The sequence below is a fragment of the Pecten maximus genome, chromosome 15, assembly GCF_902652985.1.
Source record: "Pecten maximus chromosome 15, xPecMax1.1, whole genome shotgun sequence".
In the NCBI taxonomy this organism is placed as follows: Eukaryota; Metazoa; Mollusca; class Bivalvia; order Pectinida; family Pectinidae; genus Pecten; species Pecten maximus.
Window position 1 is genome coordinate 6,965,560 of NC_047029.1, and position 72,089 is coordinate 7,037,648.

Here is a 72,089-nt window from a genome sequence, read left to right on the forward strand (position 1 = left end):
TTCAATATTGAATGTCGTATGTCGTATGTTGAGCCGCTGAACATTCAAAATTTAATCTCGTATGTCGTATGTCGAGCCGCTGAACATTCAAAATCAAAATCTGAATGTCGTATGTCGTATGTTCAGCGGCTGAACATTCAAAATCTGAATGTCGTATGTCGTATGTTCAGCGGCTGAACATTCAAAATTTACATCGTATGGCTGGTACAACATCAAGATATAAGTTTGAATGTCGTATGTCGTATGTTCAGCGGCTGAACATTCAAAATCTGAATGTCGTATGTCGTATGTTGAGCCGCTGAACATTCAAAAGTTACCTCGTTGGCTGGTAAAAACACAAGATATGAAGTTTTGAATGTCGTATGTCGTATGTTCAGCGGCTGAACATACGACATACGACCGTCGTATGTCGTATGTTCAGCGGCTGAACATTCAAAAGTTACCTCGTTGGCTGGTAAAAACACAAGATATGAATGTTTTGAATGTCGTATGTCGTATGTTCAGCGGCTGAACATTCAAAATCTGAATGTCGTATGTCGTATGTTCAGCGGCTGAACATTCAAAAGTTACCTCGTTGGCTGGTAAAAACACAGATATGAAGTTTTGAATGTCGTATGTCGTATGTTCAGCGGCTGAACATTCAAAATCTGAATGTCGTATGTCGTATGTTCAGCGGCTGAACATTCAAAATCTGAATGTCGTATGTCGTATGTTCAGCGGCTGAACATTCAAAAGTTACCTCGATGGCTGGTAAAAACACAAGATATGAAGTTTTGAATGTCGTATGTCGTATGTTCAGCGGCTGAACATTCAAAATCTAAATGTCGTATGTCGTATGTTCAGCGGCTGAACATTCAAAATTTGAATGTCGTATGTCGTATGTCGAGCCGCTGAACATTCAAAATCAAAATTCTGAATGTCGTATGTCGTATGTTCAGCGGCTGAACATTCAAAATCTGAATGTCGTATGTCGTATGTTCAGCGGCAGAACATTCAAAAGTTACCTCGATTGGCTGGTAAAAACACAAGATATGAAGTTTTGAATGTCGTATGTCGTATGTTCAGCGGCTGAACATTCAAAATCTGAATGTCGTATGTCGTATGTTCGAGCCGCTGAACATTCAAAAGTTACCTCGTTGGCTGGTACAAACACAAGATATGAAGTTTTGAATGTCGTATGTCGTATGTTCAGCGGCTGAACATTCAAAATCTGAATGTCGTATGTCGTATGTTCAGCGGCTGAACATTCAAAAGTTACCTCGTTGGCTGGTAAAAACACAAGATATGAAGTTTTGAATGTCGTATGTCGTATGTTCAGCGGCTGAACATTCAAAATCTGAATGTCGTATGTCGTATGTTGAGCCGCTGAACATTCAAAAGTTACCTCGTTGGCTGGTACAAACACAAGATATGAAGTTTTGAATGTCGTATGTCGTATGTTCAGCGGCTGAACATTCAAAATCTGAATGTCGTATGTCGTATGTTCAGCGGCTGAACATTCAAAAGTTACCTCGTTGGCTGGTACAAACACAAGATATGAAGTTTTGAATGTCGTATGTCGTATGTTCAGCGGCTGAACATTCAAAATCTAAATGTCGTATGTCGTATGTTCAGCGGCTGAACATTCAAAATTTGAATGTCGTATGTCGTATGTCGAGCCGCTGAACATTCAAAATCAAAATCTGAATGTCGTATGTCGTATGTTCAGCGGCTGAACATTCAAAATCTGAATGTCGTATGTCGTATGTTCAGCGGCAGAACATTCAAAAGTTACCTCGATGGCTGGTAAAAACACAAGATATGAAGTTTTGAATGTCGTATGTCGTATGTTCAGCGGCTGAAACATTCAAAATCTGAATGTCGTATGTCGTATGTTCAGCGGCTGAACATTCAAAATCTGAATGTCGTATGTCGTATGTTCAGCGGCTGAACATTCAAAATCTGAATGTCGTTTGTCGTATGTTCAGCGGCTGAACATTCAAAATTTGAATGTCGTATGTCGTATGTCGAGCCGCTGAACATTCAAAATCAAAATCTGAATGTCGTATGTCGTATGTTCAGCGGCTGAACATTCAAAATCTGAATGTCGTATGTCGTATGTTCAGCGGCTGAACATTCAAAAGTTACCTCGTTGGCTGGTAAAAACACAAGATATGAAGTTTGAATGTCGTATGTCGTATGTTCAGCGGCTGAACATTCAAAATCTGAATGTCGTATGTCGTATGTTGAGCCGCTGAACATTCAAAAGTTACCTCGTTGGCTGGTAAAAACACAAGATATGAAGTTTTGAATGTCGTATGTCGTATGTTCAGCGGCTGAACATTCAAAATCTGAATGTCGTATGTCGTATGTTCAGCGGCTGAACATTCAAAAGTTACCTCGTTGGCTGGTAAAAACACAAGATATGAAGTTTTGAATGTCGTATGTCGTATGTTCAGCGGCTGAACATTCAAAATCTGAATGTCGTATGTCGTATGTTCAGCGGCTGAACATTCAAAATTTGAATGTTCTATGTCGTATGTCGAGCCGCTGAACATTCAAAATCAAAATCTGAATGTCGTATGTCGTATGTTCAGCGGCTGAACATTCAAAATCTGAATGTCGTATGTCGTATGTTCAGCGGCAGAACATTCAAAAGTTACCTCGATGGCTGGTAAAAACACAAGATATGAAGTTTTGAATGTCGTATGTCGTATGTTCAGCGGCTGAACATTCAAAATCTGAATGTCGTATGTCGTATGTTCAGCGGCTGAACATTCAAAATCTGAATGTCGTATGTCGTATGTTCAGCGGCTGAACATTCAAAAGTTACCTCGATGGCTGGTAAAAACACAAGATATGAAGTTTTGAATGTCGTATGTCGTATGTTCAGCGGCTGAACATTCAAAATCTAAATGTCGTATGTCGTATGTTCAGCGGCTGAACATTCAAAATTTACCTCGTTGGCTGGTACAAACACAAGATATGAAGTTTTGAATGTCGTATGTCGTATGTTCAGCGGCTGAACATTCAAAATCTGAATGTCGTATGTCGTATGTTCAGCGGCCTGAACATTCAAAAGTTACCTCGTTGGCTGGTAAAAACACAAGATATGAAGTTTTGAATGTCGTATGTCGTATGTTCAGCGGCTGAACATTCAAAATCTGAATGTCGTATGTCGTATGTTGCAGCCGGCTGAACATTCAAAAGTTACCTCGTTGGCTGGTACAAACACAAGATATGAAGTTTTGAATGTCGTATGTCGTATGTTCAGCGGCTGAACATTCAAAATCTGAATGTCGTATGTCGTATGTTCAGCGGCTGAACATTCAAAAGTTACCTCGTTGGCTGGTAAAAACACAAGATATGAAGTTTTGAATGTCGTATGTCGTATGTTCAGCGGCTGAACATTCAAAATCTGAATGTCGTTTGTCGTATGTTCAGCGGCTGAACATTCAAAATTTGAATGTCGTATGTCGTATGTCGAGCCGCTGAACATTCAAAATCAAAATCTGAATGTCGTATGTCGTATGTTCAGCGGCTGACCATTCAAAATCTGAATGTCGTATGTCGTATGTTCAGCGGCTGAACATTCAAAATTTGAATGTCGTATGTCGTATGTCGAGCCGCTGAACATTCAAAATCAAAATCTGAATGTCGTATGTCGTATGTTCAGCGGCTGAACATTCAAAATCTGAATGTCGTATGTCGTATGTTGAGCCGCTGAACATTCAAAAGTTACCTCGTTGGCTGGTAAAAACACAAGATATGAAGTTTTGAATGTCGTATGTCGTATGTTCAGCGGCTGAACATTCAAAATCTGAATGTCGTATGTCGTATGTTCAGCGGCTGAACATTCAAAAGTTACCTCGATGGCTGGTAAAAACACAAGATATGAAGTTTTGAATGTCGTATGTCATATGTTCAGCGGCTGAACATTCAAAATCTAAATGTCGTATGTCGTATGTTCAGCGGCTGAACATTCAAAATTTGAATGTCGTATGTCGTATGTCGAGCCGCTGAACATTCAAAATCAAAATCTGAATGTCGTATGTCGTATGTTCAGCGGCTGAACATTCAAAATCTGAATGTCGTATGTCGTATGTTCAGCGGCAGAACATTCAAAAGTTACCTCGATGGCTGGTAAAAACACAAGATATGAAGTTTTGAATGTCGTATGTCGTATGTTCAGCGGCTGAACATTCAAAATCTGAATGTCGTATGTCGTATGTTCAGCGGCTGAACATTCAAAATCTGAATGTCGTATGTCGTATGTTCAGCGGCTGAACATTCAAAATCTGAATGTCGTTTGTCGTATGTTCAGCGGCTGAACATTCAAAATTTGAATGTCGTATGTCGTATGTCGAGCCGCTGAACATTCAAAATCAAAATCTGAATGTCGTATGTCGTATGTTCAGCGGCTGACCATTCAAAATCTGAATGTCGTATGTCGTATGTTCAGCGGCTGAACATTCAAAATTTGAATGTCGTATGTCGTATGTCGAGCCGCTGAACATTCAAAATCAAAATCTGAATGTCGTATGTCGTATGTTCAGCGGCTGAACATTCAAAATCTGAATGTCGTATGTCGTATGTTGAGCCGCTGAACATTCAAAAGTTACCTCGTTGGCTGGTAAAAACACAAGATATGAAGTTTTGAATGTCGTATGTCGTATGTTCAGCGGCTGAACATTCAAAATCTGAATGTCGTATGTCGTATGTTCAGCGGCTGAACATTCAAAAGTTACCTCGATGGCTGGTAAAAACACAAGATATGAAGTTTTGAATGTCGTATGTCGTATGTTCAGCGGCTGAACATTCAAAATCTGAATGTCGTATGTCGTATGTTCAGCGGCTGAACATTCAAAATTTGAATGTCGTATGTCGTATGTCGAGCCGCTGAACATTCAAAATCAAAATCTGAATGTCGTATGTCGTATGTTCAGCGGCTGAACATTCAAAATCTAAATGTCGTATGTCGTATGTTCAGCGGCTGAACATTCAAAAGTTACCTCGATGGCTGGTAAAAACACAAGATATGAAGTTTTGAATGTCGTATGTCGTATGTTCAGCGGCTGAACATTCAAAATCTGAATGTCGTATGTCGTATGTTCAGCGGCTGAACATTCAAAATTTGAATGTCGTATGTCGTATGTCGAGCCGCTGAACATTCAAAATCAAAATCTGAATGTCGTATGTCGTATGTTCAGCGGCTGAACATTCAAAATTTGAATGTCGTATGTCGTATGTCGAGCCGCTGAACATTCAAAACCAAAATCTGAATGTCGTATGTCGTATGTTCAGCGGCTGAACATTCAAAATCTAAATGTCGTATGTCGTATGTTCAGCGGCTGAACATTCAAAAGTTACCTCGATGGCTGGTAAAAACACAAGATATGAAGTTTTGAATGTCGTATGTCGTATGTTCAGCGGCTGAACATTCAAAATCTGAATGTCGTATGTCGTATGTTCAGCGGCTGAACATTCAAAATTTGAATGTCGTATGTCGTATGTCGAGCCGCTGAACATTCAAAATCAAAATCTGAATGTCGTACATGTATGTCGTATGTTCAGCGGCTGAACATTCAAAATGTGAATGTCGTATGTCGTATGTTGAGCCGCTGAACATTCAAAAGTTACCTCGTTGGCTGGTAAAAACACAACATATGAAGTTTTGAATGTCGTATGTCGTATGTCGTATGTTGAGCTAACTTCACACAGCCCACTGAAAATGTATTTCAATTCTGATGTACACGTGTATTCATGAAAACGGCTACAATGCCTGACGCTGGTTACTACCGAGTTAAATATGGAAATTTCAATTTCTGTGCGTAAATTTCTCACCCGTAGAGCTATGGTTCACGCTCATTGGGATATTACATGAAGCATGGTTTTCGAAAGAGACATTACAAATGACCCCCCTGTTTCTCCCCCCAGGAATGACAAACATTCTTTAGTAATGTATCCGAGTTGTAACGCTCTCCAAATCCGTTTTACACAAAAATTGAAATTTCATGTTTCATTTCTGCTTTTTGTATTTTTTTTCTATTGTATGACGCCCACCCTCATGTAGAACTTTTAAACCTTCATGATAAAAAAACAAACTTCCAAGGATATAAGGATAGTCGACAGATGCAATCCCGTCTTTAGAGAACGGGGATTAAATGGATAGTTTTTTCTCGCCTTTTGGTCCTAAACGACGGTCAAGCATGGCCTGAAAACTAGCATTTGTAAAAACAAAACAACGCTAATAATATAAGTATCATAGATTTATGAGTTTCAAAATTTGAAATACTGCAATTTTTTTGGTATCGATAACAATGCTGTGTCAACAATTTAATAAATGTAAAATATCAAGTGGATCTGCAAATTTATATTCCTCCTCTCAATATCAGGGATTAACGAATATACATCTACAACTATGTTGGTTCCCAAATTTATTTCAAACCCCACAAATTGCTACAAAATCTTGCTGAAAGAGATCCACGGACCTTATCGGTCACCCGAGTTCTTAAATATTTCAGAGTCAAGACCCATTTGGTCCCGCCCATCAGGCCCTAGAGGTCAGCCAGTGCCAATATATGCAAACCGCCAAACTGCCATCCCATACCGATAATTCTAACCAAGATCCATCTCTCCAATGACAACTTAACACATCATGCTCAAGACGTGTTTTCTTTATACACGTATAAAATATAGCAATCTAATTAAAATCTAGATGGTCATTCTCACTACGTTCCATGAACATCTAACAACATCCCATAAGGGGTCACGTCGGGGTGACCTTTTGGATTAGCCAATCAAATGACTACTTCCAGAATCTTGGAAGTGAATTATATTTGTCCGAATTAGCATGACCAGACTGCATAACTTGCATAATCTGACAATTTGTTTCAAGTCATTTCGTCCCAGAAATCATATAGCTACATGTATATAAATGGTGTGCCGAAATGGTTTGCTTCAGATGCATAATGTGACGAAATGGTTTACTTCGATGACATCGACAAATTGACGATTCGCCCTGAAAGTGAAATACACATATCAAAGGTCATCAGAACGTGACCCCATATGGGATGTTGTTAGATGTTCATGTAACGTAGTGATAATGACCATCTAGATTTCAATTAGATTGAAAATATAGTAACGTTTACCTCCTCCAAAAGGGAAACTGTGTCATGGACTGTCACAATTTTGATAAAACACCTTAATACCTTTCCGTCTATGAAAAGGTTTTGATTATACAGTATCTTATATGGGTATTGAGAGAAACATTTCTGAAATTTCAGTGAACTTGGTACATTTTGGTCCCGCTCATCAGCCCTTTGAGCCAATCAGGTCAAACATGTATCTTACTTCATCCATCTTTATTCAGCCTCTCTGTCACGTCAATATCATGGATCACAATTTTATCAAAAGTTCTACCGTACACTTTCGTAACGCGCTTTGTCAGGACGATTCCTACAATATATAACACGAGTACGCATGCGCCAAATATAATGAGCAGGAAACAAAACCACAGGTTGTTATGCTCCTCCATCAGCCAGCCGAGGAGGAGCGGCACCACAGCAGATCCCGTACAGGTACATACCATATATAGGGAGGATATCTTCCCCGTCGTAGGTGTGATGTAATTGTTTGTCCAGGTAAATACCAACGAAAATGTCATTGATCTAAAATAGCCCACAACTGCTGCAGATATCCATACCCCTATACTGGTGTGTTCTATGGAGCTAAACAACAGTCCCAATAGGCCTACCAGTGTGCCGGTAATATGGATTCCTAGAAATAGTAATGTACTTAATCGCGAGGCAAACATGGCTATTACTATAGCAATGATACAACAAACACTAGATACAGCGCTGACAAGTGCCCCGTCGGCTGGGGAAAATTCTAGTTCATCTACACAGTAAACAACTATAAAGGAAATAAAGCCCTCACCTAGCGATAAACTCAAAAACATCAAACTGCCTATCACTACTAGACAAATTACTTTTAGTTTCGTTGGCAAAATCCTTGCTTTACTTTCTTGTGGTGACGATTGCGTCATTTCCATATTATCACCACTGGCTTCCGTTTGGAGATCATCTTCATTATTGTCTATACTGCCCATGAAGTACTTGATAATGAACGGCAATGAAACTAGCACCGCTAAAACTGCACTTATTGAATAAGGCACAAATAGTCGAGAAGTCATTGTGTGATTGGTCACATTAGCGAAGGTCACATTAGCGGAAGTTGTATAGAACGCCGGAAATGTAACGTTGGCCGTGACTGGTGAAATGGATGAATTATTTTGTAAATACGGATCAAAAGTGATGTTCCGTGCCGTTATGTTAGTATCACTATTCTCAGAATTGGTGGCGACATCCGATAGGAAAGGGGCGACAACTATAGGAGCTATAAACACACCAACAGAATAAGAAAACTCCATGAAAAAGTACATCTTCTTGTTGTCTCTCCAAAGCTGCATCATTTCGGCATTGCCCACTGAAAGGAAATAATACGTCATTTATAGAAAGTATTGAAATTTATTTATATATTTACATTTGCGCTGTAGTGTAACTATGTAAACTTTACAAGTTCAGTTTCGGGTTGTAGTATGCGTAGATCATACTTATTTCTTTAAATCTCCGATCCTAATGCATTTATCCCTAATCGAAATGCAGTTAAATGCAAACGTATTGTTATTATAGCTTATTAACAGATATTGATTAAATATTCTAAGACGGGATATTCTCACATTACCAACCAGTCTGCGATTCGGAAAATATAAATGAAAAGAGAGAGATTTTGTAAAGGGTGTTATATAATATAAAAAAAATGTAATAATACCAAGTGTGCGATATACATTTGTAGCTCCGATAACTTTTTAAAATCATATTTCATACCTGTGTCCACAACACCGGAAGCAAACCCCTGGAAAAAATAGACGGCAACCATTAACACAAAGATGAAGCACCAAGGGATTGCCGCTGTGAGAATTCCTAACAAGAGAAGGCCTGCAGCATACATGGCGTTCAGGCTAACTTTTTCATATAAAAATCCCCCGGCTACACATCCAACGGCATATCCGATGAAATTTAGTGTAGAAATCCACGACCCAAGTTTCAACGTGACGTCACTTATCAACAGTAGATCGATAAAAGAGGGTCCGAACAAACCTCGAATCCATCCCTAAAACAGAAATAATACCATGTCATATATTATGTAATATAGTTATCCGATCAGTAGTGTTACCCAATATAATATGATGACATCACAAGAGCCTCGTTCTGATTATTGATCAAATGATGCTTGTACAAACTGTTAATATAGGAAAAACACTGCAAAATTTATGGAAAACAAACTTAGAGGAGAGACACCCTTAAATTATAAAATGCTTTCCTGTGTAACATTTTTAGGTTAGCAATTATCCAAAGTTCGAGAGAACGGAAAATAAAGAGACAAAATCGTATATATTGATGGTTTGACTTGTTGTACTTGTACAAAAGACAAAAACTCATTGTTCGTAAAACACGTCGACTAACGATATAATTCCAGATTACAGGTATTGTCAAGGGCAAAGACAGAAACCAATTGTTTTATTAACCAGGAATGTCTACACAGACTAAGGAAAAGGTCTTAAATTGCCCACTGTGTTCGGAGGTTTAATGAAACATCCTAAGGAACCAATATATGTTACTGGAAGATCTACCAGACCGACCTTAACAAACCTGGCAGCAGACATGTTTCAGCTCCACTCAAAACATTATATTCTCACAGTAGATTATCACTCGAGATGACCAGGTGTAGTTACTGGGGAATCTCACAGCCAAAAACATGATCATAAAAAAAAGTTAGATAGTTTGATCTCGAGGTATGAGGTATGGAGTTAGATAGTTTGATCTCGAGGTATGATGTATGGAGTTAGATAGTTTGATCTCGAGGTATGATGTATGGAGTTAGATAGTTTGATCTCGAGTTATGATGTATGGAGTTAGATAGTTTGATCTCGAGGTATGAGGTATGGAGTTAGATAGTTTGATCTCGAGGTATGAGGTATGGAGTTAGATAGTTTGATCTCGAGTTATGATGTATGGAGTTAGATAGTTTGATCTCGAGGTATGAGGTATGGAGTTAGATAGTTTGATCTCGAGGTATGATGTATGGAGTTAGATAGTTTGATCTCGAGGTATGATGTATGGAGTTAGATAGTTTGATCTCGAGGTATGAGGTATGGAGTTAGATAGTTTGATCTCGAGGTATGAGGTATGTAGTTAGATAGTTTGATCTCGAGGTATGATGTATGGAGTTAGATAGTTTGATCTCGAGGTATGATGTATGGAGTTAGATAGTTTGATCTCGAGGTATGAGGTATGGAGTTAGATAGTTTGATCTCGAGGTATGAGGTATGGAGTTAGATAGTTTGATCTCGAGGTATGAGGTATGGAGTTAGATAGTTTGATCTCGAGGTATGAGGTATGGAGTTAGATAGTTTGATCTCGAGGTATGATGTATGGAGTTAGATAGTTTGATCTCGAGGTATGAGGTATGGTGTTAGATAGTTTGATCTCGAGGTATGAGGTATGGAGTTAGATAGTTTGATCTCGAGGTATGATGTATGGAGTTAGATAGTTTGATCTCGAGGTATGAGGTATGTAGTTAGATAGTTTGATCTCGAGGTATGAGGTATGGAGTTAGATAGTTTGATCTCGAGGTATGAGGTATGGAGTTAGATAGTTTGATCTCGAGGTATGAGGTATGGAGTTAGATAGTTTGATCTCGAGGTATGATAAATGGAGTTAGATAGTTTGATCTCGAGGTATGATGTATGTAGTTAGATAGTTTGATCTCGAGGTATGAGGTATGGAGTTAGATAGTTTGATCTCGAGGTATGAGGTATATAGTTAGATAGTTTGATCTCGAGGTATGAGGTATGGAGTTAGATAGTTTGATCTCGAGGTATGATGTATGGAGTTAGATAGTTGATCTCGAGGTATGATGTATGGAGTTAGATAGTTTGATCTCGAGGTATGAGGTATGGAGTTAGATAGTTTGATCTCGAGGTATGAGGTATGTAGTTAGATAGTTTGATCTCGAGGTATGATGTATGGAGTTAGATAGTTTGATCTCGAGGTATGATGTATGGAGTTAGATAGTTTGATCTCGAGGTATGATGTATGGAGTTAGATAGTTTGATCTCGAGGTATGAGGTATGGAGTTAGATAGTTTGATCTCGAGGTATGAGGTATGGAGTTAGATAGTTTGATCTCGAGGTATGATGTATGGAGTTAGATAGTTTGATCTCGAGGTATGATGTATGGAGTTAGATAGTTTGATCTCGAGGTATGAGGTATGGAGTTAGATAGTTTGATCTCGAGGTATGAGGTATGGAGTTAGATAGTTTGATCTCGAGGTATGAGGTATGGTGTTAGATAGTTTGATCTCGAGGTATGAGGTATGGAGTTAGATAGTTTGATCTCGAGGTATGATGTATGGAGTTAGATAGTTTGATCTCGAGGTATGAGGTATGGTGTTAGATAGTTTGATCTCGAGGTATGATGTATGGAGTTAGATAGTTTGATCTCGAGGTATGATGTATGGAGTTAGATAGTTTGATCTCGAGTTATGATGTATGGAGTTAGATAGTTTGATCTCGAGGTATGAGGTATGGAGTTAGATAGTTTGATCTCGAGGTATGAGGTATGGAGTTAGATAGTTTGATCTCGAGTTATGATGTATGGAGTTAGATAGTTTGATCTCGAGGTATGAGGTATGGAGTTAGATAGTTTGATCTCGAGGTATGATGTATGGAGTTAGATAGTTTGATCTCGAGGTATGATGTATGGAGTTAGATAGTTTGATCTCGAGGTATGAGGTATGGAGTTAGATAGTTTGATCTCGAGGTATGAGGTATGTAGTTAGATAGTTTGATCTCGAGGTATGATGTATGGAGTTAGATAGTTTGATCTCGAGGTATGATGTATGGAGTTAGATAGTTTGATCTCGAGGTATGAGGTATGGAGTTAGATAGTTTGATCTCGAGGTATGAGGTATGGAGTTAGATAGTTTGATCTCGAGGTATGAGGTATGGTGTTAGATAGTTTGATCTCGAGGTATGAGGTATGGAGTTAGATAGTTTGATCTCGAGGTATGATGTATGGAGTTAGATAGTTTGATCTCGAGGTATGAGGTATGGTGTTAGATAGTTTGATCTCGAGGTATGAGGTATGGAGTTAGATAGTTTGATCTCGAGGTATGATGTATGGAGTTAGATAGTTTGATCTCGAGGTATGAGGTATGGAGTTAGATAGTTTGATCTCGAGGTATGAGGTATGGAGTTAGATAGTTTGATCTCGAGGTATGAGGTATGGAGTTAGATAGTTTGATCTCGAGGTATGAGGTATGGAGTTAGATAGTTTGATCTCGAGGTATGATAAATGGAGTTAGATAGTTTGATCTCGAGGTATGATGTATGTAGTTAGATAGTTTGATCTCGAGGTATGAGGTATGGAGTTAGATAGTTTGATCTCGAGGTATGAGGTATGGAGTTAGATAGTTTGATCTCGAGGTATGAGGTATGTAGTTAGATAGTTTGATCTCGAGGTATGATGTATGGAGTTAGATAGTTTGATCTCGAGGTATGATGTATGGAGTTAGATAGTTTGATCTCGAGGTATGATGTATGGAGTTAGATAGTTTGATCTCGAGGTATGAGGTATGGAGTTAGATAGTTTGATCTCGAGGTATGAGGTATGGAGTTAGATAGTTTGATCTCGAGTTATGATGTATGGAGTTAGATAGTTTGATCTCGAGGTATGAGGTATGGAGTTAGATAGTTTGATCTCGAGGTATGATGTATGGAGTTAGATAGTTTGATCTCGAGGTATGATGTATGGAGTTAGATAGTTTGATCTCGAGGTATGAGGTATGGAGTTAGATAGTTTGATCTCGAGGTATGAGGTATGTAGTTAGATAGTTTGATCTCGAGGTATGATGTATGGAGTTAGATAGTTTGATCTCGAGGTATGATGTATGGAGTTAGATAGTTTGATCTCGAGGTATGAGGTATGGAGTTAGATAGTTTGATCTCGAGGTATGAGGTATGGAGTTAGATAGTTTGATCTCGAGGTATGAGGTATGGAGTTAGATAGTTTGATCTCGAGGTATGAGGTATGGAGTTAGATAGTTTGATCTCGAGGTATGATGTATGGAGTTAGATAGTTTGATCTCGAGGTATGAGGTATGGTGTTAGATAGTTTGATCTCGAGGTATGAGGTATGGAGTTAGATAGTTTGATCTCGAGGTATGATGTATGGAGTTAGATAGTTTGATCTCGAGGTATGAGGTATGTAGTTAGATAGTTTGATCTCGAGGTATGAGGTATGGAGTTAGATAGTTTGATCTCGAGGTATGAGGTATGGAGTTAGATAGTTTGATCTCGAGGTATGAGGTATGGAGTTAGATAGTTTGATCTCGAGGTATGATAAATGGAGTTAGATAGTTTGATCTCGAGGTATGATGTATGTAGTTAGATAGTTTGATCTCGAGGTATGAGGTATGGAGTTAGATAGTTTGATCTCGAGGTATGAGGTATGGAGTTAGATAGTTTGATCTCGAGGTATGAGGTATGGAGTTAGATAGTTTGATCTCGAGGTATGATGTATGGAGTTAGATAGTTGATCTCGAGGTATGATGTATGGAGTTAGATAGTTTGATCTCGAGGTATGATGTATGGAGTTAGATAGTTTGATCTCGAGGTATGAGGTATGGAGTTAGATAGTTTGATCTCGAGGTATGAGGTATGTAGTTAGATAGTTTGATCTCGAGGTATGAGGTATGGAGTTAGATAGTTTGATCTCGAGGTATGATGTATGGAGTTAGATAGTTTGATCTCGAGGTACGAGGTATAGAGTTAGATAGTTTGATCTCGAGGTATGATGTATGGAGTTAGATAGTTTGATCTCGAGGTATGAGGTATGGAGTTAGATAGTTTGATCTCGAGGTATGAGGTATAGAGTTAGATAGTTTGATCTCGAGGTATGATGTATGGAGTTAGATAGTTTTATCTCGAGGTATGAGGTATGGAGTTAGATAGTTTGATCTCGAGGTATGAGGTATGGAGTTAGATAGTTTGATCTCGAGGTATGAGGTATGGAGTTAGATAGTTTGATCTCGAGGTATGAGGTATGGAGTTAGATAGTTTGATCTCGAGGTATGAGGTATGGAGTTAGATAGTGTGATCTCGAGGTATGAGGTATGGAGTTAGGGATTAAACTACATAATATGTTCTTAATAAATAGAGATTACACAACGAAAGATTGTTGTGTATGGTATTTCTTTCACTTGATTTAGTTATTTTACAGAATTTACAATAACACAAACTGAAGCGATTTTTTTTAACTTTGGAAAACTAACTAACAAGAGTGAAAGAAATACCGTATCAAATCAAAATATAATTAATTATTACAAACTTAATTGCAAATTTATCATTTTTTCGTCCCCAAGACGCAGCCTTTCAGTGTTAGCTAATCAAAACACACTGAGCCATGATATTAAAACAAAGTCCGGTCAAAGGTCACGGTGTCAACCAATCGAATCGCGTGAACTGCTTGTTATTCAACAGTTTTAATGAATATTTCATGCCTTGAGAGTTGAATGCTGATTAGCAACTTTGACTGTATCTGGCTTTTTGTCCAATTTCGGCTGCAGGGGGTGAAACAGTCAAAATCGTTTTCTTTGACAGACAGAGCAGTTACCCGGCGCGAATTAGATGCGCAGAAATTCTCCGTTGAAACCTTTTGGTGCTAGGTTTGAGAAAACAATGGAGGTCGATCTAGAGGAATTGCTAGAAAAGAGGGATTCGCCGAGTACAAGAATTGTAACAAAAGGTATAGAGGATATCTAACAGTGTCTTCAGTAATACCAAATATATTTCACGAGTGGAGCTAATATTTTGATATTTTTCACGAGTGCGCAGCACGAGTGAAAAATATCAAAATATTAGCCACACGAGTGAAATATATTTGGTATTACTGAAGACACTGTTAGATATTCTGTTTATTACATTTTTTATCAACGAAAAACCTACCCCGTATGCTAACTAGGCCTACAGCGATAATTTGTAAACAAAAAAAGTAGTTTCCCCTGTCCAGGTGCTGACATATATGTCGGGCTTTCTGATTGGTCAATTATTTTGGTATTTTCTAATCATTAATTTGATTGGTCAAATCAGCAAAAGTGATTTTTTTCACTAGTGAAATATCACTTTTATAGAATGAATAATTTTTGATATTTCACTGGTAAAAATGTAATAAACAGTGATATTTAAAAAAAAATACTGTGATGACAAAAACGTGCCACTGGGTGTAGGTCAACAGGAAAAAAATAATTAAACTGTCTGCTGAGCAGATATGATGTTTTTTACTGACAATGAAATAAAAAATAAAAATAGATGTTATATATGATCTTTTTGCTATTCTAAAAAACATAACACCACTACATGCAGCTCTGATGGTGTATTTGGTAACAAAACAATGGTTTCTATGTTAAATCGAGAACAGTCAGAACTTCCATTTCTCGGTAGGGGGTAGCCCTGGGTAACTGTCTGCCTGAGCCACCAGTTCTCTTGGACCTGATTGACAATGAAATGTATGTTAAATATAACAGACCTTGAACACTTTTCCATATCGGTAGTGGCCATGTTATTTTATAGAACCCAAACATCATGTCACCATATTACTAATCTATGTATTTTTTAAAATATATATATCATCCTATTTACAATGACAGTTGGTAATGTCATCACATATGCCCATTTTCTGCTTATCTCTGGGAAATAAATGTTTAAACGGATGACAGCTGGATTTCACTGAAATATATACATGATAATGTTCAATCATAATTATAAAAGGGATATATCTTGCTGTGGATCAATAAGGATATGTAATAAATAGTATACCCGTGAATGGAATATATATATAGTTATGCGGATCCAACAACCACCTTATTTTAGAAAGGATGTTTTTAAAGCATGGGGTGTTCTAAGCAACTCTGAATTCACGAGATTCAGAAGAAAAAAATAATGTATTCTAAAAACTCCTCTTTGGAATATTTTAAAATATATGTCCAGGAAAATAGTTTATTAGTGGCAGGTGTTTTTATGTCGAATGGTATGATTAAAAATTCAGACAATTTGGCTTTTCCTCTCTTTTGACGAGTTTCACATTTTAAGTATATTTAAAAAAAAAATTATGTTCAATTAATTTACTTCCCAGTCCAATATATTTACATAATATATATCATATATTTATGTAAACATGGATTTCTTGCTGCTCCTCATTAACTGGTAAATAAATATTGATAAAATACTTACAATAATGAAAAACATGACGTAAACCGAAACGGAATAACAGATTTTCTGCCTTTGAAATCCTGTTCGTCTTTTTCCTTGTAAACAAGCCATCCTCGAGTTGTCTCTCTTTGTCCGTTTCGATTTGATCTGAATGAAAATCACAATGATTTGAATGAAAATAAGCATACAGAAATACATTTCACATCTGTTTGAATGAGTTATTTTATAACAAAATGAACTTTGAATATATAAATTATAAACTCACGTTAGATCATAAGATGTACGTTTCGTGAACACGTGCCCGATACCACACGTGTGCTGTCCGGATTCACTTTAACACAAGGAAACAGGGTCAACATGGGGGTCACCAGTCTATCAGCTGTAGCGACAAAGATCGGACCACTCACTCCGATAACGATACATTACTGTTCATTCAAATACATATGAAGTGTTTGCATACCACACACTACGAACAACTGCACGAGGGATCTACACATATGTCACTCCGACCACTGTACTGTCTAAACAATGATCCGTTCCTGTCGTCTGCTCATGCTTTTTAGAGCCGTTCCCAACTCGATACCGGATGTAGTCATGTTTATTTTTAATCTAGTCTTCTTATGTAATACGGAGTAAAGTATTGCAATGGTATGAGAAACACTTTTATTATAGTGTTGATTTTTTTTATTATGAACTTATAAACTTCTTATCTTAGTTAAAATATCGATTTTATAAACACACGTACATTTGTGCTTACCTGAGCCACATGAGATCACCCGATAGTTTTATGTATTTCACGGTATTGTGCCAAACTGGGCTGTAAAAAACCTGTCACATTGCAACATCTGGATACATTAGTTGTTATCGCAATGATCTTTTTCATTCATGAATGGATAAATGATCAGAATTTCGAATTACCTTGATAGTTTTATTATATGATAGAATATCAGAGACTTGTATATCAGTCTCTGAGAATATCAGATATACGTGTTTAACAGGAGGGGAGGCCTGGGTGTTGTGTTTATGTGGTGTTCATTTCGTATGTCTGATGCTGTTAATCTGGCGTGCTGGTAAGATTTCCTATTAACATGAAAATTGTTTGATTATAATCTTCAATATAAACGTTTATTCTCTATTAGCAAATAAATCCATTCCCAATTATAGAGAAATGAAACCGAGTACCACCTATTACAGTGAAATGAAACCGAGTACCAACTACTACAGAGAATTGAAACCGAGTACCAACTACTACAGAGAATTGAAACCGAGTACCAACTACTACAGTGAAATGAAACCGAGTACCACCTACTACAGTGAAATGAAACCGAGTACCACCTACTACAGAGAATTGAAACAGCGTACCACGTAATACAGTGAAATGAAACCGAGTACCACGTAATACAGTGAAATGAAACCGAGTACCAACTACTACAGAGAATTGAAACCGAGTACCAACTACTACAAAGAATTGAAACCGAGTACCAACTACTACAAAGAATTGAAACCGAGTACCACCTACTACAGTGAAATGAAAAGAGTACCACCTACATGTACTACAGTGAAATGAAGCCGAGTACCACCTACTACAGTGAAATGAAACTGAGTACCAACTACTATAGAGAATTGAAACCGAGTACCTACTATAGAGAATTGAAACCGAGTACCAACTACTACAAAGAATTGAAACCGAGTACCACCTACTACAGTGAAATGAAACCGAGTACCACCTACTACAGAGAATTGAAACAGCGTACCACGTAATACAGTGAAATGAAACCGAGTACCACGTAATACAGTGAAATGAAACCGAGTACCAACTACTACAGAGAATTGAAACCGAGTACCAACTACTACAAAGAATTGAAACCGAGTACCAACTACTACAAAGAATTGAAACCGAGTACCACCTACTACAGTGAAATGAAAAGAGTACCACCTACATGTACTACAGTGAAATGAAGCCGAGTACCACCTACTACAGTGAAATGAAACTGAGTACCAACTACTATAGAGAATTGAAACCGAGTACCTACTATAGAGAATTGAAACCGAGTACCAACTACTACAAAGAATTGAAACCGAGTACCACCTACTACAGTGAAATGAAACCGAGTACCAACTACTACAGTGAAATAAAACCGAGTACCACATAATACAGTGAAATGAAACCGAGTACCACCTGCCACAGTGAAATGAAACCGAGTACCAACTACTACAGAGAATTCAAACCGAGTACCAACTACTACAGTGAAATGAAAAGAGTACCACCTACATGTACTACAGTGAAATGAAACCGAGTACCACCTACTATAGAGAAATGAAACCGAGTACCAACTACTACAGTGAAATGAAAAGAGTACCACCTACATGTACTACAGTGAAATGAAACCGAGTACCACCTACTATAGTGAAATGAAACCGAGTACCAACTACTACAAAGAATTGAAACCGAGTACCACCTACTACAGTGAAATGAAACCGAGTACCAACTACTACAGTGAAATGAAACCGAGTACCAACTACTACAGAGAATTGAAACCGAGTACCACCTAATTTAGAGAAATTTAACCGAGTACCACCTACTACAATGAAATGAAACCGAGTACCACCTACAACAGTGAAATGAAACCGAGTACCAACTACTACAGTGAAATGAAACCGAGTACCACCTAATACAGAAAAATTAAACCGAGTACCACCTACTACAGTGAAATGAAACCGAGTACCACCTATTACAGTGAAATGAAACCGAGTACCACCTATTACAGTGAAATGAAACCGAGTACCACCTATTACAGTGAAATGAAACCGAGTACCATCTACTGTAGTGAAATGAAACCGAGTACCACCTTATACAGAAAAATGAAACCGAGTACCAACTATTACAGTGAAGTAAAACCGAGTACCACCTATTACAGTGAAATGAAACCGAGTTCCACCTACTACAGTGAAATGAAACCGAGTACCACCTACTACAGTGAAATGAAACCGAGTACCACCTATTACAGTGAAATGAAACCGAGTACCACCTACTACAGTGAAATGAAACCGAGTACCACCTATTACAGTGAAATGAAACCGAGTACCACCTATTACAGTGAAATGAAACCGAGTACCAACTACTACAGTATGCACAGTGAGGGGAAACGGAGTACCACCTTCTTCAGGGAAATGAAATAGAGACGTACATATGTAAATAGACGCCATGACATATAACATGGGGGCAACCTTGAAGAGCTACTTCCGGTCAACCCTGCTTATATCATAAATAGTGACCATTTCCTGTCATTATGGATAATGCATTAAAGTAGGATTTTAATTGAAAAAATGCAAAGTGGACATTTACCTGTAATAGTTTTCGTATAGTGGCTATGGTAATGTTCACAGATAATCGCTCCTGGGTTCCGTGGGTTACAAAACAGTCCGACAGGAAAAACCAGCGGTAGGATGTAAAATAACTTCATTAGGTATATAAAAAAACAATGTCTACGACATAACAGGCCTAAACAAAACAGTCTTGCCGTGCCATGGTAGGGGCAAACCTTACGTCACAAACGCCACCAGGGGTTGCTAAATGTAAAATAATTATCTCATTGCACTAGGTCTGACGTGTTTGTGTCGTCTTGTATGTGTCCGTGTCACCACAGGTATATCGTGTGTTGCGAGGGAGCGAGTTGCACGCGATTTCACCAGCGCACGTGACCACTGCGTCTGCCTCCTTAACCCAAGTGACTTATCACCTAGCTGTCAAGCAGGAAGGAGCTAAACGTACCAATCTCCCTCTCCGGTCTCTGGTTCTAATTATCCTTTGAACCATATATTTCTCGTTGAGTGATGATTGCCAAGAGGTGGAATACTAGGTTACATAAACATAAACAAATACAAGGATGTGTTCTACAATGTCGACACCTATATACAAACGCATGGGCAGCAAAACAGAGACCCCCAACTACCGTGGAATCACTATATCTAGTTATCCTCACCGTGACATTGATCGAGAGGCTCATCCGCTACCGTATACAGCTACAGTTTGCACCTTCATCCGCTCTGGCCCGACCCTGAGAGAGTTGGCTCTAGAGTATAACCCATGTGTTTACGTAGAAATGTTAGGCGCTAAATAAAGCATTCGATACGTAAACAAAATATCCTGGATAGACATTGATTTTGTTTCTGACGGACATGAAAGGAAACACTGGCCAGTTGTTCACTACTCCATTAGGAAACCAGAAGATATATACTGGGAAAAAAGAGGAGTCCTAAGTACCGAGTTTTATAAAATCTTCATTAACATTCTCCTCGAATCCTTCGAATCGTCAGACACGGGCACCAGGATAGTGGGAATCTGCTTCACGCTCCCGCTTAAATTGTTTCCGCGCAAAGTCACATCAATAAAAACTCCAGCCAAGAAAAACTACCGGCTATACCTAAGCAGGAATTCCTGGAGATCTGTCATTTTGCTACTCGCTCGATGATAATGAAGAGGCCGTACATATCGACATCCTTCATCACCCAAGCCCGGTATCGAAAACAATATTGAGAAGGAAAAAATACCATTTATAGCCTCCACGGGACATCCATCTCCTTCTCACTTCCTCATTTACGGACTCGAAATTCTCCTGGCCTCAGATTGACAGATGGGCACGTCGGAGACGGAGTTTTCATCAGATCTTATCTGACACTGACCTTTGTGCTGATGATATGATATATATATTGTCAGGAAACGTTCCTCTGTCTAGTCCCCTCCATCGCAAGACCCTCTCTCTCCTTGGAATGATCGCTAGTCAGCGAAGCTCCGTAGATAAGTATGCCGAAAGACTTTGCATTGATAAGGGGATCGGTATAAGGGACATTAAAATCTGTACATCTTCACACATGAACTCCCCACAAATCCACCAAAAGGGTAGTGTGGAAACTGCTACAGTTTCGGGAGGTGACCATAGATGAGCATACAATTTAGAGGAGTGTTCTGTTAAAGCTCTCTACCGTCCGTCGGACTTGGGCTTATATGGTGCAGTTCCAGTTTTATCCACGTTAAATCTTTGACAAATGGCTTAAAACAATTCAGACACAAATTATATGCCTTGATCGCAATGTATTAGTCTAGGGGCGCCGAATCGACTAAAGTATCTGATCACTAACCTGTCTGCCACTGTTTTAGCGGTATGGTCAAACACAGCATACGCCTCTTTCCACTCGGTAAAGAAGTCAACTACCACTATGATGTAATTGTTTCCCGTTTGCAGTTTCCCTGAGATTCCGACAGTCATCATATGCATTTGACTTCAAAATTAATCTGAATAGTCTAATGGTGCCCTACCCCGATTTGAACAATATTTCATCTGGAAAACTATGTCGCATGACCTACTTGTATGACGATCCAATTTTCCTCTAGATGGAGACTTTCCGACATATGGAAAAGGGAGAAACCCCTGTAAGGAATGCAGGTAGATGTACTTCTGGGAGTTTTGCACTTTATTTCTCTTTTAGTTAAATAAACGTCTACCTCAACATCTCTCTTCCGCTCTCTCTATTGCTCTACTTCTGAAGCTGATGACCGTATTCCCAATTCTCTAGTCTCACTCTCAGTTTCCATCGTCAGTCTCGACAACAACAGGCCTCGATCCAACTCTCTCTGATTCTGAAGTTAGGTTATCACTTCTCATTGGCTCGAAGTTTTTTCGTTCACAATATCGACAGACTATCAGCCTTTTTGATGCTGACTTCTGGGCCTATTCTTGAAAATTCCTTAGTCAAACAAGGGAAGCATGATCTGTCCTGACTTCAGAGGATCTGCCCAACATATAATGCTTAATTACTAGCATATTCAATTACAACCTAATCTCACAATTTTGTGCTTCAGACATACACATGCGGTAGTATCGAGCAATGTTTTATTGCCCAACAGCGTATAGGTAAAAAAAAACTTAATGGAAATGACAGAGGATTGGACAATGGAAGTGGACAAAAAGGAAAATATCCTATCCCGAATCTTTCAGACGGCTCTCAGACCAGACACTGTATGGTGTAGCCCGATTTTCCCCCTGGCCCTGACACCATGTGCCAGAGCGCACTACTATATGAAAACGTGGAGTTCTCCGACACCGTTTGGTGTCGCTAAGATTTTGGTGCAGTAAAATCGGGCGTGACATAACACCTACCTTGTACCTTACATATATGGATAAATGAAACATTTATTTCCACCAAAAACACATATTTAGTCATATATCGTTCTATTCCGTCCGTATAGACCCTCACCTCGAGCGAAAAGGAGCAGTACAGCGACTGAACGTGACCCCAGTTGAATTAGGTGTGGATGAAGAGAGAAGATAATATTTGAAAGTCAACCGTAAATATTAAAAGAAAAAATGCAAATGATAAAAAACTTCGATCTTGCCTTCTTCACAAACGCAGACACAAAGATCTAAATGTCGCTAGATTCCCTATAAATCTATTTTTATTAACGTGGTAATGTTTATATTGGGATGAAATGATGTATCTACATGTTACCGTGACGTATTTTGTATTCGTATCGTGCGCTTTGCTTTAAAACGTATTATGGTATCGTTAGATCCACATATTACCTTACTGCGTGATATATGTGTACCACGGCGAATAATTCAGTATGAGATTTATATAACCATATCGTTGTTTAATTTGTTATACACATCAAAAGAGCAGAACGCATGTGTTTGCATATTCTAGATAAGTAAATGTAATTATAGACTAAATATAGAACATACCTGGCATAAATAGCTAGACCGTCTGACATGATTAAAACGAAACACTATCAGATATGCACCATGTGTAGGGTAAGTAAAGTATATAATATAACGTGGATTGACTGCGTCTAATTTTGAACTATCCCTGTGCTCTCGTATGGTACAAACATTTTTAAACGATGATTTACTTACTTAATTCAAGTCCCTTGTTTCTTTCTCGTGTCTTTGCACCTGGCATGTTTTCATATATAGTCGTTTCAAATATGAAGAGTTCAATTTTTTTCTATGTTTTAATTATTAGTTTATTATGAGTAGACTGTAACTGGTTGTTATCTTTTTTTCTTTACTAAGTACCCAGATCTCCAAACGTTTGAGCATCAGGTCAATTAAACAGGCGTCATATGTTAAGATGACAGTAATTCTTCCTCGTGTTCCGACGTTTGTGGAATAAATCCGTGAAATTGAAGGGTGATTAATACCTATATTACCATTAAAAATACCAAAGTAGATCTTCTGTCCTCACCTTAACACTTTGGATCTTAAATCTGTCCTTTCTTTCCTCACACCGTCTTTCTGCGCTTTATTTTCTTACACTAATGTACACTAGTGTATTACGTATACAAACAAATAATTTAACGTTCAGACACGGATACAAATAAATATGCATATTGTATATCCCGCATTATTATCAACATACAAATACAAATATATCATGAATGTCTGTGCAATAGTCTAGACTATTTGACACGAGGTACTGGTAATCCACTAGGATATACTTGTTTTATTACATAATCACTAAAACACACTTAGAAAGCCAAGTAGTTGCCATGATTGTCGTCTGACAGTGTGGACATCTGAGTGACTTAGACGCTTTAAAGGGTATGACTAAATTCCGGAACGTCACCGGTGTTCAATAGTGCGCACATGACCGTGCAATAGTCATTTTAGCCGTGCAATAGTTCTAAATATAGCTTATGCGTATAGTTAAGGAAAAGCAAACGCATTATGTAATAAAATCATATATTTGCATGGGTCATTATATCGACCTTGTAAGCCCTGTTTCGGTCCATGGGAATATGAACCGAAACAATTATGAATACGAACGTCGGATGAATATAAACAAACAATACAAGAGAGAGGTACATTTGACGGTCCATGCTACTGTTCTGAAGTGCATTGGGCATTCATGTGCCTGTAACCCGAAACACAAACACACATATATGTTTACAAACACATCTCGAATGAGGTCCCGGTCATGGCCATTTTTACCTAAGTAGTTAATCCATAGCTTAAATTGAACATCGATGACTTGAAAAAAAAAAAATCGGATATCCTGAAGTAAAATGTTGGTCCCGATATCCAGAAGGTAAACATTATATGTAAATATTTTTTTAAGAAAATATGGCATGCCGTTCAAAAAACGTTTATATGTCAAGCAAAAAAGGCGTGATACACTCTTCCATCGACCAACCGAACTATGCTATAATAAGAAAATAGTCTTTACTTAAAACTTCGCCGTTGGTTGCGTTTAGTATGCCACACATATTCACTTCACATCCACGCTAGTATTCTACACACATTCACTCATAGCCCCGCTAGTATATATTCCACACACATACTCACTTCACAACCCTGCTAGTATTCCACACACATATTCACTTTATAACCACGTGCACGCTAGTATTCCACACATGTATTCACTTCATAACCACGCTAGTATTCCACACACATATTCACTTTATAACCACGCTAGTATTCCACACACATATTCACTTTATAACCACGCTAGTATTCCACACACATATTCACTTTATAACCACGCTAGTATTCCACACACATATTCACTTTATAACCACGCTAGTATTCCACACACATATTCACTTTATAACCACGCTAGTATTCCACACATGTATTCACTTCATAACCACGCTAGTATTCCACACACATATTCACTTTATAACCACGCTAGTATTCCACACACATATTCACTTTATAACCACGCTAGTATTCCACACATGTATTCACTTCATAACCACGCTAGTATTCCACACACATATTCACTTTATAACCCTGCTAGTATTCCACACACATATTCACTTTATAACCCTGCTAGTATTCCACACACATATTTACTTTATAACCCTGCTAGTATTCCACACACATATTCACTTCATAACCACGCTAGTATTCCACACACATATTCACTTTATAACCACGCTAGTATTTCACACACATATTCACTTCATTGACCCGCTGGTATTCCACGCACATATTCACTTCCCATCCACACCATTTTCTTCCTTGTTAAGCCTCTCTCTCAGGGAGATATCTTCTTCTACAGTCTTCTCAAACGTTTTACCATACACCGTGGTAACGTACTTTGTAAGAACCATCCCTATTATGTACAGTAACAGTAGTACAACACCAAATACTAGGAGAAGATAGCAGAACCATAAATTGCTATACTCCTCCATTAACCAGCCAAGAAGAAGAGGGCCCACAGCAGCTCCAGAACAGCTACACATCATAAATAAAGAGGAAATTTTCCCCGTTGTAGGTGTGATGTAAGTATTTGTCCATGTGAATATCAACGAAAATATCATTGATCTAAAATAGCCCACAACTGCCGAAGATATCCATATTCCTATGTTTATTTGTCCCAAGGAGCTCAACAGCAGACCTAGCAAACCCACTATTGAACCGACAGTATGGATCCCAAGGAAAACTAACGTGTTTAAACGGGAGGCAAACATGGCCACGGCTATGGCGCCAATACCACAGGCACTAGACACAGCGTTAACCAGTGCCCCGTCAGCCGGGGAAAATCCAATTTCATCAACACAATACACTGCTATAAAAGATACTGAACTCTCGCAAAGTGATAAGCCCAGAAACATCATGCTGCTTATTAGTAAAAGACAAAGTACTTTCAGCTTAGTAGGCAAAACCCTTGGTCGTGTTTCTTCCACTTTTTTCATTTCGTTGCTTTCACCATCGATTTGCGTTGAATTGTCATCGCTGTTCTGAACATTTCCCATGAAATACTTGATGAAAAATGGCAGCGAAACCAATACTGCTAATGCCGCGCTTATCGAAAACGGAACAAACAATCGAGAAACCGTGGCATGACTTTCGGTGTACTGAGTAAGGTTACCATACGTTGAATTATCATCTGAACCTCGACCAACGACCAATTGAATGTTGGTTGGAATCGTAGTCATTGGCGATAAAGTCTGTAAATTTGATTTAAATGTGACATTGTGAGATGTTGTGTCATTACCGCGATATTCAGAAGTGGCGACATCTGATAGGAAAGGGGCGACAACTAACGGGGCTACGAACACACCAAGAGAGTAACAAAACTCTATTATAAAGAACATCATCTTGTTTTCCCTCCAAAGGCTGATCATCTCGGCATTCCCCACTGAAAAGAAAAACAAAGACTGTCCGTCAATACTTGAAACAAATGTATCATTAAGCGCAATAACGACTATTCAAACCGGAAATATAAGAATTTAACTCCAAATATAAAACGGAAGAATATGTTTAATTAGTCACTGTATAATATGTTATATATTTGATTTAATTCTTTATTTCTTTAACGAAGACTTCATATATCCCACAGATTACTAGATGCTTTCCTCAACATCTATAAAAAATATTATACAATATGGCCGCGCTAACACAGAGGCACAGATATGACACCCGTTCACATACTATCACTGAGACACACAACTACAAAGAAAAGGAAAGGAAGACTATGTAGATAAAATTATATCTTTGACTAGCTATGGTTCAAAAGAGCCAGTAAACAGTAACTGGTGCGATATGTCTTGTTTGATAGCCTGATAGGTGGAAGATTCTTCTTGAAAACATAAACTATTTCAGCGAGCGGGGCTCGTAACGTTGAGGTTTTAACACGCGGGCTATTATCATTTACCTTGTGAGATATCGATAACAAGCTTTAAATGACAACAATTGACGACGATACGATATAAAAGGACGTCGCCATTTCATATCATTCCGATCAAAATTTGGCACGTTGAAGATAATTAACAACTCGATCGTAAAATTGGCTTATCTTTAGCTACACGTAGCCTCGGTCACATTCTGAGCAGTGAGTTAATATTACTACTCTGTAGTGCGACATGAGTATAATATATTCATATTATATATAATGTGATAGTAATATTCATTAGTTGTGTTATTGATATACAACTAGTTAATCACATGTCCGGCACGTGTATATGTGAAACAGATATGGGAAACAAACATTGCATTTAACTTATTGAGATCAGAGGATGTCTGTATCCAGGATGCTCTTGATTGCATTGAACTGTTGTCAAACTTGTTGGACTCGACATCAAAGGTTGTCTGTTCCCAGGATCCTCTTGATGCCTGTATATTGTATTTTGTGGTACGCCAATTGCGGTGTACATTTGCATTATTGTTTATTAAACTGTGGTCAAGATCTTCCAAATACGCCTTTTTGAATTATTTCTTTTAATATTGTTAATGTCATTGATCTATGATAATGTAACTGTGTAATACATGTACATAGCATTTCACGCACGCATAGTAATCAGCGTTCAAGAGGGAACACTTGTGTTCATATCTGCCAGTTGTCGTCGCCGCGTCATTCAGAGGATGGGTATGTTGTACCAGGCATAAGCCGATAGGGCTACCTGGTAAAAACATCAGACAACTAATTTTGATTAAAAATATCACTCCCTCATGGCCCCTGGACGGTAAAATAACCTTATGGTCCTAGGACGGTGATATCGCCTTATGGACCTAGGATGGTGATATCGCCTTATGGACTTAGGACGGTGATATCACCTTATGGTCCTAGGGCGGTGATATCACATTATGGTCCTAGGGCGGTGATATCACATTATGGTCCTAGGGCGGTGATATCACATTATGGTCCTAGGGCGGTGATATCACATTATGGTCCTAGGACGCGTACGGTGATATCGCATTATGGTCCTAGGACGCGTACGGTGATATCGCATTATGGACCTAGGATGGTGATATCACCTTATGGTCTTAGGACGGTGATATCGCCTTATGGTCTTAGGACGGTGATATCGCCTTATGGTCTTAGGACGGTGATATCGCATTATGGTCTTAGGACGGTGATATCGCCTTATGGTCTTAGGACGGTGATATCACCTTATGGACCTAGGACGGTGATATCGCCTTATGGTCCTAGGACGGTGATATCGCCCTATAGTCTTAGGACGGTGATATCGCCTTATGGACTTAGGACGGTGATATCGCCTTATGGTCTTAGGACGGTGATATCGCATTATGGACCTAGGATGGTGATATCACCTTATGGTCCTAGGACGGTGATATCGCCCTATAGTCTTAGGACGGTGATATCGCCTTATGGACTTAGGACGGTGATATCGCCTTATGGTCTTAGGACGGTGATATCGCCTTATGGTCTTAGGACGGTGATATCACCTTATGGACCTAGGACGGTGATATCGCCTTATGGACCTAGTACGGTGATATCGCCTTATGGTCTTAGGACGCGTACGGTGATATCGCCTTATGGTCTTAGGGCGGTGATATCGCCTAATGGTCTTAGGACGGTGTTATCACCTTATGGACCTAGGGCAGTGATATCACCTTATGGTCCTAGGACGGTCATATCGCATTATGGTCTTAGGACGATGATATCACCTTATGGACCTAGGGCAGTGATATCACCTTATGGTCCTAGGACGGTCATATCGCATTATGTTCATATGAAGGTGATATCGCCTTATGGTCTTAGGACGGTGATTTCGCCTTTTGGTCTTAGGACAGTGATATCACCTTATGGTCCTAGGACGGTGATATCGCCTTATTGACCTAGGACGGTTATATCACCTTATGGTCTTAGGACAGTGATATCGCCTTATGGTCTTAGGACGGTGATATCACCTTATGGTCTTAGGACGGTGATATCGCCTTATGGTCTTAGGACGGTGATATCACCTTATGGACCTAGGACGGTGATATCGCCTTATGGACCTAGGACAGTGATATCGCCTTATGGTTCTAGGACGCGTACGGTGATATCACCTTATGGTCTTAGGACGGTGATATCGCCTTATGGTCCTTGGACGGTGATATCGCCTTTATGGTCATATGAAGGTGATATCACCTTATGGTCTTAGGACGGTGATATCGCCTTATGGTCGTAGGACGGTGATATTGCCTTATGGTCCTATGACGGTGATATCACCTTATGGTCATATGAAGGTGATATCACCTTATGGTCTTCGGACGGTGATATTGCCTTATGGTCGTAGGACGGTGATATTGCCTTATGGTCCTATGACGGTGATATCGCCTTATGGACCTAGGACGGTGATATCGCCTTATGGTCTTAGGACGGTGATATTGCCTTATGGTCCGAGGACGGTGATATCGCCTTATGGTCATATGAAGGTGATATCGCCTTATGGTCATATGAAAGTGATATCGCCTTATAGTCTTAAGGACGGTGATATCACCTTATGGTCTTAGGACGGTGATATCGCATTATGGTCTTAGGACGGTGATATCGCCATATGGACCTAGGACGGTGATATCGCCTTATGGACCTAGGACGGTTATATCACCTTATGGACCTAGGACGGTTATATCACCTTATGGTCTTAGGACGGTGATATCGCATTATGGTCTTAGGACAGTGATATCACCTTATGGTCTTAGGACGGTGATATCGCCTTATGGTTCTAGGGCGGTGATATCACCTTATTGACCAAGGACGGTGATATCGCCTTATGGTCTTAGGACGGTGATATCGCATTATGGTCATATGAAGGTGATATCGCCTTATTGACATAGGACGGTGATATCACCTTATGGTCTTAGGACAGTGATATCACCTTATGGTCTTAGGACGGTGATATCACCTTATGGTCATATGAAGGTGATATCGCCTTATGGTCATATGAAAGTGATATCGCCTTATGGTCTTAGGACGGTGATATCACCTTATGGTCATATGAAGGTGATATCGCCTTATGGTCATATGAAAGTGATATCGCCTTATGGTCTTAGGACGGTGATATCGCCTTATGGACCTAGGACGGTGATATCGCCTTATGGTCTTAGGACGATGATATCGCCTTATGGTTCTAGGGCGGTGATATCACCTTATGGTCTTAAGACAGTGATGTCGCCTTATGGTCTTAGGACGGTGATATCACCTTATGGTCTTATGACGGTGTTATCGCCTTATGGTCTTAGGACGGTGATATCACCTTATGGTCCTAGGGCGGTGATATCACATTATGGTCTTAGGACGGTGATATCGCCTTATGGTCTTAGGACGGTGATATCACCTGATGGTCATAGGGCGGTGATATCACATTATGGTCTTAGGACGATGATATCGCCTTATGGTCCTTGGGCGGTGATATCAGCTTATGGTCCTAGGGCGGTGATATCACCTTATGGTTCTAGGACGGTGATATCACCTGATGGTCCTAGGGCGGTGATATCGCCTTATGGTCTTAGGACGGTGATATCACCTGATGGTCCTAGGACGGTGATATCACCTGATGGTCCTAGGGCGGTGATATCGCCTTATGGTCTTAGGACCGTGATATCACCTGATGGTCCTAGGGCGGTGATATCACATTATGGCTCTAGGATGATGACTGTCGCTTTAAGGTCCCCAAGAAAAATTAAAGTGAGGTTGAAGATTCGACGGTTTATGGCGAGTAAGGTCGCAGCATATATACAACACTATCGTCACAATATATGATTGTAAAGTAACCCGTGGATGAAAAATAAATTCTACGACTTACAGCTATCAAGCTGACCAGTTGGCAGTGCTCGCCCAGACAACATAGGTTTTGTAGATATCTTATCGATATTAATAAATGTTTATAACTCTGGCAACGATGCAGTGTTAACTTCAAAGAGAATAATCGGTTTTAATATCAGTCGCTCAATTGCTAGTCGACATTATTTTATTGATGCTAAATATTTCATGTATAGATATTCGCACTTTTTAAAAAGAAATTCATAGTAATTAATTAATCAAAAATATCATATAAATGAAATAAAGAATTAGCGATATTTAAAATAAGAATGTAATTGATTAGATTAAATAATTTTTGAAATTATTGTTATTCTACACGTAATCATTATTATATATGCGATAGTAGTACCTGTGTCCGCCACACCTAAAGCTAATCCTTGAAAAAAATGAGCCGCAGCCATCAGCGCAAAGATGAAACACCAAGGGATTCCTGCTGTCAGAATCCCTACTAGGAGAACGCCAGTGGCATACATAAGATTCCGGCTGATTTTGTCATATAAAAGTCCTCCAGCTACACATCCAATGGCATAGCCAATGAAAGCCAGGGTAGGTATCCACGAACCAATTTTCAAAGTGACGTCACTAATTAAGAGAAGGTCGATAAAGGAGGGCCCGAACAGACCTCGAATCCATCCCTAGAAAAAAAAGAGGAAAATCGAATTGACGTTAGATTCTCCTATAGTTCACCGGTTTATCTTCAGTTTTAGACGTGAGAGTTCTCTGTCAACCCCTAGGGTATGACAGATTGCATGCGCTAACCTCCGGAACCGGAAGTACTTGCAGAAGATCATTTTGAGAGACGTCACTCATAGTTCCCGCGTTGTTATTTAATGTTAAATATGCGTATGAGACACAGTTTTATGAAATGACAAGATGTACTGTTGTTAACATCAGCATAGTATCATATATACCTCATTTCACTGTCTTTTTGAATAAATATTGTGAATTAGTTTTAGATCTATGTTTTCTTGTGAAATGATATTGCAATGCAATTTTGGGGTTGTGATAGTCGAGGATATTCATGCGCTGACCATGTGCATTTGTTTACAAACATACCTTGACCACCGATTTGATATGCAATTACTTGAAGTGGGGGGAGAAAAATAATCATTCCCTACCCAGGGAGTGTGACAATGAAACCCCAACCCTCTTGGAAATTCATGAATGTACATCCCTCGGGTGTGACGTTCATGAATTCCCCCTCGGGTTGAGATCCCCAAGGCAGGAAAATGTTCTATTAGTCTTTGTCCATTCGAAAATCTATTGTTTTTATCCTAGCACCTTGGCACTTCACCTGTGTTATGTCACGGGTTATATTACATGTATATCCTGAAATATACTTACGATGACAAGAAACAGCATATAGATGTATATTGAATGGATTAGCTTTTGTCTTTCGGTTCCGTTACATCGACTGCTCTGTGCACAAGCCATTCTGGAGATGGTGCTAGAAGTCTTCTCTACACGATCTGCACGATATAAATAGTGAAAACTGGATTTAACAAGAGGCCTATGGACCTTAACGGGTCTTAAACATGCAATCTTCTGTGTAATTACAATGCATTTCTAAACAGTTCCTCTCCATAATTCTTATCAGTTTTGAATCATTTCTGGCATGATTTTCCTACATAAACTATAGTCAAGTTTAGCACCTCTCTCTGTGAAGAAACGTTAAACCTAGGAGCAATGACATTTTCAATTTCGATAAAACCTTAATACCCTTCCATCCATGAAGAGTATTTGATTCTACCATATATTGGTCTTGAGAAGAAGACCTTTAATATATAAGTCAATTTGATCCCTTTTTATGGAACGCCAAAGCTGCCTTATATGATAGTTGTTTATTACATGATCACGTCATGTAATGATGTTTTCACATTCATATAATGGCAACATCGCATCATATACATATAATAGCAGAATGATATCATATACACTGTAATGACAATTTTGCATCATGTAATGATGATACGGTATCATTTATCATATAAGGCAGCTTTGGTGTGCCCTACCTTTTGGCCCCACCTCTCAAGCCCCTAAGGGTTAGGATCTAAATTATAATTTGGTAGACCTTTAGTTGAGTCCAGGAAGGCTTCTACAAATTTCATCAAAAATTATCCAGGAGTTGAAAATAAGAAAATGTGAACTAACGATGGACGTACGGCGGACGAAGCGCGACGTCAGACGAAGCCGGATTGGAAAAGGTTATTTAGAAATAACAAGCCGTGTATATTGCTTCAGTCCGCCGATCCACAAAAATCTACACTCAAAACGAGGTCAGGACAGTGATACACGTATTGTAAGGCTTGTAACGTAGGTCAGGCTGACAACGACACATAGTAACTGTGACATTACTATAGAGATACATATCATATCTTAAACATTTCAAAATTGAATACTATCATGAGGAATTTACACTAACCTGACCGACTCACCGGTATGCCGTATTATAAACAGTGTCTGCTTGTAAATCGGCTACACAAAGCTTTCCGGGGCCGTTCTCTACTTTATACCGGAAGTAGTGGTATGATTTTTCTGTAGCTATTGGATATACGGCAGGTCACAGAGATGTGCTATCTCCGTGTTATATTTTTATCTACCAGTCTACCTGGCAAATCTAGTATACGGTTTGTAATATTGATTTTAAGAGGTGATGTGTTCTGTCTGATGTGTTGGGTACCGGGGCGACCTCGGCTGCTACCAGATGTACAAGTTTACATACAAACGTCAGGCATCCTCTACACATACAAAGACACACACACACACATACCACGCGTTGCGAAATTTGATAGCTCTCTCCTCTCTTCTGTGCGCTGTCTTTATTGATGCCGTTGTTAAATGTTGAACGTCAATAAGAGAACAGTTAGGTCCAATACATTATCAGAACAGGACCCAGTCCGCATTATTTTGACTATCTATCTGCTTTTATCAATATAATGCTAGGGGCGGATGAGAGTCATAATTCTTTCCTACGCGAATATGCCAAATTTCTTCGACCCGGTCCTTTGGCGCGAGTCTGACAATGTTTTTCGCTAATCAACGAGTGTATCGATACATAAATCGAAAGAAGAAATATCTGTACACTACCTTACCCATTCCATTAACATTATATCAAACATTGAGCAATTGTATTTTATATGACCATGGCACAATATAGACCAAATCATTCTTGACTTAAATAGAATAACAGCTTACATATATTAGATATTACAAATACTTTACGGAAGTTCGGTAAAAGAAATGGAAGGAAAAAGAATACGACCTGCGAGTTTTAAATTGGAAATACCTGGAGATGAAACAAAGAAAACAAATATCCAACAGAAACTGTGTGAAATAAGAAACTTGATATCAAAGAAGACAGGACACCCCGTGAACAATGGAGATATAATTAACGAAGTATTTGACTATTTTCTGGAAGGACATAACAATAGTAAAGTCCGTCAGAGGTTCCAAACTTCAATACCTATATACAGGCAGAGGCACTAAATGCAGATCAAAATGTTTTCCTAACAGCACAGGTGTCTTTGGAAAAAACTTACTGCGAAGAAAACTACAATGAAGGGACACGTGACTGTAATAAGATTGAAATGCAGCACAGACAAACATGACTCTATTCTTCATCGCCATACCTACCCAACAATAGATACCTTATGAATTACAGGGTGTTTCATGGAATGGTCTGTAGTGGAATGCTTCCCACTCACTACACTAAATTTTCCAATGGAGCTGGAATTAGATGTATATCAAAGAAGAAACGACAAGAGTATTACGATATTCATTCTACTGCCATCAGGGAAGAATATGAGGACAGTTTTGAGACTGCAGTTTTAGAGCAAGTCGCTAGCTATGAGGAACTGGATGGCATCCATTTCCGGACTAGCTGTTTTGTTGGTATTCCTGATGAGTAGTTTACATTTCCGGACTAGCTGTTTTGTAGGTATTCCTGATGAGTAGTTTACATTTCCGGACTAGCTGTTTTGTAGGTATTCCTGATGTGTAGTTTACATTTCCGGACTAGCTGTTTTGTAGGTATTCCTGATGTGTAGTTTACATTTCCGGACTAGCTGTTTTGTAGGTATTCCTGATGTGTAGTTTACATTTCCGGACTAGCTGTTTTGTAGGTATTCCTGATGAGTAGTTTACATTTCCGGACTAGCTGTTTTGTAGGTGTTAGTGATGTGTAGTTTACATTTCCGGACTAGCTGTTTTGTAGGTATTCCTGATGAGTAGTTTACATTTCCGGACTAGCTGTTTTGTAGGTATTCCTGATGTGTAGTTTACATTTCCGGACTAGCTGTTTTGTAGGTATTCCTGATGTGTAGTTTACATTTCCGGACTAGCTGTTTTGTAGGTATTAGTGATGAGTAGTTTACATTTCCGGACTAGCTGTTTTGTAGGTGTTAGTGATGAGTAGTTTACATTTCCGGACTAGCTGTTTTGTAGGTGTTAGTGATGTGTAGTTTACATTTCCGGACTAGCTGTTTTGTAGGTATTCCTGATGAGTAGTTTACATTTCCGGACTAGCTGTTTTGTAGGTATTAGTGATGAGTAGTTTACATTTCCGGACTAGCTGTTTTGTAGGTATTCCTGATGTGTAGTTTACATTTCCGGACTAGCTGTTTTGTAGGTATTCCTGATGTGTAGTTTACATTTCCGGACTAGCTGTTTTGTAGGTATTAGTGATGTGTAGTTTACATTTCCGGACTAGCTGTTTTGTAGGTATTCCTGATGAGTAGTTTACATTTCCGGACTAGCTGTTTTGTAGGTATTAGTGATGTGTAGTTTACATTTCCGGACTAGCTGTTTTGTAGGTATTAGTGATGAGTAGTTTACATTTCCGGACTAGCTGTTTTGTAGGTATTAGTGATGTGTAGTTTACATTTCCGGACTAGCTGTTTTGTAGGTATTCCTGATGAGTAGTTTACATTTCCGGACTAGCTGTTTTGTAGGTATTAGTGATGTGTAGTTTACATTTCCGGACTAGCTGTTTTGTAGGTATTCCTGATGTGTAGTTTACATTTCCGGACTAGCTGTTTTGTAGGTATTAGTGATGTGTAGTTTACATTTCCGGACTAGCTGTTTTGTAGGTATTCCTGATGAGTAGTTTACATTTCCGGACTAGCTGTTTTGTAGGTATTAGTGATGTGTAGTTTACATTTCCGGACTAGCTGTTTTGTAGGTATTAGTGATGAGTAGTTTACATTTCCGGACTAGCTGTTTTGTAGGTATTAGTGATGTGTAGTTTACATTTCCGGACTAGCTGTTTTGTAGGTATTCCTGATGTGTAGTTTACATTTCCGGACTAGCTGTTTTGTAGGTATTCCTGATGAGTAGTTTACATTTCCGGACTAGCTGTTTTGTAGGTGTTAGTGATGAGTAGTTTACATTTCCGGACTAGCTGTTTTGTAGGTGTTAGTGATGTGTAGTTTACATTTCCGGACTAGCTGTTTTGTAGGTATTCCTGATGAGTAGTTTACATTTCCGGACTAGCTGTTTTGTAGGTATTCCTGATGTGTAGTTTACATTTCCGGACTAGCTGTTTTGTAGGTATTCCTGATGTGTAGTTTACATTTCCGGACTAGCTGTTTTGTAGGTATTCCTGATGTGTAGTTTACATTTCCGGACTAGCTGTTTTGTAGGTATTCCTGATGAGTAGTTTACATTTCCGGACTAGCTGTTTTGTAGGTGTTAGTGATGAGTAGTTTACATTTCCGGACTAGCTGTTTTGTAGGTGTTAGTGATGTGTAGTTTACATTTCCGGACTAGCTGTTTTGTAGGTATTCCTGATGTGTAGTTTACATTTCCGGACTAGCTGTTTTGTAGGTATTCCTGATGTGTAGTTTACATTTCCGGACTAGCTGTTTTGTAGGTATTCCTGATGTGTAGTTTACATTTCCGGACTAGCTGTTTTGTAGGTATTCCTGATGTGTAGTTTACATTTCCGGACTAGCTGTTTTGTAGGTATTCCTGATGTGTAGTTTACATTTCCGGACTAGCTGTTTTGTAGGTGTTCCTGATGTGTAGTTTACATTTCCGGACTAGCTGTTTTGTAGGTGTTAGTGATGAGTAGTTTACATTTCCGGACTAGCTGTTTTGTAGGTGTTCCTGATGTGTAGTTTACATTTCCGGACTAGCTGTTTTGTAGGTATTCCTGATGTGTAGTTTACATTTCCGGACTAGCTGTTTTGTAGGTATTAGTGATGTGTAGTTTACATTTCCGGACTAGCTGTTTTGTAGGTATTCCTGATGTGTAGTTTACATTTCCGGACTAGCTGTTTTGTAGGTATTCCTGATGAGTAGTTTACATTTCCGGACTAGCTGTTTTGTAGGTATTCCTGATGTGTAGTTTACATTTCCGGACTAGCTGTTTTGTAGGTGTTCCTGATGACGGATGCTAGACATTGGCAGGAAAAAGAATGCCAAGGATACCAGTGTTGTAGTCATTGGACACAATTCCGATAGGGTTCTCAACCACATTTATGTAACAAAAGCAGACGACTTAGTTTCCCAGCGACATGAAAAAATGGTACAACAAAATTTTATGAAGAAATGGAAGAACAATATATCGCCATAAACATCCACACACATGACATGAACTTACCAGTAAATATATTTGTGAGAGACACGGGACACACGTCAAATCAAAATGACAGCTGCCATACAACCAAAAACTTGAAAAGGCATTGCATAATGTTTCAACAGGACCAGCTTATCAAAAAGGGAAACCACGGTCACCATTTCCTCAGGACAAAGTTGAAACTACTCTTACAATGCTTTCTGGTGCATGAAAACCAGCAATGATAATCCCGATTTCCTTAAATGGAACCTGCTGAACATTACTGAACATTACAAAGGAAAGCACGACGAGTGTCATTCTGAAAGTAGATGCATGAAAGGTAATAATTATGAGCCATCGAGACAAATTCTTTCAGACAAAGCTGCAACACGACTTCTCTTGCAAGTAATCACAAATTAAATACTTTACAATTTACCTCAGGGGTATGTTCTCGCACATGACACTTTTTGAACATTTTTCACGACAAGCGCATTTCATTTCGTGACAAACAGTACAAAACACGCTCTGAGCATGCAGTCTGTCACTGGAATGCTAATGTAGATAGAAAACATACATCAATTAATCGAGAAAACATTCCAAATGCTTTGCGGTCTGCAAATGGAAAAGTATATACTGCATTAAGGTAAACTTACAGATCAATAATTTGGAAAAAAAATGATGAGAATAGTGTTTGAAATGTGAGGAAAGTTTCCTTTTCATAGGAAACTGCATTTGTTGGACTTTAAAAACAAGGGAGTTAGTAAGTTTTATTTCATCTAGGCTTAATCTAAAGTTGTCTTGATATTCTTCTACATACGTGTATTTATTTACAATATATTCTGCTGTTAGGGAGTTACTGATAATGGATGCTAGGCTCCGCCTCTCACCGATAAGAATCCGGACGGATAATAAACTGGGTCAGGTTTCTGTAGTTACAATGTATATGTTAGATTTCTCGGTTATGTTTATAACGCCCACTGTAAAAGGTAACGTGATTTTACCCCGGTAAACGTGATCTCTCAGTCTCGCAAGAGCTTATATGACCTTAAATGCGGAAACGAAAGCTGATGATTGATTTTAGGGAAATCCCGCATATGATTGGATTTCATTTGATTTTTAGGTCACCTGAGCAAAGCTCAGTGACCTTTTCAAATCCGCCTTCGTCCGTCATCGTCCGCCGTTGTGCGTCGCCCATCGTTAGTTAACATTTTCACATTTATGATATTCTGCAATTCCTTTCCTAAGAAAAAAAACTTCATTGGCTAATGGTCTACCCAAATTATAAATTATATGGTTTCTACCCCTCAGAGGCCTGAGGGGTGATGTCAAAAGGGATCAAATTGACTGATATTTCAAAAATGTTCTGCAAGGATATAAGGTTCTTAAGGTGCTCTATCAAAATTGTAAATTTCATGGCCCATGGAATTCACAATCCCCCTGTGGCGGAGCTAAAGTTACTATAAGTTATATAGGAAACCTACATATTTTAGAATAATTTGTTTCATTTTCAATTGAAACACGTTAGCATTTGGTCTGGGTTAACTTTTTCAATGACATGTTATCAGAGAATGTGTCAAGTTCAAGACCTTGCTATACGGTCAAAAGTAGGTCAAAAATAAAAATATCAAAATGAATATGTTTTTTTCGCATCTGAAAGAACATGATCGAACATGATCGAACAAAATAACCAAAACAAATACATCGAGATTCTCTTACCTGTTCGTAGCGATAATAGTACTCGGAACACCTCGAAGGTCAACTCCGTACTTGACCTACGCCGCTAGGGGTCGTGAATTTATTACTTCCGTTGAAGTTGTCTCTGTCACGGTTGAACCAACAGCCAACTGGAGCATGTCGTGGATTTATCGGCTTAAATACGAGGACTGATACAGTGAAACATGTTTACATTTAGAGGAAATTATGTCCATAACGGCCGTTTTAATGGTTAGTGGGAATTTCATGAAATATAGAGCACCGAAGCGAGGTAGGTGACTGACGACGGTAAAATTTTCATGTGGGAGTTGGTTACCTTCTCTATATTATAGCAACCAGAAACGGGTGGTTTTTTTTTAAAGCGCTTTACAATCGATTCCAATGTTGTATCGGTGCATAAATAGACAGGAAATGATGTTACAAATTAAAATTAGACGATTCCATAACAACTTTAGTTCCTGACCCCAAGTACCTGTGAGCCTAACATGATGAAATATTTTTAAATCGACAGCAAATAAGCATTAAGATATCAGTAAAAATTGTAAATGAATAATAGAGTCCATCATATGTATGTATGTGAGATACGGAAACTCTACCCGAGGGTGCAGAATTTGGGTCAGAACCGAGGCTTGCCTAGGTTCTGACCCCAAGGCTACAGGGCTACTATTTCTCGGGTAGAATTTCCTTATCCCACATACCTAACATATGTGGACCCTCGGTGTAGAATATGGGGTCAGGAGAAAGGCAAGCCTCGGTTCTGACCCAAATTCTACACCCTCGGGTAGAATTTCCTCATCCCACATACCATACGATGGAATATTTTCTCACGCTTTTTCGTGAAATGCATGGGACAATCTTTGTATCTTTTCACGGTGACCGACAATAAAACCAATAACGTATTCGGATAGATGAGAAAAAATACTGTATACCTATAGTGTAACATGAAATATAGTTCCGATAAGCTTGTCAAAAAGAACACGAAACACTCGGTTAACTCTGATAAGTAATAGTTATTTTGATTTCTTTTGTGAATAATACTGATATTTACCATTCAAACGTTCCGGGTCAGGTCATAGTGACGTCAACCTATCGGGAACAAGAGCACGTGTAGTTTGTTTTTTCCCAAGGGTGAGATCTCACCCCGGTGTAACTGCGGATATCCTTGTCCAGGGTAAGAGAATAATAGAATCTTTCACCCCTTATGGGGTGAGAAAGGGGGATCTCAACCCGAGGGGGGAGATTGTTAAATTCCCATACACGAGGCTTGCTTTAATAAAATCTATCATTCACGGATACCTCGGTTCCAGATTCAACAATGAACTTTGTATTAAGTGCTTTTGTAAGGCACAGAACAGTTAGAAAATTTGAAAGTTGTGCGGATTATATTTACATGTAAACATGTAATACAGACCAATAACTTTCAGATAGTTCAAAATTTCGTACTAACAGACTCGAAAATAATCTTCAGACTTGCCATGCTAAACTTGACAATTAATCCTTAAAACGAGTTAATGGTAACAACAAATATAATGATTGTTATTACAAATTTACATTCTTCACGGTCCATCAACACTATACAGGTCATAAAGGTCAAACAAATGCAAGCGGGAAAAGGCATTTATAAAACAAAGCAACATTCAATATACGAAATATGTTAAGAATGTATACATATATATTGGTGCACTCATGTATATGATTTAAAAAGACAAATGTTGTTATGGTTATCGTTGTACAGACCAACAAGCGCTCAGACACTTCAATGTTTTGTATATGTTAACAGTTTCGAAAATAATTTTTAAACGTATGTTGTATGTTAATACAATCCAATAAAATGCGTTTAACTGTTCTAAATTGTTCTTTTAACAACAAATACCGAGGGAACCAAAACACAATATTCTCATTTCACGACCTTCACCCCGTTCGGTCCAAATTAAATGACCTATGTGCCCAAGGGAAAAATCGGTTGCATATTGCTTTTGGTGTTACGATAATAGCATGACAGAGGAGATATCAAACAACGTTAAATATTTTGCTGTACTGTATTTTATTTTCACATATTTATATGGTGTATATCTAAATATCACATCGCTCCGCTCTTGTTTAAAACTTATTGTTCGACTGGGAATGATATAACAACACTACCAGTTTGTGTTCTTCGTGCAGTCTATTTACCAAGTGTAACGGCCATAGTGACTGTATGTCTGGTATACAACTACCCGAATGTACACCACAGGGACTTTGTACAAATTCCACAATACATATATGTATTATTGTATCAAATACATACTACATCGACCATGGGTTAGGACCCAGAGGTGTACATCGTCTTACAGAGCTCCTGGAACCGGACCAGGAGAGATAACTCAAAAATTATTTTTCATCGCGAGGAAAAATATCGCAAATTTTAAAAACGCCTTGATGCCACGATACACAAACATACCTGACATTAAACGACATGTCACCGGTTCTGATTCGTAATCTATACCAACCTAATATCTTCTTCGAGCAAGACTATCCCGAGATTATCAAACAGAACCGGGGCAAGCTCATTTGTAATTGTATTGTATGCTCGTTTTCTGTTTTTAACATACGCCACATTTTCCTTTCCGTTGGCTAGCCATTCTGGAGTTATCGCTCTTGGTCCATTTCTAGGAGATCTGTTGAAAAGCAGGGACGAATTCCCAACCCACGTCCATTAATATATAATTGTTTTATACTATATTATTTGTGTCAAGTCCCTGTGATGTACACTAGGATAGGTGTTCACCATGAAATACAGCCAGTAAAGGTAGGACCATCATTCTTACTGTGTTCTTAACGGCCTCTCATCACACAATTCGGGGCAATAAGATGTAGGTTAAGAGGCCGAATGGGAAACTGCAGATGTCAACGTACCCCAACAGTAATGGAAGAGAGTACCCCAGCAATGATGGAAGAACAACAGAGACATACAAGAAAGTTATCGGACCCTATATGTATTGTTGCACCTGCATCTGATATCAACAAATCATCCATATTGATATTTTCACTTCGAATAAAATTCGTGTACCGATAGAACGCTGTCTTTGCAAGTAACTTATCAATCATCGATACCGTAAATGGCTTAAGTTAACTATCTGTCTTTCGGAGATATCCACACATATATATATAGTATTTACAAGCATCACTTACGCAAGTAACTGACAAACAAAGTACTGGATATAGTGATGTTGTTATTGTATATCAAAACTTTATAAGATGGTATCAGACAGACCCAGGTCGGATACCTGTTACAAATGTATTGTATCCCGTTACATCAGATTTCCACGTGCAAATTTTACATGACGAGATAATCTACACACATGTTGTTCGTGTAGGACCGATTTAGAATTTGGTCAATCTTTCCGAAGTGCTCGAAGCTAGAAATGTATGTTTTCCTCTTTTCGTCCTAAATTAAAGTCGCTGCAGAATCGGGGTATTGACTAGACATTGTTCTTGGGGAGTATTGACGAAATCAACTGGACACTTTGGATCTTTGTTTTGAATTTTATCTTTAGCATGTGAGTGTCCTCCTTTTCGTTGTCGCTTCTGTTGGTGACAATTCCTATATCAACCTGGCGTTAGAACCTACCTTTTACCTTTTAACTACATCATACATCATATATATAATTATGTGTGTGTATATATATAAATAATAATATTAACACATATTAAATATATCTATATGTATAATGAGATACAGAATATAAATATATAGTGATATACAGAAAGAGCCATCTGTTTTTGGGGTATAATATGAATTTTCGTGAATGGATCAGGAACTATTTCTTTAGTAATGTAACTAGTATGTGTTACGTATGGTGGCATATTTCTGCCATCGAGTTGCCGAATTACGACTTAAAGATGTCGACATGATTCCGAGAGGATGTCAACATCATAAAGAAATATGTCGACATAAACCGAAAAATATGTCGCCATATTAGCTTAATTGCCGAGATAATAACGTCGTGATAATTATCTAGGAAGTCGGAAACTCGGCTTTATATCGCACGGTGGCATATATCTGCCATCGTTTTTCTAGATAATTATCAAGGCAATATTATATCGGTAAGTAAACTATTAAGGCGACATATTTTTTGATGATGTCGACATCTTCTCAGAAATATGTCGACATCTTTAAGTCGTAAGTCGGCAACTCGATGGCAGAAATATGCCACCATAGTTACGATATACATTGTACATCACAATTATAATATCACACTTGATAAACACGTTATGATGAGCTAGTCCGTGTGTTACAATACATCTGTGTGTTAAAATACACATCATAATTATAATGTCGTCGTTGCGATATTAAACATATCTTAATATTATGTCGTCAACGCGAACACTATTCGCCAAGTAACTTCGATACTAGGACCCCATTCTCGGTTCTATTTCCACCAACGTCTATCAAAATGTTAAAACGAGAAAATTATAAATCCAACACGGTAGTATATTGTGACAGGTATACATCGGAAGGATAAACATTGGAAAGAACCCTACCTGGAAATACGACTGTTACGAATTCGCATGCGTAGGTCCATCACACTAAACTAGCAGAGCATTGTACTATATCTTATATGACAAGGGTTTTAGGTACTGCTCCAACAATCGTTGTATTTTTCGGAACTTCTGTAAAATAAATCATCGTAGCGTCATGTCATCGACCTGTAAATTAATTTTGACAACTTTTAATCACTTACTGCAAACACTATTTTATACGCAATTTAATCAAATTCGGAGGCAGTGTAATTTAGGGGGAGGAACTGGTTGGTTTGGTTTGTATTGTTTAATGTCCTATCAACAGCTGTGATCATTTAAGGACGACCTCCCCTGTGTCCTAGATGCATGTCGTCTGTAGTGTATGTAGGGAGGTCAGGATCCTAGTAAATCAAGAAAAAATACATAATTTTCTATAATGATACATGCTTCAATATGAATGACAAACAATTGTTGGAAGAAGGCCAGAATTTGTAACATGTAAAATATCATTCTTATTCATAAACCGATCTAATTTCCATTAACTACGACAGTTCGACTCCCTTACGGCTCATATATGTAGGCATATATAGGTCTTTAACCCCACGCGGTGAATTACATTTTAATTTCCATTTGGCATACCAATATGATCATTACAAACGAGAAAAATGGCCAGTGAAACTATTAGCGTATTCTGACATGTGGCCCCAGGGATATCACAAATGATTCATCGTTGCTAGTACTCGCATGTCGTGTTCGGTAATGTGATTATGACTATGTAAATCGATTTGAGGGAAAAACAGTTTTTTTTCTATTTTTTTTTAATGACTAGAAGAAAAAAAACACACATCACGTGCGCCTAAGCATGCATGAACGTTGTTTTGTTCCTTCCGGCGGTATTCCTATCGACCGAATTCTCATCGTTGCACTTTTTGAATCCGGTACCTGTTGCGTCACTAGGGAGACTTTGATGAACGATACCAGTGTTACGGGACAAGTTACTCGGTATCAAGTGACGATCACATCCATTACAAGATGTTAATTTTTATCGGGGTTTGTTTTTGTTTTATTTTCCCGCCGGGTTTATAGAACGATCCGTCAGTTTATAAAGAGTTCCTCCATCAATCGCCTGGGCCAAAGGTTTCTTCATGGGAACGGTGTGTATTCATGAAGCGGTAGATTTACAGGAGTCAAATAGTCATTTAATGTAAACAGATAAATGTCGTTTTACAAATAAAAAGAGGCACATAGGCCATAACAAACCGAGAAAAATTTTAGACACACCTTCAGTAAAATCCCAATGGTAAGTTTCGGTCAGTAGTGAGTAACGACTTGTCAGTAAAATCATAAAAATGCATTCACTCATATAATAAAAATATGTAATGTTTTAATGCAAAATGTGAGCCAATTTCCCACTTGGGGCACTGCCTCTCAATCTCTCAAAGGGGGCCAACTAGATCATGTATTCAAAAAACTATTGTCTTCATATGATGCCCCAGACTTTTGGTTGGTATTCACTCAAGCATTACTTAGGGAGACGCGTTTTAAATAAGTTCCCCTTTTGAGGGCCTGCCCTTCTGTCAATAGGGATAAAGTCATAATCATTTTTATGAAATATTAGGAACCTGTCCAGTAATGTTTCAGGCCAAATCTGGCTGAAATTTGTTCAGGACTTTTGGTGGAGTAGAAATCTTATGTTTAAAATACGCACTGCGTACGAGGTCGGACGAACTACGATAGCTATATCACTTTTTGGTCTTGTCCTCGCTATAGCGCTACAGGTAATACTACGTGTATATGGAGACAGTTTATAGAGGCGATAACAAGACTCAAGAACGCATTACATTTAATATCATATTATAACTTAATACCATGACAAGGCGGTATGAATCTCTCCAACCAGACGCACTATACTAACAACTGGCTAATCCGTCATCACGACCAACTTATATACGCCGTTTACCACCAGATACGCGTTACCGTATCCAAGTGACATTTCAGTATGATGACACTATAAAACGTATGGCGGTTACCCCGTCATACGTTGATGGTTTTATTAGGACGCAATCCATACACAAGAAAACAAAGCGTACTGATTATATGGGGGTTTTTTTATCTTTGCCATAAGATAGAGCTCTTAACCTCACTTGTTTGTGAGGAGGTTCGATGCTTACGCCAAAAGCGAAATATCAATAAGTACATATAAGGAAGAAAATGTGACAAAAAAATTGGAAACACCTACCCAAAGTGTTTACATAGGTGAAGTGACTTTTTTTTGTCATTTCCGGTCCCCAGGCAGGCTCTACTTTGTCTAACTCTTAAGTTGTAAGATGATAATTGTGCGTTATCAATACAGTGTATGTTTCTGGCCACATTGTTAATGGCCTGAACAATTGTTTTCACATCAACTCAAAATTTGTAACTGTTTTTGTAAGTATGAAAAGAATAGTCCAACATCCGAACATTCCTGTAAGAGTTTATGTCGAAACAATTGTGTGTCCTTGAACAAGCCTTTGATGGTGTGGATATTGGCACCAATTCAGAATATACATATATATTTCATGTTACCTAGACATTTATCCAAATATGGGAAATTGATTAAATTACGGTGTTAAAACACCTCTCCTGTGTATATTCTAACCGTTCATTTCAGGTAAATTAAGATTGTCTGCCAAAAAATTTCGAGTCTTCTAAGTAAGCCGGTAGAATAGCTCTTGTTGTCCCATTATATTCTGGGTTGAGAGTTCGAAACCTACGTTGGGCAGTTGCTAGGTACTGACCGTAGGCCGGTGGTTTTTTCTCCGGGCACTCCGGCTTTCCTCCACCTCCAAACCTGGGCACGTCCTTAAATGACCCTGGCTGTTAATAGGACGTTAAACACAATAAACAAAACCAAATCCATTGTATTATTTGTAAGATTCTGCTGAATTCGGAGTCTTATCTTTTTCTCTTCTTTCTTAAATCTTTTCTTTCTTTTTGATGTCTCCCTTGACACTGCCCCAGTTTAGCTTTTGGGTTTGCTCCTGTTAGGTAACCTTTGGGCTCTCTCGACTAACCATCTATACTATCTGTTTAATGTTTGGTATTTTGGAAACGGGACGACCTGTTCGCCGGATGTCACTATGCTGTGTGTCTTCGACAGTATACTTCAGTGAGATGGAACTATAGAGTCGACACCAGTTTTACAAGGAGACCAACATGAACATATCAGCCCCCGAAAACATGAAAACACACTCGCTTTTCGTACTCAGGAAGGCGATCGTTACATTACCATTGCAATTCAATACATAACGTTAGCTCACAGCTGCAGCCTTTGTAGTGAACATGTCATGCAATGCTCGTTTAGAAAGGATAAATGTGGTCCATGTAGCTGTCACTATCACGTAATACCTGTTAGTATTTTCTTATCTTATCTTTAAAGCTGTAAATAATAGAGGCGTTTCTAATTAAACCTTTGTGCCGCATCTCAATAAATATTGTACTTCACAGAAGTGATATTTTTTATCCCCAGATATTTTGAGGTTTGTTCGCGATGGAATAAGAAGATTTCTGTTAACATTTCAATCCATTAATGTGATACCCTCGTATCATTGGGGAAATAATCATATCGAACAGTTACAACGTGTCAATGATCCAAATTCAATAGTTTATAACTTAAATCGAGATTTTCCTTTTGTTGAAATTCGTGGAAACTTTTATCCCTGTAGATTCTGCCTCTCCTTCCAACTTTTTAATAATAATTTACAAACGGAATGTCAGAAAATTAAAGAAGTATTTTAGGTGAAAAAAATCAACTATTTTAATTACCCCATACCAGAAGGTCAAACACACTTAATATTAACTTTCGCATTTTCGTAAGAAGCAATCCAGGTGGGATCCCTGGATAAATGGACATTGCATATCTATTCACGGACATACCATCTGTTTGGGAAAGCTGGCAAGGAAATAATATGCCGTGTGTTTTGGTTAGTATTGTTTTACATCATATCAATAGCTATGGTCATTCAAGGAAAGCCTCCACTGCGTACGAGAAGCATGCGTGTGGTGAATATACGTGTGTTTGGAGAGGATGAGGTATATTCGTGCCTTCCTCCCTGTGTTAGCGCGAAACCGATGCCGACTTTATAGTGCTATCTCACTGAAGCATACCGTCGAGAACACCCAAAAGGAATCGAGAAGAGATCAGGGTTTCTTCGACGTATCAGTTACATTGGGTATTTTAGAGAGACAACCTAAGAAAGAAATCGTGGTCTCGGTGCAATGTATAGAACTTTTATATTTCTTCTGTTTACAGTTGGCAACTCGTGATGAATTTATGAATTCATAAATAAAATTACTTTGGACATAATAAGTATATTACTCTTATCGCAACGCTTCCTATTTCAATTAATGTAATTTTTTAAACTTCCTAATCATCTATCCCGCAGATAAAGTCAGAAGCTTTAACCAAGGAAAATCGAAGGTCTGTAACATTGGAGAATATACAAAATTAACACTGACTAGTATTTGTCAGTAAAATTACTTTCCCTGGGGCGTAAAATTATACAAAAAATCATACAAGCATTTTCCAAGCATTTTCATTGTGCAAAGCAACTGTAGAAGTATTTAAAGGCATTTGAAATAAAAGACTACTATACTGTTTATGGAAAACGCCAACAGCACAGCAATAAATCAGAATGCATGTTTTATTAATAGTAAAGGGATAGTATCACGTTTAGAAACCGGATGTGTATCTGTCATTCATGGGTGTAACACTGCATTGTTGTATTGGATGCACTTGAAGTTTTTCTCTAAGTACATGTCACATCACGTAATGTTTTGCGTTACCAGAGCTGGTAACTTACGACAAAAGATGACAGAGTGTAGATTACTGCCATTGTCCTAACATGCTAAAGTGTCGTTGGATCTCTCAGAAAACAAGAATGTTTGATGGCTTCAACGTTAATGACTTCACACAGGCATTTCACAGAATCACGATATTGTTTTACTGAGAGCGAGCGTGTTCTAAAGGAGTCAAGAGACACATACATCTCTATGGTATCATGCAAATCTTCGGAGAAAGCTTCTTTCAATTACATTTTGCATCGCAATGCGATTAAGCGTTTCTACCACACTGATCAAAGGACACGACCTGACATTTTATATCCAAATTTCATTCGGACGATTTATGATGAATTTCAGCCGTGAGGTTGATGGGAATATCAATTTAGACAGATACTGACAATATTGTACCATATTATAGGACACAAATCTGTCAATTAAAAACAAAAACAAAAACAAAAAACAAAAAACAAACAAAAACAAAAAACTGTAATGGAAAAATCCGGAGAAAAATTCCTCTATTGATCCAGCAAACAACACTGCGTAACAATGTATCAGCTTGTCTTGTTTATGCGTCCTCGCAACAGTCAGGGTCATAACAGGTCGGGTGTCAAGGAGACACCGACAGCCAGAGTTATATGAGGACGGGCGTCAAGGAAACACCAACAGCCAGAGTCATGAGGACGCGCGTCAAGGATACACCAACAGCCAGAATCATATGAGGACGGGCGTCAAGGATACACCAACAGCCGGGGTAATATGAGGACGGGCGTCAAGGAGAAACCAACATCCAGAGTCATATGAGGACGGGTGTCAAGGATACACCAACAGCCAGAGTCATATGAGGACGGGCGTCATGAATACACCAGCAGCCGGGGTAATATGAGGACGGGCGTCAAGGAGAAACCAACAGCCAGAGTCATATGAGGACGGGCGTCAAAGATACACCAACATCCAGAGTCATATGCGGACGGGCGTCAAGCATACACCAACAGCCAGAGTCATATGCGGACGGGTGTCAAGGAGACACCAACAGCCAGTGTCATATGAGGACGGGTGTCAAGGAGACACCAACATCCAGAGTCATATGAGGACGGGTGTCAAGGAGACAACAAAATCCATGGTCATATAAGGACGGCTGTGAAGAGCGCCTAGATTGTCCGCTTTTGTATTGTTTAACGTTTTATACAAAGCATCAAAAGACAGAGTAGTAAATAAAGGAAGGATACATTTAAGATACCAATTGTTGTAATGAGGACAGAAGATCTAATGTGGTCTCTTTAGTGTCCCCTTTATAGAATACAAACGAGAGTCCAACAATAAAGCCAGCTGTTCCCACTACAACTCAAAATCACGAAAACAAGTCGGTTAGTTATATATGTATCACTACCCACTTAATCATTAATGTTTTTGACCTTGTATTGTTTTATGGTCCAATGACAATTCAAGTCATTAAGGTCCAAACAACACAAGATAAGGACGTTCATGGTAAAAAAACCCACATCAAACTCTACCTAAAATGGTAAAAGGTTGAAATCTACAAACCACTGATAACAAAGGTTACAAATCAAAGTATAAAGTTTGGGGCCGCGGTGGCCGAGTGGTTAAGGTGTCCGGACACTTTATCACTAGCCCTCCACCTCTATTGTACGTAAATAGTAAAATATAAGCGATGTAGAAATTGTATCGAATATGCATTTCATAGTAGTGCAATATAACGTTGAGAAAGGTTTCGCAAGTCTTGTGTGTTTGAAATCGAATCATTCAATTAAAATAAAAAGCTTGACAGTTAAAGGTTGATCGCAGCCATGACAAACGGGAGGTTCTTCCTTTCGAAAAATAGAGTTTTAGGTGATTTATACATTATTTATTTTGATTTATTTGGCCAATGCCCAAAAGCGAGAGGACAACTTCCTCTCGACGATTGGCTATGCTTTTACTGCATGCCCCAGTTTTAGGTTGAACATTGCGCAGGTTTGATTAGGTTCGGTTTCCTGCGGGTTAAAATCGGAATATGGCAGTTTGATGTCGTTTTGTTGAAAGTTATGTACTGCCTTAGTAGCACTCCGATATGATCTGGAATCCAAAACAGGATAAGGTAAGGAATCGGTATCCTGATTCTAAAGTCTTCCAAGTTTTTAAAACAACGAAAAACAAATCTGTAGAATGAGATCTCCGGACAACATTCAAATGAACAAAGGGCAATAACTTCTGCAAAAATAGTCGAATAATTTTCCCCCAGGGAAACATAGCTTTATATCATGAATATTATTAATTCCAAATCTTAAAGAAATCGATCGAAAACCGTAGATTTCCAGACAAAATCAAATAATAAAATGAACTAATTAAGGGCAATAAAAGAAATCGAATCCAAAATTCGTTTCGGGGCAAACACATCTGCACATGATGACCATGAAGCCTACCAAGTTTCAGAGAAATTAGTCGAAACATCTAGGATTAAATCTGCGGACAAATAATCAAATACCTGAATTAGACAAAAGGAATAACTTTTACACACGCCTCATTTGTTTTTTAAGGAAAATACAATTTCATATCATGATATTACCAAGAATACCAAGTGTCAACAAGAATGGTTGAAAATGTAGGAGGAAATCGCTGGACAATCAACAGTTTACGCCGGGCAGACTTACAGACGCCATTCCATATTCTCCCGTCAAATTTGTCGGGCAAATAAAAATGTCACGTCATTTTCATGTTATAACATAACTCAAATTGTCGCGGTATTGCTTGGCTTTATAGCTTAAGAAATCTCAGATTCCATGCGGTTTAGGACATATAGAATTATTACAACACAGTTTCATCTACATGTAAACCTAACCTAGAGAGAATATGTTTTAGTCTTTGTTTAACACGAGTACTTATTACCCATCCCCAGGTGTGTCATTTCAGTGTGATGACGCTATAAAACATATTTGTCATCTTTTTCATTCGGCTCTGTTATACACAGAATAAACTTTTCCCTGTGTTTTTTTCAGAAGAATAAAAATACAAAAGTTAACTGTTTACCGTCTTACGAAACTTGCAATAGGGGAACAGGCCTTATGTACTGTATTAAACATTGCCGAAAGACGTTATCATTATTTACAAAAAGTCATCACTTTTCCGATTAACTTGTACGCGAGCGAAGTACATGGCTAGAGGTAGTGGCTACAGGGGCCGAAATGTCTGTCCTCCTTAGATTAGACTGTCGATATGTATACACCCGGGTCAGATAAACTGTTTTCGAATTTATAGAAATAAGTGTAAGACATATTTTAAACTGTGGTTTATGTATTTGAACGGAAAACATTAAGGTCGGAAAGTGGAATGACATTTATAGCCGGAACATTTCATAGGATTGTTGTGGTTTCATTATCCACTCGATATTTGGTAGACAGTTATAGTATAATTGATAGGTGTCCATGGAACACAACACATTTTGCGTATTTGATCGTCTGAAGATAGGTTAACGCTATGGTGCCAGGAGAAAGGTCAGGCTTACGATTTTGGAAATATTTACAATCCAGTGTATATACACACGTTTGATGTAGAACATCATTAATGATGCATTTCTTCTGGAAACTTACCTAAACTACAATATTTGGCAGACTAATAGTTTTCTTGTATGGCTGACATGTGCTTTGTGGATCGATGATGCTTCCATCCAAGTTGCCATGTCCTAGCCGTGTAACGCACCCACGTCCTACAGTTGAGATATTTTCCAACAGTGCGTTCATTTACAATTGTATTTCATCAATTTTCTTTTAACTTCATGATCACATTTGGAAATGTTTTATTCCCTTGTGCGGTATGAAGTCAAGCGTGGCCGATATTTGTTAAAATGTCAACTTGTTTCGTTGTCACGACCTTAGTTCTCATTTTAAGATTGTGACTTTACCGGGCTTTAACTTCGATTTGTATGGCGGGTGTCGCCAATGAAGCGTATACGCTAACATTCCCAGAACACCTAGCTTTATTATTGCATTTTTTTCTCAAAATGTCTCTTTTCAAATCAAATTTTGTTATAATAGTTTGCTAACAGCAAAAGTCATATCAAGATTGGTATCTTAGAAACACAAACAGTCATGGCCATATAAGGATGGGTGACTAGGGGACACAAACCTGTCATGGCCATATAAGGATGGGTGACTAGGGAACACAAACAGTCATGGCCATATAAGGATGGGTGACTAGGGGACACGACCTGTCATGGTCATATAAGGATGGGTGACTAGGGGACACAAACAGCCATGGCCATATAAGGATGGGTGACTAGGGAACACAAACAGTCATGGTCATATAAGGATGGGTGATTAGAGGACACAAACAGTCATGGCCATATAATGATGGGTGACTAGAGGACACAAACAGTCATGGTCATATAATGATGGGTGATTAGAGGACACAAACAGTCATGGCCATATAATGATGGGTGACTAGGGGACACAAACAGTCATGGTCATATAATGATGGGTGACTAGGGGACACAAACAGTCATGGTCATATAATGATGGGTGATTAGAGGACACAAACAGTCATGGTCATATATGGATGGGTGACTAGAGGACACAAACATACATGGCCATAAAAGGATGGGTGATTAGAGGACACAAACAGTCATGGCCATATAATGATGGGTGACTAGGGAACACAAACAGTCATGGCCATATAATGATGGGTGACTAGGGAACACAAACAGTCATGGCCATAAAATGATGGGTGACTAGGGGACACGACCTGTCATAGCCATATAAGGATGGGTGACTAGGGGACACAAACAGTCATGGCCATATAATGATGGGTGACTAGGGAACACAAACATACATGGCCATAAAAGGATGGGTGATTAGAGGACACAAACAGTCATGGCCATATAAGGATGGGTGACTAGGGGACACAAACAGTCATGGTCATATAAGGATGGGTGACTAGGGGACACAAACAGTCATGGTCATATAAGGATGGGTGATTAGAGGACACAAACAGTCATGGCCATATAATGATGGGTGATTAGAGGACACAAACAGTCATGGCCATATAATGATGGGTGACTAGGGAACACAAACAGTCATGGCCATATAATGATGGGTGACTAGGGAACACAAACAGTCATGGCCATAAAATGATGGGTGACTAGGGGACACGACCTGTCATAGCCATATAAGGATGGGTGATTAGGGGACACAAACAGTCATGGCCATATAATGATGGGTGACTAGGGAACACAAACATACATGGCCATAAAAGGATGGGTGATTAGAGGACACAAACAGTCATGGCCATATAAGGATGGGTGACTAGAGGACACAAACAGTCATGGTCATATAAGGATGGGTGACTAGGGAACACAAACAGTCATGGTCATATAAGGATGGGTGATTAGAGGACACAAACAGTCATGGCCATATAATGATGGGTGATTAGAGGACACAAACAGTCATAGTCATATAAGGATGAGTGACTAGAGGACACAAACAGTCATAACCATATAAGGATGGGTGACTAGGGGGACACGACCTGTCATGGCCATATAAGGATGGGTGACTAGGGGACACAAACAGTCATGGCCATATAAGGATGGGTGACTAGGGAACACAAACAGTCATGGCCATATAATGATGGGTGACTAGGGGACACGACCTGTCATAGCCATATAAGGATGAGTGACTAGAGGACACAAACATACATGGCCATATAAGGATGGGTGACTAGGGAACACAAACAGTCATGGTCATATAAGGATGGGTGACTAGGGGGACACGACCTGTCATAGCCATATAAGGATGGGTGACTAGAGGACACAAACAGTCATAACCATATAAGGATGGGTGACTAGGGGGACACGACCTGTCATGGCCATATAAGGATGGGTGACTAGGGGACACAAACAGTCATGGTCATATAAGGATGGGTGACTAGGGAACACAAACAGTCATGGTCATATAAGGATGGGTGACTAGAGGACACAAACAGTCATGGCCATATAAGGATGGGTGACTAGGGAACACAAACAGTCATGGTCATATAAGGATGAGTGACTAGAGGACACAAACATACATGGCCATATAAGGATGGGTGACTAGGGAACACAAACAGTCATGGTCATATAAGGATGGGTGACTAGGGGGACACGACCTGTCATAGCCATATAAGGATGGGTGACTAGAGGACACAAACAGTCATAACCATATAAGGATGGGTGACTAGGGGGACACGACCTGTCATGGCCATATAAGGATGGGTGACTAGGGGACACAAACAGTCATGGTCATATAAGGATGGGTGACTAGGGAACACAAACAGTCATGGTCATATAAGGATGGGTGACTAGGGGACACAAACAGTCATGGTCATATAAGGATGGGTGACTAGGGAACACAAACAGTCATGGTCATATAAGGATGGGTGATTAGGGAACACAAACAGTCTTGGTCATATAAGGATGGGTGACTAGGGAACACAAACAGTCATGGTCATATAAGGATGGGTGACTAGGGAACACAAACAGTCATGGTCATATAAGGATGGGTGACTAGGGAACACAAACAGTCATGGTCATATAAGGATGGGTGACTAGGGAACACAAACAGTCATGGTCATATAATGATGGGTGACTAGGGAACACAAACAGTCATGGTCATATAAGGATGGGTGATTAGAGGACACAAACAGTCATGGCCATATAATGATGGGTGACTAGGGAACACAAACAGTCATGGTCATATAAGGATGGGTGATTAGGGGACACAAACAGTCATGGTCATATAAGGATGGGTGACTAGGGAACACAAACAGTCATGGTCATATAAGGATGGGTGACTAGGGAACACAAACAGTCATGGTCATATAAGGATGGGTGACTAGGGAACACAAACAGTCATGGTCATATAAGGATGGGTGACTAGAGAACACAAACAGTCATGGTCATATAAGGATGGGTGACTAGGGGACACGACCTGTCATGGTCATATAAGGATGGGTGACTAGAGGACAATAACAGTCATGACCATATAAGGATGGGTGACTAGGGGACACGACCTGTCATGGTCATATAAGGATGGGTGACTAGGGAACACAAACAGTCATGGTCATATAAGGATGGGTGACTAGGGAACACAAACAGTCATGGTCATATAAGGATGGGTGACTAGGGAACACAAACAGTCATGGTCATATAAGGATGGGTGACTAGGGAACACAAACAGTCATGGTCATATAAGGATGGGTGACTAGAGAACACAAACAGTCATTGTCATATAAGGATGGGTGACTAGGGGACACGACCTGTCATGGCCATATAAGGATGGGTGACTAGAGGGCACCAACAGATAGAAAATGTAACCGTTTATTGCACAGTCCTGCAGTCAGGACAATGTTTCTAGATACATTTTGTATAGCTGATGTTCTTTTCTGTTGATCATCTACAGATTTTCATACCACCTATATGGCAAACACGTGCAAGAGCGTGGAAAGAATATGCCTGCTGTATGTGTGGCCCATTTAAGGTCGGGTGGTGTTCTCCTTTGTCCTTTGTTTAGAGGACACTTTAGAGAGCCAAATAATGAGGCCTGCTGTACCCCTTTATATGTTTACCACAGAAAGAGACTATTTAGGGGACATTTTCAATAATTGGGATCTTGAATATTTCCTTCCCCACTGCTTTGTGTGTTTCGTCTATAGGTGTCCCCTTGACATCCATCCTCATATGACACTGGCAGTTGGTGTCTCCTTAACATCCATCCTCATATGACACTGGCAGTTGGTGTCACCTTGACACCCATCCTCATATGACACTGGCAGTTGGTGTCCCCTTGACATCCATCCTCATATGACACTGGCAGTTGGTGTCTTCTTAACACCCATCCTCATATGACACTGGCAGTTGGTGTCCCCTTGACATCCATCCTCATATGACACTGGCAGTTGGTGTCTCTTTAACACCCATCCTCATATGACACTGGCAGTTGGTGTCCCCTTGACATCCATCCTCATATGACACTGGCAGTTGGTGTCCCCTTAACACCCATCCTCATATGACACTGGCAGTTGGTGTCACCTTAACATCCATCCTCATATGACACTGGCAGTTGGTGTCTCCTTAACACCCATCCTCATATGACACTGGCAGTTGGTGTCCCCGACATCAATCCTCATATGACACTGGCAGTTGGTGTCTCCTTAACACCCATCCTCATATGACACTGGCAGTTGGTGTCCCCTTGACATCCATCCTCATATGACACTGGCAGTTGGTGTCTTCTTAACACCCATCCTCATATGACACTGGCAGTTGGTGTCCCCTTGACATCCATCCTCATATGACACTGGCAGTTGGTGTCTCTTTAACACCCATCCTCATATGACACTGGCAGTTGGTGTCCCCTTGACATCCATCCTCATATGACACTGGCAGTTGGTGTCCCCTTGACATCCATCCTCATATGACACTGGCAGCTGGTGTCTCCTTAACACCCATCCTCATATGACACTGGCAGTTGGTGTCCCCTTGACATCCATCCTCATATGACACTGGCAGTTGGTGTCCCCTTGACATCCATCCTCATATGACACTGGCAGTTGGTGTCCCCTTGACACCCATCCTCATATGACACTGGCAGTTGGTGTCCCCTTGACATTCATCCTCATATGACACTGGCAGCTGGTGTCTCCTTAACACACATCCTCATATGACACTGGCAGTTGGTGTCCCCTTGACATCCATCCTCATATGACACTGGCAGCTGGTGTCTCCTTAAGACACATCCTCATATGACACTGGCAGTTGGTGTCCCCTTGACACCCATCCTCATATGACACTGGCAGTTGGTGTCCCCTTAACACCCATCCTCATATGACACTGGCAGTTGGTGTCCCCTTGACACCCATCCTCATATGACACTGGCAGTTGGTGTCCCCTTGACACCCATCCTCATATGACACTGGCAGTTGGTGTCCCCTTGACATCCATCCTCATATGACACTGGCAGTTGGTGTCCCCTTGACATCCATCCTCATATGACACTGGCAGTTGGTGTCCCCTTAACACCCATCCTCATATGACACTGGCAGTTGGTGTCCCCTTGACACCCATCCTCATATGACACTGGCAGTTGGTGTCCCCTTGACATCCATCCTCATATGACACTGGCAGTTGGTGTCCCCTTGACATCCATCCTCATATGACACTGGCAGTTGGTGTCTCCTTAACACCCATCCTCATATGACACTGGCAGTTGGTGTCTCCTTAACACCCATCCTCATATGATACTGGCAGTTGGTGTCCCCTTGACACCCATCCTCATATGACACTGGCAGTTGGTGTCCCCTTGACATCCATCCTCATATGACACTGGCAGTTGGTGTCCCCTTGACATCCATCCTCATATGACACTGGCAGTTGGTGTCTCCTTAACACCCATCCTCATATGACACTGGCAGTTGGTGTCTCCTTAACACCCATCCTCATATGACACTGGCAGTTGGTGTCCCCTTAACACCCATCCTCATATGACACTGGCAGTTGGTGTCCCCTTGACACCCATCCTCATATGACACTGGCAGTTGGTGTCCCCTTGACATCCATCCTCATATGACACTGGCAGTTGGTGTCCCCTTGACACCCATCCTCATATGACACTGGCAGTTGGTGTCCCCTTGACATCCATCCTCATATGACACTGGCAGTTGGTGTCCCCTTGACATCCATCCTCATATGACACTGGCAGTTGGTGTCCCCTTGACATCCATCCTCATATGACACTGGCAGTTGGTGTCCCCTTGACATCCATCCTCATATGACACTGGCAGTTGGTGTCCCCTTGACACCCATCCTCATATGACACTGGCAGTTGGTGTCTTCTTAACACCCATCCTCATATGACACTGGCAGTTGGTGTCCCCTTAACACCCATCCTCATATGACACTGGCAGTTGCGAGGTAAGGAGATTAATCGCTAGGCTACCTTATTTTCCTTTTCCAACCATCGTCAGTTTTAAAACTTGGAGTCAGTATCCGGGAAAACTTTTTACTGGTGTATATTTAATAGTTACTGGGCAATAGACAGGAGACAATATTACACAGCTTTGAATGTTTTATGGCGATATTACTAAAGCGAAATTTCTTTTCTTAGCTCAAGTACACTGCTAGAATTACGACGTGTCGATTAAAACAGGAACCCTGCACTAATGCTTGCGTGTTAAAAACAAAAATAAATTAGCTAGACTCTTGACTGCGCTTAGTCTGTCAGATACAATTTACACATCATTCGCTCATAATAAAGTAGCCACCTCATTAACCGGATGTACTTTCCTGTTAAAAGACGGAAAACTGTTCACAGCTGGGAATTGGACATAGCTTCATCACTTTAAATGAATTCTTACATCAAAACAGGATAAATGTTGTCGTAAACACTATCGGTGAAACAATCATAAATCCAACTGGTGCCTAGAAATGAACATCCAATTACTGGCTTAATTAGTCATCAGAACTTTGGTGTGAAACTCTTCAACGCCATGCGGAACTATCTCGGGAGACGTCGTGTTGTCAGCACTTCCTCAGGACGTCAACGTTAGAATTAGGTTTATGTTTAATGTCCTTTCAACGTATTTATGTAATTTGAGGATGGGATGCTGCTTTGGTCGATTTCATTGGGCGATGAATTTAGTTGCTATTGAGACAAATTTAACATGAAATGTGAAGCATCCAATCCTTGTATTTCAGTGAAAAACAATTTTCTTTATACTTTTGAAAAGTACAAGTCCACAGTTACTAACACTTGTGTAAGTCTAATGGTTTGTGTTGGAAAATAGTTATAAGAGGATGACCAACACAGATATTAAGACAAAACACGATTATGGAACACACCAACAATTAAATTATGTAAAAATAGAATAATTTTAATTGAAATACTAGCTTTTTTTGTTGAATTTAAAAATCATTATTTTAAACGCTCCGCCAGCTGCGCGGAAGAATAATGACAATATTGTGTTCTCCGATTGTCTTCCGCTTCGATTCGAACTTGACAGTCATCTTTACGAAATATGTTATAGAGGTGGTTTTGACCTTGAAACGAGCTCAACAACTGAATAATGGCGAATGGTTACTGATGGTTCTTCTTCGATCGAACAGTTCCTTATTTACCGGCTTTTAATGGGGACGTCATTTCGACCGCCTGACACACAAGGTCTCGACACGAATACACTGGCCACTTGGACGATTTAAAGGTTTGGAAGGAATCGGGGTAGAATCAGACCGTTGGAGCGATGATTATGTATTTATTTGCATACTAAATGGGACTATTTAAAACATTTTGAGCTAATTTTAAATATAATTAATTATACAAATATACAAAATCTTTTCCGTCGCGCAGATTGATGTTATGTGGTCAAATTCATAAACAAATGAAAGAGATTCAATTTTGTAGTGCATTGAGTCCATCTTGAGAAGTTATTGAAATATTTCAGGATGGAACTTGCTTCATTGGTGCCAAGGTAGAGAATCCTTTATGGTACCATTTCCCTGCAATACCATGTTGGAACTATGATCCCTTGACACCAAAAAAAAATTAGTGTACAAGCCGCCCGTTTCTGCCCGATCATGTTATCCATGCAAACATTTAGCCTGTGTGAAAAAAAATCTCAATGGGCTTGTTCACGATTCATTATAATTGAAACTGGAATAGGTCAGTTGTGTTTCTTTGTACCTCCGTTTCATTCCGCACTGCTGGAAACATCAAGTACCATTTTGATGACATGGGATCATTTTATATGTATAACAACTTTCACAAATGCACTGAATCATTTTTTCAATGTGTCATTCGAACAAATTGTTAATTGGGATCATTGACCTATATATTTAATTATATTGTTACTGTTTGTCGAGAATTTATATTTTACAGCGGAAGACCAGAATCTTTTTATTGAGCAAGCAAGCATAGGCGGAGGAATATGACGTGATGTCAAACATCAGTCAGCAGTTTCCGGACAACCTATCTCCTCTGACAAACTGTAATATATATTTGGTGTTATCTTGACACTTTGACAGTCAGCTAACTTTTTTATGGTACACCAAAAAGGTAAACCGTACTTTTTCTCATCTTTTCATATATGTTATTGGTTTTATTGTCGGTCACCGGGAAAAAATACAAAGTTTTTATGTAGTTTCGCCATGTTGGACTGATTTCCCCATGCATTTTACGAAAAAGATGTGAGAAAAATAGTCCATCATATGTTAGGTATGTGGGATAGGGAAATTCTACCCTTGGGTGTAGAATTTGGGGTTAGAACCTCGGTGAGTTTCGGTTCTGATCCAAATTCTACACCCTTGGTTCTCCCTCATACCTACATATGATGGACTCTCTTTTAGTCCTTTATCATTGTCTGAAGTTTGATCCAAATCCTTCAAGGAGAAACTTTAACGTTACGTACGTAGATAACAGACCAACAGGAAACCGTTAACGGACTACTAATAACAAAACGACTAGTCGTGTTACAAACTTTAAAGCCGAGAGGTGCAAGAACCAGCGGCCAGGGAAAGTGGACAGGGGAAAAAATTTTTATATAGATATGACACTCATTTAGTGTCAACGATGAAACTTGGAAGAACAGAAAGAATAAGATCCTGAAATACCTTAGCTTATTAGGACAGGTACAGCTCCGACGCCCTTCCAGCATGGCGATGTAGCTTTCACAAAGAGTAAAATGATTTTTGTAAGTACGCTATCAGGAATATTGGAGTTTCACAACAAATGACGTCATCTTGGGATTACTAAAAATATACCATCCTTAATAACATTTCATAATCAACTTGACCTATCACGAACGGTTCCCTCCTGTACAATTACATATATAGACTTCTCTGTGATCTTCTCCCCTGCGTCTCATATAAGTAGTTAAATCGTAAAAGTTTATATACTTTCCTTCATATCAAAGTATCGTTTCTGATTCAGAAATAAATATTCTAACACATAGAAACACTATTACTTTTATCAAAGCGAAATTGCTTTTTCTTACCATCTAGACAGCACGTTATTTACAATCTGAACTGTGCAATGTTATAAAATATGTATTTATCAAGAGACAGCCAAATGACATTGAAAGCTATGTAATTTTCCTAGAAATATGCTCCATGTCGGTCCAATCAGTGGGTAATTTTGTCGTTAAACTACAGGTTCAGAGTACAATGTAATCCCTGCCAGAATAAGATTCAGACAAAATGCCAGTTAACGATCAGGTAATTACAGGTAGGTGTCATCATTTAAGTCATCAAGATATTCACCACCAATCCTAACTTTGCTTTTTTTTTCTGTCGGAGAGGGAAGGTTCCCAAATGGTTTCGCGTAACATTCTTCACCTATGATCTAATCAATACATTGCAACCAGAAAATGAAAACAGTGCGCTGAACGAAGAAAATGTTTGTGCCCATCAGATGAACAAGACGTCGGTGCGAATATTTTATAATTTAGCTGATGTTCGTAAACAGTTAACATCCTAACAACAGTAAGGTTTGTGCCATTGCTGATGTTTTTGGTATGTCCAATGTCGGATCAAAATAATAGTCGTGACCGGTACCGATGTCTCTATAGTTAAGTGTTTAAAAATTCCATGCGTAAAGAAGCAAATCTCGGGTTGACCTATACTGAGCTTATCACACAGAAATAGGCTCTGTATATAAACTCTCTGAAAAGCACTTATAAAAATGAATTCAATAAAAGTATGTTTTTATATGTTTAACTCCCAGATTCAAATTCTACCAAGGAAGACCGTTTATATCCTTAAGACGCGGTACTTGATTATTTGTGTAAACGAAATGCTCTAAATGGTTTTGTTTATTTGAATTTGAAATAAATCGATAAGATTTCAAATGAATTTATAAAAATGACGTTTTAATGTTTAAGTCCCACTGTGGTATTTTATACGGGGAAAACAAATCTAGATCAGGCAGGGCATTATTTATAGGTCATACATCAGATGGTGTGATCTTATCGAACGCACCTAAGGTAATCTTTATCTGCACGACATATCCGTTTTCCCACCCGTATTTAGGTTTTTATCTCGCCACTTTACCTTGTACCGTTATAGAGACCATTTGATGATTAATACAGGAATTGGTCTATAAATATACGTCAGACCTATATTAAGACGTCAGTAATACTATAACTATGTTAACGTTAGGCTATCTTCCAGGTATTTCATTCGAGAATTTAGCCTAATCTCCGTATAATTCCTTACACCACAGTATCTAGTAACAAATTTCACATTCGTCAAATAAATTGCGATTGATTTTAAATATCTCGTCAAAATATATAAATAGATCAAAACGAGGATTACATACCATATAATTTGTGATAATAATGATGATATACAGCATTAATATAACACACTACGTCATTTGTAAAACATTGAATTATATGATCAAACACTTTCTTTAAAGTGCTGCACAATGTATTGTACAGGTCACTATATGTTGTATAAATACGGATCACTATTCGAGGATGACGTCAGTTGTGTAGATACAGTTCACTATTCGAGGATGACGTCAGTTGTATAGATACAGTATCACTATTCGAGGATGACGTCAGTTGTATAGATACAGTTCATTCTCTCATATCTCGCCATGTTGGATAGAGTTTGCCCATATAAGATAGCTATGTAAGATAAATCTATCTTACATAGCATTTCACGCGCGCGGATTAATCTGCGTTCAAGGGGGACAACTCTCACAACGTCGTCTGCTTGTGTTCACATCCGACAGTCCTTATCGTCGGTGTCGGTTTTGAAACGTTGGACTTAACTATAAAAATACATACATTCTTAGATAAATATATATCATATAAACAGTAAACCAATAGGGCTACACGATTAAACGATTAGACATTTCATCTGAGCGAACATAACTCCGTTACTGTAACAAACAGTTAGACTACTGACAGTACGCCTACAGGCCTGTTGTAACAGTTACAGTGCAGTACAGACTGGCTTAAAAACATGTAAACACACACAATCACCTGGCAATGAGAGGAAGTAAAATAAAAGCCATACATAAAAAAAATATAAAAAAGAAAATGTCAAACGTCACAACCTATGAAATGGTTCCGTTTGCGTCAGCAGGGGGCCCTGGAATTTGTTTACTCTACTGTACTGTCAGTAACTGTTAGGCCTACTCAGTAACCTGTGTAAATGAACGAACATTCGGTAAAAATGACACCCCTCGATGTTCATATAAAAATATTTATTTCAATTGTAACTCAGAGTCTATATTTGTGTAGAGTAACCATGAAAACTAACTGCCATCCTAGCCTTTCAATATGATCATCGTTAGCCTATCGACTGACCTACCTTCGTCATTCCATCAAGACAACCGGTTAAACACATATAATCCTATGTCACAGAAAAGATCGAATACTCGTATAGAGTCACTGTTCGCTGGTTCACACACGAAGTTGCCAAAATCACAGTGAATTTAAAATTACCAGCCACGAAACATCGCCGCGTCATGGCGATCGAGATCGACATCACTCTCAATATCCTTGAACTATGAATGGAATTCCAATGACAGTCGTGACGTCATGCAGTGACGTAGTATTTTATAAAAAAAAATTTGACTTGACATTTAAAATTACAGTGTGTTCTGTGAAATGATTAAATATGTCGAGGTGCAAATCAAATTATATGTGAAGTTGGAAAACTCATTTCAGCGTTGGCTTTCAGTATTGTTGATAGAACTTCTTTTTCTCGGATGTTGACAATCTGATCACGGCCACGTAAAAGTCGGTCAAGTTACGGTAATATTTATCGGCGAATTGTTCATTCGTTCATCACTTAACCACAAAATAAATGAAATTTTTGTTCAAACATAGTTTGTCAAAATAGGGTATGATCTTTCAGAATATCACAAGTTTATTTAGTAAAAACGTCAAATAAAGAAATTAAAAAATTGAAGAAAATGGATGGCTGAGGGACACTTTCGCCAGAAATTCGGTAATGATATGAGAGAAAAAGACTCTTTCATTATGTGTGTATGTAGGATAGGGATATTCCACCCTCGGGATCACAAAATGTGGTAAAACCCTCGGCAAGCCTCGGGTTTCACCACATTTTGTGACCCCTCGGGTGGAATATCCCTATCCTACATACACACATATGAAAGAGTCTTATATTATTCGAAGATGACGTCAGCTGTACAGATACAGATAACTATTCGAGGATGACGTCAGTTGTATAGATACAGTTCATTATTCGAAGATGACGTCAGTTGTACAGATACATATCACTATTCGAGGATGACGTCAGTTGTATAGATACATATCACTATTCGAGGATGACGTCAGTTGTATAGATACAGTTCATTATTCGAGGATGACGTCAGTTGTATAGATACAGTTCATTATTCGAAGATGACGTCAGTTGTATAGATACATATCACTATTCGAGGATGACGTCAGTTGTATAGATACATATCACTATTCGAGGATGACGTCAGTTGTATAGATACAGTTCACTATTCGAGGATGACGTCAGTTGTATAGATACATATCACTTTTCGAGGATGACGTCAGTTGTATAGATACATATCACTATTCGAGGATGACGTCAGTTGTATAGATACATATCACTATTCGATGATGACGTCATTTGTATAGATACAGTTCATTATTCGATGATGACGTCAGTTGTATAGATACATATCACTATTCGAGGATGACGTCAGTTGTATAGATACATATCACTATTCGAGGATGACGTCAGTTGTATAGATACAGATCACTATTCGAGGATGACGTCAGTTGTATAGATACAGTTCACTATTCGAGGATGACGTCAGTTGTATAGATACATATCACTATTCGATGATGACGTCATTTGTATAGATACAGTTCATTATTCGATGATGACGTCAGTTGTATAGATACAGTTCATTATTCGATGATGACGTCAGTTGTATAGATACATATCACTATTCGAGGATGACGTCAGTTGTATAGATACATATCACTATTCGAGGATGACGTCAGTTGTATAGATACAGATCACTATTCGAGGATGACGTCAGTTGTATAGATACAGTTCACTATTCGAGGATGACGTAAGTTGTATAGATACAGATCACTATTCGAGGATGACGTTAGTTGTATAGATACAGATCACTATTCGAGGATGACGTTAGTTGTATAGATACATATCACTATTCGAGGATGACGTCAGTTATATAGATACAGTTCACTATTCGAGGATGACGTTAGTTGTATAGATACAGTTCACTATTCGAGGATGATGTCAGTTATATAGATACAGTTCACTATTCGAGGATGATGTCAGTTATATAGATACAGTTCACTATTCGAGGATGACGTTAGTTGTATAGATACAGTTCACTATTCGAGGATGATGTCAGTTATATAGATACAGTTCACTATTCGAGGATGATGTCAGTTATATAGATGCATGTCACTATTTGTGGGCGATGTCAGCTATATAGGTACAGGTCATTATTTGGAAGTGATGTTTGTTTACAGATATAGTTTACTATTTGGGGGCGATGTCAATTGTACAGATACAGGCTACTATTGAAGGGAAATATCACTTATTATAAAGGTCACTGTTTTTGGGCGATGTCATTTGAATAGGCACAGTTCACTATAGGGATGCTTTAACTAGATAATGCCCTTCGATATTATTTTGGAACTATTTCGCAAGCTATGCCATCTGCAAAGGTTGAGGTTCAAACAATCAGTAGCAAAGTCACAGTTTCGCTTGGTTTGGTTGAATATTGCTTGAAAATCCTCTCAAAACATTTTATGACGACATACAGACATAGATTAGGTATTGTAGACAACTGGGTGCGTGTAAAATAGACACTATCTATCGCCGATGGTACTGAGTATACCGTGTCCGTTATATGTTGATGTATGTCAAGTACATCTACTTGATGTCCTAAGATAAAGTCTTAAATCCGTCCTGGGAAGTCCTATATGGGGATTTTTTATCAAAGGGACTGCAATCTACAATATTGACCTCAGATAATGTGTTTTACTAGAAAACGCTCAGCCGGATTTGGAATTCAATTCATAATTGGACCACCTGAGACATAAATAAAGGAGAATAAGGATACATTTTTACCGAATTTCGTTTCATTGGTCTGGTCACTAGACTCGTTTTTTTTTTTCTAATTAAGTGACTCTCTTAGTAATGTAACGAAGAAGTATTTCAATTTGTGAAAACATGTATCAATAATCATGTTTAAAGTATTGCTAACCTGTGTATTTGGAGACAAATACATATGCCTAGCCCCACTGTAGAATGAGGCTTATTCTCCCGATGTCGTTTGGTTATGAGATATATAATAACCCAAGCTATAGAAAGTGCGTTCCATCTAACTGGTACAGGCTTAAGTGCAGGATCTAAATAATCATTATCTTACTTTATAACAATATAAGTCTCAAATGTATTGGAAACAATTAATATTTTTTACATTCTGCACAATATAAAACTTTTGACTAGTGTGATAGTATCGGCGATTGTATTTTAAATTTCCATTTCTACTTGGCTTATTCGTGGTACATTTTTATAGCATATAAAGTCATATTGAATTTCAGCAACCTTGATAATCTAGATGTCAACAAATTTACACAAAAGCATGCAGTTCGCAACCTCGATAAGAAGCATGGCACAAGTTCGGTTCATATGGCTATATTTCCTATAACCAACTCCTTGCAACCTCAAACAGAACCAACACATACCAATTTTATAGAATTGGTATCCAAGATAGCTTCCTTGCAGGTAAGGCGTATGTACCTGCTGCCCCATTGCATGATCGTAAGAGGCGACTATATATATTTTTATTTTTTAAAACAATTGTTTTCTTCCTAATGTCTCCCTAGACACTGCCTCACTTTTGGGCCTTTAGTTGAGAGTTCGCCCCTGTGATTAAGACGTTGGGATCTTTCCCTGGCCGAGAATACCAGAGTCTTTAAGAATGTTAGTTCCTTCTCATCTTCAACGCTCAGCTGCTTATGAGTGGGGCAATTGATTCGCCCATTGTCAGTATAGTGTGACCGGGATAGGGGTCCTGCTGAATTTATTCGACGGTATGCTTCAGATAGCTAGCACTATAAAGTCGGCATCAGTTCTGCGTTACCACATGGAGACAAACACGAACATACCCCATCCCCCCCGAACGCAGACATGCATTACACGTATAGATCTCGAAAACAGGTGAGACCTTCCTTTAATAAATACCTTTAGCTGTTGATAGGACGTAATACAAAAAACAAAGCCTAACCAAACCGTACTCATAATACTTTCTTAAGCGGTGCCTCGTTTACACCATTCCCCGTAATGCACGTACCTTGGCTGGTGGCGTCTCGTTAACATCCTTCCTAATAAGACCTAGGTTTTCGGATTTCCCCTCAGTACCCGTATTGTATTGTATTGAAGTGTATGTCTCTTCGGCAATTTACGTCATTTAAGGCGAGCACGAAAATACCGCTTCTACATGTACAACCCACTTCTACAACACTAGATTCTAATGACGTTTAAAGAAAGAATGCGCATTAAACTACAATGTAAAAATCACTGAGTATTTAGATATATATATACATAAAGCCTGCTTAGGTTTATAATTGTTTAAAGTCCTATGGATATCTAAGGTCATTTAAGGACAGCCAACCGTGCGTAAGACATATCTGTATGTGGTGAGAGCTTATATGTGTGTTTGGGAGGTTGCGGTATGTTCGTGCCAAGTCTCCTTCTATTGGTTAGGATTTTTTTATGCTGACAATGGACAAACCAGTCGTCCCACTTCCAAAATGCAGAGCACTAAGCAAGTGTAGCAACTACCATTTCATGATTTTGACGACAAGGGTATGTCCCGGCCAGGGGACAAAACCACCAGCCTTCCTCACATGGCGAACGCTCATCTAAAGATCAAATTTGAGGGATTGTCAAGGGAGAAATTACAGAGAAGGAAGTGGTTAAGAAAGAATGGAAAAGATCCCAAATTAAGTCGCCTCTTACGATCATACAATGAAGGAAGCAGGTTCAGATCGCACGCCCTACCTGCAGGGCAATCAAATACAAGCGATGCAGAAATTGTATCAAATAAGCATTTAATATACGTCATATTCAAAAGGTCTCGCGAGTCCGGAAATCGGAACACTCAATCATAGAATACTTGGCAGTAAAATGTTGATCGTAGACATGACAAAAGACACGATCTTCCTGTCGTAAAATATAACTACTGGCGATATATGTATGGCCAATGCACAAACGTTAGGGGACAACTTTCTCTTGACGATTTCCTCTACTTTTACCACACATGCCCAGTTTGGGTTGAATATTGCGCAGTTTGTTTAACCGTTTGTGATCAATGTTCTTGCAAGTTCAATTTAATCCGGTTCGTTAACAGCGTTTTGAAATCAGACTATGGCAGTTTGATGTCGTTTTGTTGTAGGCTAAGCGTTGCCTTAGCAACCTTATCAGCTTTCTCATTTCCAGTAATTCAGATATGACATGGAATTCAAAACAGGGTCAGGTGACATGACATTACAATGTCCAACACACGTCCTCGTTAGATCTAGATTGTTCGTGTCTCCTTAATACCCATACCCAAGACTTTGGTTTTTGCCGTCGTGGTGTAACAGGGAACCTTAACGAATCCAACAATAATATCGGTATGTTTGTTGAGCTTTTATTACGAATTAGATACACATGGTTTATACATTCTACATCCTTTGAGAATCAACTCCTGATTTTTATGTACACCTTACCTTTGAATCTAAGAACTCTCTTGATTGATGGCTGATCACCACGTGTGATATCTCTGTCAACTAAATGTAACTTTCCACCATGCTCATTGCCGCTTTCACAAAACACCACGATAGGCCTAGTTTCAATCCATATCAATTCTTTTTTTATTACCCTGTGTCGCCAGAATTCTCAGCAAATAAAGACGAACTTTAAGTGAGTGAGCTGTATAGAATAATGGGAATCCTTGTATACGTTCGATACTACATCAATGTCGGACTGTAATTTGCGAAGGGAAGCCTCATGCGTTCCCAAGCAAACTCGTAAATTAACGATTTTAACGCGTAGATGGCGATGTTATAATTTTGCACAAACGCCTGATTTATTCTGTTTGCATCAACAAACATTGCAATTTTGTTAGATTTGTTACGTTGGCGTAAGAATATTTCACTTGCGTTCAGTCCTTTATAAATCTGTTTGACGTTTCAGCAATTCTTGTTAAACAAATTCTGTTCTACTTTAGCTATTACAATATTTTGTAAAAGTATAGACTACTAGTGTCAGTGGAACAGTCTGCTAGGCTACTGATGACCTTGATCGTCAAGGACAATGACCGAAGGTCCAAGACCAGAGTTCGATTCACTGATCAGCCATGAGACAGTATGGAGTAACCTTCCCCCAGGGATTCCATGTCCACTTCAGTTCAATCCATTAGGTGTGGGTAATATAAGTGGATTTAACATGTTTCATATTGTTAAAGTTAAACTTATATTCCACTTACCAACAAAGTGAATCAGCATCTCAAATAGAGCCCCTTATCGCCTACGTTCTGCCTTATCGTTCGGTTTGATTTAGTGTTGTGTAACGTCTTACCAACAGATGAGGTCATTTAAGGAAGGGCTTTTGCCGTTTTATAGTGCAATCTCACCGAAACATACTGCCGAAGAAACCCAGCAGGACACCCCATCTGATCACCTTATAACGACTAAGCGACCTATGATATGCCATACAAATGTTAAAGCAACATGCCAATCCTGTTAAATTGCATTATCAGCGGCCCTTAATACCATCATAACCAAAGGAACTTAATTTTCTTTTTCTTTGCTGTTTCCCCCTTTGTTGGCATTTCATTGACATCCGGTTTCATATGACCCTTGCTTTTATATGCACGTTAATATACACACAAAAGTCAAACAATTATGTCTACAACAACCACTGCTGAATATTAATGTATAGCCACTACAACTTATAATATCTTGTAACACCACAATAATTTCTTTAAGTTAGTTAGTTATAAATTCTTAATGACCCATCTACACTTAAAAGGGCATTAGGACCAAAAAAATGGTGAGTAAAAATGGGCAAAAATGGGCATCAATCAAACAAAACAAGTCAAAATGAATACATATATATATATATATTGGTACGCTCAGGTATATCTTTAAATGAAAAAGAGTGGTTATGGTAACCTACATGTAACTCTTGTGATACAGACCATCAGTGTATCAACAGGTAATTTTACACTCCGTATGCCGTTGTAGATTCTTTCACTTATAGATTGAAGATCTATCCAATAAAATGTTTTTAAATGTAATGGGTTATTGTAAGCTATTCACTGAGGCTTGTCATCACGCTGCAGTAAGTAGGAATGCGTTATACATACCTCTAAAATTCGGCCATTGCATCTATTGACTGCACAAATACAACTCTCAATATATAACGTAATACGAACATTTCAACTAATAAGAAAACTTTGTATTGTATTTAAGCCTGACAACGACAGTATCAGATTGCAGCAAATTTTGTCTTACACAACATATTGATCTTAATCAAAGACGTGAATTCAATCAGCTTTGTAAACAATAGATTGACCATGTACGGGGATATTATCATTGACCTGAATCCCCTTCTGTGTATATATCAACGTAAAATGATTAGGGGCTGCTGAGATTTCCGAGAAAATCACCTCCTTGCTCATCAGATAAAACTACAGCGCCGTCTTACTTCCCTGGAAGGCGATCCTGTGATTAATTGACGGATAATATTGACCTGTACAAGCGCGTGACCACACAATCCTAATTCGTCAATATTGACCATTTGGTTGGATACGTGTGGCTATCATAGAAACACACGGCGGCTCCATTGCAATAGGAAAATATATGTATTCCGTTTGTGAATTGATCGTATATCACTAAAATGCCGTGCAAGTCAAAATGTTCTTGTGTGGTTATGTGCTTTACAAGCATTAATATGACCTGAATTCCCCGTCTGTATAAAGGCAAACCTACTCAAAAATGGACGACAGAGTCTAATTAAAATATCATTACATACGTAATGGGATGCAATCACGCGTACTTATCATTGTAAAATCAATTACCAGAACTGAACATGGAGAAGATTACGGAAACCGTCTGGACAGTACCTTTGTTTTACTCCTCGATCGATATCGGTAGTCAGAATAATATCATATAAATACCTCCGTCATCGTCTAAGTGGGGTCGAGACGTATCATGTTGTCTTATCCTACTATTCTTGTTCAATAATTTAACGAAATGCTGCAATTTAACCCCTCCTAAAACATTCAGCAGTGGATTACGGTCGTGTAATATGCTCTCGCCCCTATGTGTTTAGGATCCACGCTTCTGTGGTCTAAAATTGTGAATTACATGTCCCCGTCCCAAGTGCTTCAGAGCAGATGTCAAATTGCATTCAATTTCAACAATCTTCTTTAGTCTCAGATTTACTGGAATTAAGTTCATGTACTCTTCAAAGATGACAGAATATATATAAATGATACAGACCAACAGTTCATCAACAGATCGATCAAAATTTCGTATATGGTAACATATTTGAATTTTAAACTTCGTATGCCGTTGTAGATTTTTTCTCTT

The 72,089-nt window shown here is 38.9% G+C and overlaps 2 protein-coding genes across 2 annotated transcripts; both read right to left on the reverse strand.

Annotated features, from left to right (window-relative positions):
• Nucleotides 1–7,011: 7,011 nt before the first annotated feature.
• On the reverse strand, nucleotides 7,012–16,892 carry LOC117344247 (major facilitator superfamily domain-containing protein 4A-like). The gene is made up of 4 exons (XM_033906930.1): nucleotides 16,578–16,892; nucleotides 16,334–16,459; nucleotides 8,868–9,153; nucleotides 7,012–8,466 (listed from the first exon to the last, which is right to left on the reverse strand). The coding sequence occupies exons 2-4, from the start codon at nucleotides 16,421–16,423 to the stop codon at nucleotides 7,334–7,336; spliced, it is 1,509 nt and encodes a 502-aa protein (XP_033762821.1). The 5' UTR covers nucleotides 16,424–16,459; nucleotides 16,578–16,892; the 3' UTR covers nucleotides 7,012–7,333.
• Nucleotides 16,893–24,037: 7,145 nt separating this feature from the next.
• Nucleotides 24,038–33,356, reverse strand: LOC117344338 (sodium-dependent glucose transporter 1-like). The gene is made up of 4 exons (XM_033907073.1): nucleotides 33,288–33,356; nucleotides 32,210–32,334; nucleotides 31,215–31,500; nucleotides 24,038–26,455 (listed from the first exon to the last, which is right to left on the reverse strand). Exons 2-4 carry the CDS (start codon nucleotides 32,297–32,299, stop codon nucleotides 25,305–25,307), a joined length of 1,527 nt encoding a protein of 508 aa, XP_033762964.1. The 5' UTR covers nucleotides 32,300–32,334; nucleotides 33,288–33,356; the 3' UTR covers nucleotides 24,038–25,304.
• Between the last annotated feature and the right edge of the window lie 38,733 nt (nucleotides 33,357–72,089).

Bases quoted from the DNA above. Each gene is read 5' to 3' on its own strand.
- LOC117344247 (XM_033906930.1), bottom strand. From the start codon at position 16,423: ATGGCTTGTTTACAAGGAAAAAGACGAACAGGATTTCAAAGGCAGAAA. The intron at 9,154-16,333 runs GTAAGTATTTTA...TTTCTGTTTTAG, and splicing joins ACGTCATGTTTTTCATTATT to GGATGGATTCGAGGTTTGTT. The intron at 8,467-8,867 runs GTATGAAATATG...ATTTCCTTTCAG, and splicing joins TTCCGGTGTTGTGGACACAG to TGGGCAATGCCGAAATGATG.
- LOC117344338 (XM_033907073.1), bottom strand. From the start codon at position 32,299: ATGGCTTGTGCACAGAGCAGTCGATGTAACGGAACCGAAAGACAAAAG. The intron at 31,501-32,209 runs GTAAGTATATTT...TTTTTTTTCTAG, and splicing joins ATATGCTGTTTCTTGTCATC to GGATGGATTCGAGGTCTGTT. The intron at 26,456-31,214 runs GTACTACTATCG...TTTTCTTTTCAG, and splicing joins TTTAGGTGTGGCGGACACAG to TGGGGAATGCCGAGATGATC.